The sequence below is a fragment of the Alligator mississippiensis genome, chromosome 9, assembly GCF_030867095.1.
Source record: "Alligator mississippiensis isolate rAllMis1 chromosome 9, rAllMis1, whole genome shotgun sequence".
Classification (NCBI taxonomy): Eukaryota; Metazoa; Chordata; order Crocodylia; family Alligatoridae; genus Alligator; species Alligator mississippiensis.
Genome location: NC_081832.1, coordinates 70078282 through 70149841, shown reverse-complemented (window position 1 = coordinate 70149841; position 71560 = coordinate 70078282). Strand labels below are relative to the sequence as shown.

The 71560-nt window shown below is 42.2% G+C and overlaps 3 protein-coding genes across 8 annotated transcripts; 2 read left to right on the top strand and 1 right to left on the bottom strand.

Annotated features, from left to right (window-relative positions):
- The first annotated feature begins 290 nt into the window (after window positions 1-290).
- On the top strand, window positions 291-3429 carry CDKN2AIPNL (CDKN2A interacting protein N-terminal like). The gene is made up of 3 exons (XM_014597659.3): window positions 291-540; window positions 766-865; window positions 2610-3429. The coding sequence occupies exons 1-3, from the start codon at window positions 308-310 to the stop codon at window positions 2619-2621; spliced, it is 345 nt and encodes a 114-aa protein (XP_014453145.1). The 5' UTR covers window positions 291-307; the 3' UTR covers window positions 2622-3429.
- Window positions 3430-13730: 10301 nt separating this feature from the next.
- Window positions 13731-25111, bottom strand: UBE2B (ubiquitin conjugating enzyme E2 B). Its single transcript, XM_014597667.3, has 6 exons — window positions 24974-25111; window positions 21408-21488; window positions 20665-20690; window positions 18770-18859; window positions 15679-15767; window positions 13731-15130 (listed from the first exon to the last, which is right to left on the bottom strand). The coding sequence occupies exons 1-6, from the start codon at window positions 25015-25017 to the stop codon at window positions 15002-15004; spliced, it is 459 nt and encodes a 152-aa protein (XP_014453153.1). The 5' UTR covers window positions 25018-25111; the 3' UTR covers window positions 13731-15001.
- Window positions 25112-29637: 4526 nt separating this feature from the next.
- On the top strand, window positions 29638-58111 carry CDKL3 (cyclin dependent kinase like 3). 6 transcript variants are annotated; one of them, XM_019478498.2, is made up of 13 exons: window positions 29638-29753; window positions 31042-31228; window positions 34194-34388; window positions 35516-35694; window positions 37481-37593; window positions 40748-40887; window positions 43274-43362; window positions 49426-49579; window positions 52534-52868; window positions 53168-53318; window positions 54757-54919; window positions 55584-55681; window positions 57572-58111. In XM_019478498.2, the coding sequence occupies exons 2-13, from the start codon at window positions 31064-31066 to the stop codon at window positions 57617-57619; spliced, it is 1830 nt and encodes a 609-aa protein (XP_019334043.2). In that variant the 5' UTR covers window positions 29638-29753; window positions 31042-31063; the 3' UTR covers window positions 57620-58111. The 6 variants fall into 6 exon arrangements, with proteins under 6 accessions (XP_019334043.2, XP_019334045.2, XP_019334042.2 ...); XM_019478500.2 differs by having other exon boundaries at window positions 29638-29761; window positions 53225-53318; XM_019478497.2 differs by having other exon boundaries at window positions 29638-29761.
- Window positions 58112-71560: the final 13449 nt, after the last annotated feature.

Below are 71560 nucleotides of genomic sequence, written 5' to 3'. Positions count from 1 at the left end.
TTGTTATGAAGGGTTTCACGACCACCAGTGCTGGCCTGGGGCTGGTTGGGGCAGAGGTGTGAGCAGGAGGGACCCTGGCCCTTCGTGGTCACTCCCATGGCCCTGGGGGAGAAGGGCTTGGGAGACCCAGGGCGCATGCGCACATAGGCACCAAGCCCCGCCGCTCGACAGAACACTGACGCGCCACATCCCGGGCCAGTCCTCCAGAGCAGTAGAGCGTCTCAGCGAGATAGAGCGGGCAGCTGTTTGGGCCGCGCTAGCCGACGCCTTCCCATCTCCGTGGCGGCTGCTTCCGGCGCCGCGCGGCATGGTGGGAGTGGGGCGGCCGGGAGCCGGGATGGTGGGCGAGGAGGAGGAGGAGGATGAGGTCGCGGTCCCCGACTGCTTCCGCGCCTACTCGGAGACCGAGAAGCACTGGCAGGCCCGGCGCGCCTTCCTGCTGCGCCACCTGGCCGCCGACGGCACGCCCGCCGCCGCGCGCCTCGACCAGCTCCTCGCGCTCTCCATGGTCTGGGCCAACCACGTCTTCCTGGGCTGCAGGTGCGGCCCCGCCCCGCCCCCCTCAGGTGTGACCCATTAGGGACGGCCCCGCCCCTCCCCTCCCCTCCCCCTCCTGCAGGTGTGGCTTTGCCCCCTGCTGGTATGCCCTATCAGGTACCGCCCCGCCCCCTCAGGTGTGGCCCCGCCCCCTCTCCACCTGCAGGTGCAGCGCGAGGCCCCACACAACTGGCCGCTCCTCACAGGCCCCGTCTTTTTCTGGTGCAGCTACAGCCGAGACCTCCTGGACAAGGTCATGGACATGGCTGAGGGAATCACAGTGGAAGACTCCCCCCGGTTCACCACCAGGGACGAGCTGATGAGGAAGGTAAGGATGGGGCTCGGGGGCGTCTGGGGCGCGCACTGAGGGGCGCGCAGCCCTGAAGGAGCGCTGCCACCTGGTCCGAAAGACACCGCTTTCCTTGCACAGCGCAGTTGTTCTGCATTTGGGATCAGGCAGCACTCAAGTGACAGGATTTGTTTCTGAGTCATATCTGTTCAGGAGGCGCTGTTCAGCTTCCTCCGCGCGGGCTCTGACAGGGCAGCTTTGTGTCTCGCTCTGCGAGCTGGGCCCTGCTGTGCTCGGGTCGCAGAACGGGGCTCCTGGCTCTGCCTCCTCCCGGCGGCGCAGCCGGTCCTGTCCAGAGTTGTGAGGACTCGATAGTGGAGCGTGCGTGTGCGCAATCGGCTCCCTTTGCCTTCAGGGATTGCTCACCTGTTTGTGGTTCAGCACGATTGCAGGATGAGAGCCTTACTCTCTCTGAATGGGGTGCAGGTGAGGTGAAAGGCTGGTAAATCACCTTCCCTACCAAATGGCCTTAAGCAAAGGTGTTGCTGCAATTGGGTAACTAAGGTCAAAAACAAACCTAAAGACCTTGCGCTGTAGAGATGTGATGCCAAGTTTGAAGTCATGCTTTTTGAAGTGTTTGAACTTGCTGATATCAAAGTGTGCCTCAGGTTTTGTTTGGCTTTGCTTTGTTTTATGTTTTTAATGATCAGTGTAGCCATTAAAGTGTTAAGTTTTGGTTTTCTTTATTGTTCCTGACAAAAAGAAAAATCATGTTAACACAGTGCCTAATAGGAAAAGTGATTGAAATCACTGCTCTTTTAGCTGAACTTTTGAAGGTCTTAAGTAGATACACTGCTGTCCTTCATGTCTACTTGGGAATTGCATTTTGGGGGTGAGGGGAGTACAGGTAAGTTAAACTTCTCTGAAATAACTTTGTGTTGCCAAACTGAAAACATTTGGCTTCCTGTCTCTCAAATTTGGTTTTGATCTTTAGTTAACTGAACTGTAATTTAAAATTCGGATCTAGGTGAGGTAGATGATTTGGATCCATTTGCTGTCAGAATCAATTGAAATGCCAAGACCGCAATCTGTATGAGAGCTTTTCCCCCTCTTGTTTACTGAGGATAAAATAAAGCTACACCTTGAGCACTTACTGTACCACAAATTATGCTAGGAAACAATGGAGTTAATTGCTTATAATCTTTGTAGGGTTTTACTTTAAGGAAATCCTTTAATACTACTGTATATCAAAATCGGAGCGAGTTCTTCACACATTGTTTAAAAGTTGTCTAATCTAGCATCTAAATTTATATTTGGTGCCAAGAAAAACTGATTTTTTTCATTCTCTTTCTATTGGCAGTCACACTTCTACAGTCTGCATGTTGAATTCAGAAATCTGTCAGCTTCATGATTACATTTCTTACCACTACAGCCTAGCTGGAGTATTGCTTCATAAATGTAAATGAAGAAAATAGGATAAACATTCTGAGTGATTTTTCTGGTGGCTATTTTGATAGTAAGGTTTTACTTTTAAGTGTTTAAGTTGCATCTACTGACAACAATCAAGTATATGTCTCCTGAATAGCTAGAAGTAGGCTCTAGCTATCAAAAAAGAATTAGCAGTATTGTACAAATTTTTCTGTTGCAAGGTACCACATACTCATTTAATCTTTCTGCATGGTGTCTCAGTGAAGTAAAATTCTGAGGACCATTTGCTTCACTGCCAATGAGCACTTCTGTCACAAGCACTTAACTTGTTTTCATTGTCTCTCTTTATTTTTAGTATCAACGTTAGTGCATGGGAGAAGTTTCAAATTTCCATCGTGACACAGGATCAGTTTAAAGGAGGATCCAGTTTTAACTGAACATACTGTTTCTAAAAGGACTCTCAATATGATGGACATTCGAGAAAGGATTGCTTCTGATTTTTTCTTTTTTTAAACTCCCAAACCAGCTTATGGTAGATGTCTATGATCAAAACTTTTAAAACTAAGAAAATTGGGTTTTTAATAAAAACAGGTTTACAATCACAGATTTGTAGATCAAAGAAAACATTATGCAGGGATCTGTTTTTTCCTTTCACATAAACACATGGATCTAGACGAACTCCCAGAAAAGGCCCATGCAGGTGAGATGGGGAGCTGTGGCATGTCCTCAGTCTTTTAGGTACAAGTCTGTGTGATGCCTAGCAAGTCTGATTTAGGTTGATCGGTCCTGGGGAGTACTTACTCACATAGCACACATCCCCAACCAGACAGCTGGAGGTCTCACTCTTTACCCTCCTTGAGAGATGTTTTAATACTGTTTAGAGCATTGACTAACACTGCTTCTCCACTGTCTTTATTCTGTGTGATGAGCGAGGGCATGTTGTACAACAAGGTTGCTACACTACTGCTTTTCTTCTACAGGCACCTAATACCCATTTCTCAACTAGTATGCCTGCACCACTACTGTGTTCTTCTGGTTTTGTTCCAGTGCCTCTTAAGTCACTGGAATGGTATTTGGATTACTGTGTAATTTAATCAATATGTGATTTTTTTTTATTTTTTTTTTAAGCAATGAAATTGCTAATCTTTATTAAAAAGAGAATTCTTTGTCTTGCACTTATTCTGTCAGGTCTGATCCCACAGCCCATTGGAACCCAAGGTTCCAAAGTGTTTCTACTAGTACATTTGTAGATATCAATTACTGTGGGTTTTTTTATACTTTTCAATTTCTGTCAAACACCAAGAGAAATTACGAAAATCTCATTTGAATAGAGCATCGCATAGCTTAAATTCCAGACAGATAATCAGATGTGTTAACCAAAACCCCTACTGCCACCAATAAACTTTCTGGAAAGTTCTAGGTAATCGCCTCTAAATTACAATAATGATTTCATAAGTTAAGTTGCTGGGTACTGTGGACCTAAATTATAATTCTGGAACAGATTTAATGAGTTCCACTGTACAGCTGACTAGAAATTCCTTATTGCTACTCAAATTTAAAACTGTATTTTATTGAATTAAATATAAAAATGAAGAATGCAGTCAGTACAATGACCCATATGGTGTTCAGTATCAAAGTCCAATTATTTTATCTATGCAACTAGCAGGCTGTTTTCAGTGTACCACAACGGTTGTACTAATAATGAACTGTATCACAGAAACAGGGGGAAGTTGGTGGTCTTGTCTGTGTGTTGGGAATTTTAGAATCAAGGATACAAGGGGATATTATCAACATCTTGTTGCTTGTTTCTGTATGATCAACAGTAAAACAGTTAAATTATTAGTGTAATTGCCAGTGCCAGTTATATAAGTGAGATGATTCAAACCTCTTAGTCTTTACCAGTGCCTTACAAATAAATATTAGTTAATAAAGCACCTCAGACATTTCAGGACCTTGGAGAAGATGAGCATCAGAGCTGGAAATGGAACCAGGGTGCTTGAATCTCAGCTGTCTGTTCTAAACCTACTGACATCACAGAAGAAATACGCAGTATCATCCTATAACGCTTCATCAAGGTAGCACTATAAATGAAAGCCGTATTAACGTAGACCAGGACATGTTCCACTCTGCAGCATAGCAAGCCTTGGGGTTTTGCAAGTACAGCTCTTTCCATGAAGAAGGGGTTAAGACTTGAAAAGCATCAGATCATCATCTTTCTATGGTTTTCAAGAATCTGACTAGTGTTAAAACAACTGGGGAGGAGGAGCTGACTGCAATGAAACGATTGCAGCCTAAAGCTAAATAGAGAACAATTCTAGTCAGCAGTAAGGAAGCATTTACTTATTTCAAGCCTCCTGCAAAGGAAATGAGGCTAACTTTCTCTGTCCCAGCTCCCCCCGCCCCAGTAAAGCTTTCCCAGGCCCTCTTTATGGTCCTTACGAATGTCAAATACTGCAGGGCTCAGCTGGGGGTAGTAATAAATAGTAGGTTTGGTTTATTAAGATTTACTAGAGTAGCAAGAACACTTTGAATAATTTGAATTTGAGCTCCCAACTTCTGCTCATGAGACGGGACCATAGGGACAATAAAAGGAAAATCCATAAGAAATATATAGCAGAGAATTGCTGCCCTGGCCAATTGGAAACCACTCTTGGATGAAATATTGAGCTGTAAAACATGTTTAAAGTGGAGGCAAAACCACCCGCTGAAACAGCATAGACTGCATTCTTTACTTCTAAATTAGTTTATTGCAGTTTATTTACAAGAGCTTCTGTACCTATTAACTAGAGCTGATTTTCAGCCCCTCAGCTCTGCCTTGGCAGCAGTTCTTGTTCCATTTGTTATTGTCTCTTTTAAAACTAGGCAGAAAGCAAAAGCTTAAAGTCACATAAAGTAACAGACTTCTTTTCCCTACTCGCACCTTTATTGATGGTGGCTTTTTTTTGGATTATTATTATTTTTAACAGGGCAGTTTTAAATGCCTGAATTGTGCTTAAGAGAAAATCCTATAAAGGAACTGCCACATGTAAATGTTTTAGAAAGGTCCATGTGGACCACTGATCATATCACCTTAAACTGTATGTAGCATTTACTTCTACAAAAGGGACTGAAAGGGACCTGGAAAGGTCAAGTAATCTCTCCTCCTGCCGCCAGCAGGATCAGCTCTTTCTAAACCAGTGGTCCTCAACTTTTTTGGACTCAAGTTTGTCTATCCCAACTACACAGCTGGTCCAATAAAAGATATCACCCACCCACCAAAAAAGCCTTGCTTCTCACAAAGTTGGTACAGCAAGGTTAGAACAGTAAATGATGTGGGGAAGCAGAACAAGTGAAGGATCATCATTCTACATCCCTCTCCAACCATGACTCTTGGAACATATAGAAATATCCAAGCCACAGTAATAATAGATGTCCTAGAAATTCTGAAATAATAGGACCAGCATGGTCTAATTAGGAAAGTGAGGAGAGATGGTAACTTTAGCTATAGGTAGTGGTTAGAGCAGAAAATGTGGAAGGAGTCTCATTGTACCAGCTGACCAGAAGCTAGAAGTGCTATTACTTGAGCCAGGAAGAACTCCCCTCCCTGCTTTAAAATAAATCATGCCACATGAGATTAAATGGTGGACACCTGTCTGTCTTCCTTTTTTATTTCTCTCAACTATTTGAACACTTATTTCCATTTCCTACAAGCGGTGCTTATCTATTCTCAGCAGCTGACCCATCCCTCCACTCAGTGGTTATCTGGACTGGATGTATCCAGCCTCTGTGCCGGGCTCTGCCAGGGCCAGTGTCACCTCCTCCCCAGCTTGACTGAGGAGAGACTAGCCCAAAAAGAGGGCAAGACTTTATGCAAGCAGGTGGCCTCAGGTATCCCTTTCCTCACAACAGAAATAGATTCACCCTGCTCTCTACTACAGAAACTCCAAAGTAATTTCAATTACCTATTGCCTACATTAAATCCAGCTGGGAACTGGCCACTTTCCTAAAGGCAAGGGATCACCTCTCAGTGGTGTCAATGGCAAAAATACTAAGACCCATTTCTGCTGTCAATGTGAAAGTTCCTACAGTGACACTTGGATTTCTGTATTTCAGCCCATAAGTACTGCTTGCATTTATGTAGTCTGACCTTAACACAACATGTTTGTGGAGAAGTCAAAAGAAATAAAGCAGCTGTTTGTGTAAGGTATTTGTGATGGGCTAGCACAGAATCCAATTTCTGTATATTGGTCTCTTGTTGACATTGCCTCTTAAATCAACCACCTGGGTTACCAAGACAATCAACAACTCATTTAAGCCATGGACTGTATCAAGAAGTGCTGGGTATGGCAAATTCAAAATATTCCCGTTATTCAAATCTTTTAATAGTTTAACATAAGAGCACATATTTATCAAGTGCTGGACATGCTTAGATTTAGTCTAAACCTGTGACTACAGTGGAAAATAGCATTGATACATTACTCATCTAAATAGCTCTTGCAGTATTGTAATAGAAAATATTTTTTAAAAGATACAACGTGACTACTGTCAGTTTTAGGCACTTGTTTTCTAATACCCCTGTCATGTGCCCAGTTCTCTAGAAACAGTACACAGGTATCATCATTCCCCCCGCCACTTCCACTCCCCAAACAAGTGATTAACACGTCTGTTCTAGCCTTTTATCCACAAGTAACTTTACTTGATCCAAAAGAGGAAAAGACCCAGCTGGTTCAGTTAAGTATAGGCTGTACTATGAACAATATCCTCTCACATTAGTATCTTTTTAAGGCACTGACTTAACCACTACCCATGTATTTCCCCAGAACAAACTGAAGATTACTGTATTTACTTGAATATAAGATGAGGTTGTCCCATTCCCCCCGTCCCTCCCCAAATCAGCATGGGAAAAAAAGCCCCTCATATTTGTATGTGAGCAAACCCTTCCCTCCCAGCCCAATTAAATACATTGGCTATTATTAAACTGCTGCCAGAAGCAGAATGTGCACAAATCATGGAATCCAGTTGTGAAGTGGACTGAATGCAGCCCATGCTGAGTATGCTCGTATGGCCCATATTGGACAAACACACTGATGGGAACCTACTGCAAGGCTAGGTTAGTGCAGCCCATCTGAATAAGATATATTGCGCATTGTACTCAGACCTGCTCAGCACCAACTCTTTTTCAAGTCATGGTGAACCACTATGTCAAACACATTGACTGCCTCTTCACTCCCACAGCTGAGTAGTGCCTTACTTTCCCATTTCCAATTATTCCTCTCTCTTCACCAGCCTTAAATGTCTAGTAAACATCACAGAATCATAGAAAATGAAGGTTGAAAGGGATCTCAGGAAGTCATCTGGTCCAACCTCCTGCTCAAAGCAGGACCATCCCCAACCGTTTATCATCCCAGCCAAGGCTGGGCAGTTCCTGCACCAATGTGCAGGGCTCTGGCTCCACTCCTAGCTACTTTCCACCCACTCTCCCTGCCCAGCCGTATCAGGCAGCCGAGTGGGTGGAAAGCAACTGGGAGTTTCAGCCAGGAAGCTCCTCCCCCAGCATGCAGGGCTCTGGCTCCAGTACCTAGCTGCCTTCCACCCACTCAGCCACCCACACTGGGTGGACGGCAGCCAAGAGCTGATGCCAGAGACCCATGTGCTAAGGCAGAAGCTGCACAGCTGAAGTTTCCTCCTCACCTGGAGTGACACAGCAGGAACAGGAGGAGCTGCTGCTGGAGGTGAGGAGAGTCAAACAGCACCCAGGCAGCTGCAGCCATGAGAAGCAGCCCTGCCAAAAGATGTGTACACTGATCAGGGCTGGGCCAGTGGGCACAGGTTGGAGCACAGCAGTGTGGGCTACCCAAGACAGGGCTTAGCCTCTTGCAAAGTGCCATGGGGGCAGCTGTGGACACCATCTGGGTGAGCTCTGCTGCACACACCCCCATCCCCCTTCCCCCTAGTTGGTTCCCAAGACCTAGCACCCTGGAAGCACCCTGCCACCCCCTCACCCACAGGGCAGGGGTGTGCACTGAGTGGATCGCAGCTCTGTCCTAGGATCTCACGCTGTCACCACCCCATGACTCTACCCCATGATCCCAGCCTCACCTGCCCATCCCACTCCTGAAGACTGCTCCCTGCCCACCTGTGGCCACATCCCACATAAGTTTTTGCGAGTTGTTGCAGGGGGACAGGGCATTGCTGACCTGGCCCACCTCAACTCATCAAAACCCTCTATGTGGCCCCTGGGTCTAAACATAGTACTCCAGATGTGGCCTCCCCAGTGCCAAATACTGGAGAACAATCACTTGCCTTCACCTGCTGGTAAAGCTCCTATTAAAACACAGCCCTATATGCCATTAGCCTTCTTTGCAACAAGGGCACACTGTTGGCTCACATTCAGTTTCTTGTCCATTGTAATCCCCAGGTCCTTTTCTGCAGAGCTGTTGCTTAGCCAGTCAGTTCCCAGCCCGTACCAATGTATGAGATTGTTCAGTCCTAAGTGCAGGACTTTGCATTTGTCCTTACCAAATTTGGTATTTCTTTTGATCCAATCCTCCATTTTGTCTAGGTTTCTCTGAATCCTAGCTCTACCGTACAGTGTATCTACTACTCCCCCAATTTGTCATCCACAAACTTGCTGAGGGTGCACTCCATCCCATCTTCCAGATCACTGATGTAGACCATGAACAAAACTGGCCTCAAGACTGACCTCTGGGGCACTCTACTTGATACTGGCTGCCAACTAGACATCGAGCCACCGATTACTACCCTTTGAGCCCAACAATCCAGCCAATTTTCTGCCCACCTTACAGTCCATTCATCCAACCCAGACATCCTCAGCTTGCCTGTGAGAATGTTGTGGGAGACCATATCCAAAGCCTTGCTAAAGTCAAGGTATACCAACTGCTCTCCCTGCATCCAGAGCCAGTCACTTCATCATAGAAGGTAATCAGGTTGGTCAGGCACAACTTGCCCTTGGTGAATCCATGCTGACTATTCCTCATCACCTTCTTCTTCTCCCTTAGAAATGGATTCCTTGAGGATCTACTCTATGACTTTTCCAGGGACTGAGGTGAGACTGACCAGTCTGTAATTCCCCAGATACTTCTTTGCTTTCTTGAAGATGGGCACTATATTTCTCTTTTTCCAATCATCCCACTTGGCCTCAGTGTTCAAAGTCAGCAACTCAGTCTCATCGGCCAACTCCCAGAGCACTTTTGGGAGCATCACATCCAGCCCCATGAACTTCTATCTGTCCAGCTTTTCTAAATAATCCATAACCTGTTATTTTACCACTGTCAGCTGCTTGCCTCTTTCCCAAATTGTGCTGCTAGGTGCAGCAATCTGGGAGCTGACTCTGCCTGTGAATACTGAGGTAGAAAAAGGCAGAGTACTTCAGTAAGTGACCCACACTTCCCCTAATCTTCCTCTTGTTGCTAACACAGCAAACTTCTACATAGCCGAGGGGCTCTATTGTCCCCCCACCCAAGCCGGTCGCATGTGATATTGTGGCCCCACTCTCCATAGGGCAGAGACAGACCAGGCAGCCTTGTGCCTCATGTGAATATACATTTTTGGAGGGTCCCAGGACTTGTGGCAAGAACAACTGGTTCCAGTCACTAGTGGGGGGGCTAATTAGCCGCCACAAAGGATCCACACGTACTGAGCAGTGCTGAGCTATGGCATTGCTGTTGCTTCAAACACTTGACTCTGCTGGGGCCCAGCCCAATTAACTATATAAGTCATGAGCTTTTTGGCTCTGGACTATTACCATGCAATTTGCAGAAGGTGGTACAAGTGGTGTTCAGAGAGTGTGTTCATGGAGTACCTGAACTGAAATTTGCAGCAGTCAGAGCTAGGACCACAGTTAGACTCACAGAAATCTCTTTTTCCCCTCTGCAGTTTCTGCCCTCTTCTCTCCCCTCCCCATTTACAGTCACATGTAGCTCACTTCTACACTGGCTTTGGGGATGGAGCAGAGCCTGAGCAGGGTGTGACAGTAAACAGGAGCACGAAGACTGCAAGGGAAAGAAGGTAGGGTGGGTGGGTGGGCAGAGGGCAAGTGGGGCACCTGACCCCATAGCCACTATTTCCCCATGTGCAGCAGCAGTAGGGGATGAATTCAAGACAACACTCTAATGATTAATTCTACACCTGGAAAATTGATAAATCTGTTGCAATTCTCCATGTATAGAATCTTATTATGAGGGGGGAGGGAGGGGTCTTATATTCAGGGTTATTGTATATTAAAGTAAATATGGTACTTTGCTTTCTTACTTCACCGTTAAAGAGCAGATTTATAATACTCCTTATAATGCTGTGCTGTTTAGAGCAATAACCTGGCAAAATTTCACTACAGAAATGCCTTTTAAGTATCTGTCAGCAAATACAAATGTTCTTTTAGACAGCCCATGCCTGCTATTTGTATTACAATTGTACCCATGGTCCCACTGTGCCAGGCCTTGTATAAACAAGTAACAAAGTCAGCCCCAGCCCTGACATACATGCAATTTAATATAAAATGAGAAAAGGCAGATGCAATGGAGAGAGGAACATGAATTATCATTAAAAACATCAGTTCATGTGAGAAGTGGCAATCAAAGCAAACCAGCTGTTTAACCAGTCAAGTGTTTTTACAGTCATCCCAACAGAGATCTTAAATGGGAATAATGAGGTGGCTTTCCTTAACCATACTATATCAATAAACTCTATTTATAATCTATTGAGTTAGAGGAGAAAAAGAAAATTCCTGTCTCAAGATATTTAACAGTAAGTTATTCTCATATACACCATAACTGACCAAACAAAACAAGGTTTTACACCAGGAGTGGCCAATTATTTGGGCCAGTGGGCCACATAGGCAGTTTTGAGGTGCTGTCACAGGCCAGTCAGTGCCCCATCTCCCTCCCGCAAGAGCCTGGAGCCCACATGCCCCATGGCTCCTCCCCACCACTGGTGCCCAGGAGCAGTTGAATACATAGCCCTGGCCCTGGTCTATCCTAGACTCATCCCAGCTGGAGTGGACCAGCTCAGGACCAGCTGGGACCCACGCACAGAGCCCTGACCTGCCCAGGACCACCCCACCCACAATGAGCAGCAGTAGCAATGGTTGGGCAGAAGCTGTTGCCAAGTGTGAGGGAAAAGTGGCCACATCCCCCTTGCCACTGCTGGGCCCTTTCTGCTGTTGCCACCTGAAGCCCACACCCAGGCTGCCCTGTGGCTCCTCGCCACTACCACTGCCACCCTGCTCTGCAGCCCAGAGGCAGTGCTGGTGGCAGTGGTGACGACAGCAGTGACAGCAGCAAAGAGCTGCAGGGCAGCCCAGACACGGGCTCTGGGTGACTGCAGCAAAAAGGTCCCAGCAGCAGCAAAGGCGAGGTGCCTGCTTTCCCCCGCCATGCCCAACAGCAGTTTTTGCACAGCCACCGCTGCTACTCATCGTGGGTGGAGCATCTGGAGCAGCCTGGGGCTTTGTGCACAGCCTGGGGCTTTGTGCATGGGCCCCAGCTGGTCCACTCTGGGGCAAAACAAGCCGAGGCCAGAGCTGTGCATGCAGGTCCCCACTCATCTCCATGAGGTTGAGGCTGGCAGTGACAGCAGCTGGAAGGAGCCACTGTCACCTGGGCTGTCTAGAAATAGAGCCCAGCTGCAGAGCTGCCCCAGCCCCACTGTGCGCCCAGGGGCTACAGGATGCACCATGGGCCAGATGTTGCCTGGAGCAGGCAGGACCGAGGAACCCACCCCAGGCTAGATCCAGCCCATGGGCAATATTTTGCCCACCCCTGTTCTACACTGAACTTGATGGCAGTTCTCCAAAACAAAAAATGCTTTGAGCTACTGTCTTGTAATATACTATGTGCACTTTTGTGTGTTAGAGGTGGAGGGCATTAGTGGTTTTCATGGTCTCCATAACCCAAAGCTCTATGTGGGAGACTGCATACCCCCAATGTAAGGAATCAGTGACCAGCAGTTGCTTGCTCTCACCGACTCGAGAGATTATTCTGATAATCTGACTTCTTCCTGTCCTTCGAACATTACAGTATTTATCATTCTGTGAAGGCAAAAAGAACAGGAAAAAGAAAAGATTTTTTCAGTCTTCCCAGAAAATGTACACACTTAACCTGGTTGAATGCTCCCTGGTGCATGAGTCACTCTTCCTTACTAAAGCTCATTTGATACACGAGACACCTCAGGCACTTAAAGAGACGCCCCCCCCCCCCCCCCCAAGCATCTGTATAAAAGCCCTTAGAAAACAGCACCTTTACTGTTAATCTTGGAAATGTAAAGCCTAACAGTAGCTCCATTTAAATGTTTAATTTTTTTTTTTTTTAACCAACCGGTGAATTCCATCCTTAGACTTTTCCTCAAAATAGTGCAAATGAAATACTTAAAGAATTATGAAACTGATTCCATGAATGTCATAAAAGATAAGCATATGAGTCCTACCACTTTATGATGATTTTTCAAATAATCTTAAAGTGTTCAAAATGATACCAGAATAGATCAAAGGATAAATACTGGCTTTAAAATATAAAAAGATTGTTGCTTACTGAATACACTATTCTAAAAACCTGCATACAGTCTTTTTGGTGTAGCAGCTCCTGCTAGTGCAGCACTGATATTCCAATCAGTTCTGCAATCTGATGTCGATACACCTAGAAATTACATAACCACGCGCAGTTATGACACAGTGAATATGAATTCACTGCATTAGCAGTGATAAGCCTGCTTTTATATGCCATTAATTCATATAATATAAAATCTCTTAAGGCCAGATCCTGTTCCACCAATTAAGCTCTATGCAGTCCTATTCAATCCTGCCAGAGTTCCTGAAAAAAGCATTAAAATGCATCTACTTTGTAATGTGCCTCAGATTCAGCTATGAAAAGCCCACCTTTTGCATTAGTGGTTTTCTAGGGACTCAGCACAGTGGAATAAGCTTGCATTCTGATACTTAGCAGGTGGAACAGGATATGTCCAATAGTACCTAACTTTGGCCAAATGCTACTTGCTGTTTTCCAGGGGAATACTAAAGCAGCATTTTGACATATACTTTTCTTTCTTTGTAGTACTCGTTTGTACAGGTTTAAACAATTCCTCTTTTAAACAGAGTTTGGAAAAGTCAAAGTGCAGCCACCTTTGACAGAACTGTTTCTTACATATTTTCAATGTCTACATAGTTTTACAATAAGAAGGTTTTACCAATAGAAAACCATCACAGCTGCAGGAGAGTCTGTAGAATTATACTCTGGCATATGCATCCTCAGCAGATTTGTTAACTAAAACTGGAAATGCAAGTGGTCATGAATTATATTTGTGAAATCCCATTAGAGTTTCTGGGGTTGTAGGCAAGCATGTAATGCAAGGTGAAATTTGAAGACAAGAAGTGATCACGCTGATGTCACTGGGAAATAAAACAAAAACATGTGAAAGCTATTAAAGCAGATATGATAATATATTACCCAGCCTGCCTTTCAGATTGCAAGGAGACGTTACCACACCATTAATGAAGGGGGAAAGTGGGGGGACCCCCCCATTACATTCCTCATTTTAATAATAAACTAAGAAACAAACATGCAAATTGACAAATCTCTCCCCCCATCAAAATAAAATTTCATAAAATAATCTGCAGACACTTTTTCTTCAGAAATTTGTTTCCCAAGAGGAACAGGTAAGAACCTCATTGCTTTACTGTTTCCCCCCCCACCCAAGCTAAACTAAAAAAAAAAATATTTTTTTTTTTAAATTATAACAACAACCAGCGATACATAAAGATTAGGTAATGCTTTTCAATCCCTATGGAAGAAGGATTGTGATAAAAATATCCTATTGTTTTACTCTGCCTAAAATCTCATGTATAAATTCATCAGAAAAATATGAACTATCAGAGGCACTCAGAAATTGCACTATAGGTATGCTTACTTGTTGTATAATCAACTTATTAAATCATTAATACCTTCCCTGAAAATGACAAATTATCAAAATCTTAATCTAATAAACCTCTCACTGGCAAGAGAAAGATAGCGCCAGGTGATCCAAGTGCTGTTTGTACCTCTGCTACTGATTTACAGTAACTACTGGCACGTTATTGTATCTGCGCCTTGGTTTCCCCATCAAAATAGGGGGTGATAAATACTTTCTTACCTCATACAAGTGAGGAGATTTACAGGAACAATTTAAGCCTAGATTAGATAGGCATGTCTCCACTGAAGACAAATGTTAAGCATCATGGCAAAAATCTTCTGAACATTTGTAAAGTGCATGGTGTCAGCATGTATTGAAAGAAAAATCTAAGGCTAAAACTGAACCTTTGAAAGAGATACAGAAAGTGACAGAACATCTTGCACTGAGGTTATGTATTTAACAGTTTTACATGTAATATTTATATATAAAAACTTTAAGTGCTTTTCTCCACTTTAAAAATCTAAAGAATTCAAAAATAAGGCATTCAATATTTGAAAAAGTACAGATTTACAAAATGCGTATATTCTGTCATGAAAACTGCACACCAACATTATACACTTGGAAAAAAATACAAACAGGATATATTACAAATTTATGTAGCAATAACTTAGTTCATACCATGCAATAAAAAGTATGTTAATCAAGATACACAAGCTTTTAAAGTTTCTAAACTGGAGGGCTTAATTTTTTGCAAACAATTTGTATGCAAATTCTTAGAACTTGTGGCACTTAATTTCTGGTAGCCTTTCTATTCAGAGTTAAATTGTACACAATGATTATGAGGATGAAGATTAACAAAGTAGCCATCTATTAGGAATCATTCCAGCTTTGTTCAACAATAGCTGAAACTCTTTTTTCATATTCGCGTTTGTTTTCCTGATAAAGTTGTGCTGCCTGACTGTTTGCAGGACTGTTTGGATTAGGTTCATCAAGCAGAGACTGTGAATGGGGGAAAAAAAAGAAATAAAAACAAAATCAGATATTTGGACCAATGTCATAGAAAATATCATTATGAAAAAACAAAACTAGCCACTAGGGGGAAAACAGGATAGTTTGTACTGTAACAAATTCAAGACTAATTTTATTCAATCCAATTAGCTGGACTGCAATAATACTGACTGAAAATTTCATAAACTTAGGCTTTGAAATATAATAGCTAAAAACTTTCACATGCAAGTTCTATTACAAACATTTACATTCAATATCACATTTGAAATAGTTGCCAATAAAGGAATCCAAATCTGTAACTATCTTCCTACATAAATTCCCTACAACGATTATTTTTGTTACGTAGAAATATAACAACAGGCTATACTTAGTTCAGAAACTAACAGTCTTTAAAAGGAGCTAAAAAGCTTCCAATTTACTTTTCAACAACTTGGACTACAGTACATTGGCATGGAATATTGCTAACTATGTCACTGAATCCACTGTTCTGTGGCAGAAAGTCATCATACTTTACTTGCAATAAAAAGTTAAAAAATTACCTGAATTGAAGTTAAAATAGAAGAAACATCGTATGTTGGACTCCAGCGATTCTGAAGAATATCTAAACATATGCTACCATCCGCATAAACTGTAATCAGAGCATAGGAATTGTTTAAAAATCCTGCCACTTTATTTATAGCTGGTTGTGCTGAAATACTGCATGAATAAATACACTTTTAGAGTATGGCAATTCAGTTCATGCTTAATTTAGCACTTTAGGAAACGTAATAAAGGCAGATAATATTTTTTTATGGGGACAATTTCTATAACAGGCTCTAACACCAGTTTTACATGGGGAGATGCAGAACTGAAGGCAAAAAAGCACTTAAAATATGATCCTTGGTTAGAATGCTAGCCTGAGACTGGGGAGACCTGGATTCAACTCTGATTCACTTGCCTGGTCCTAGGAAGCCCCTTACATCAAGATCCAGGGGACAAAGACCTGGGTACCTAGAACTGTCCAAGTCTAAAACTGCACACCAAAAAACTCTGTTCAGTGGTCTGAAAATTCTCCATGTGCTCTCAGTTCTGCTTTGCACCTGTTCAGAACTGTCTTGGTCTGAACAGACAGGAACCCAAATCCCAGGCTAAGCCCCTTGGCCAGATCAACCCAGCGGGTGTGATCCAAGTATGCCTCACAAAACCCAATACCATGGAGTTCAGAACAAAACACTGCACTCAGGGCACTTTTATTGTACAGCACAACCAGGTTGTGGAGGAGCCTCTCTCATGTGCTAGCATGGGGATTAAAGCCATGAAGTGATCCTGCTTCTAGGCCCTCCTCAGTTTGAGTGGATCCAAACCCCTATCACTCACATCCCAGGAGAATGCCCTAACCAGCAGGTTATAAACTAAGCCAAGACACTCCACCTGCACATCTTTCTCTTGAACCTGTGCTACTGAGCAGAAGAGAAAACAAATTTCAGAGGCCACAAAGAGAGCAAGCCCGAGAGAGCAGGATCACACAGTCTTGTGGTTAGGGCCTTCCGTAGGGGCAGGTGAGAGTCCTGACATCTCGTTACAGACTGTTCATACGTTTTGCATTAAACAGTCAAAGAATCAAAAGCAGATATAATCCTGACACTAATAAAAGAGGGCTAAACTACCACAGTTTACCTTCTACTTAGTTCAGGATAAGAACAAGCACATGGCCAATTTCCCCAGAGCAGCTGACATACTGCGAGTGTGTGGCTCCTTTCAAAGCCATGCGATGTATTCATTTGTCTATCCCCTCAGACTCTGAAGTTCCAGGGAAGGGCAGGAATTCAGAAACACTTCTATGCTTAGCTCTTCCTACTGGCTACTTCCAGGCAGCTCCCCATACACCATGTGTTGTTTTCTGGATTGCCCTTCTGCCAAATCTAACTCTCCCTCAGGCACTATATTGGGAGCTTAGGCATTTCTCTCTGTGCTTTGGATTCTGCTTGTGCTGCCTAATTTGAAGACACTCAAGTCCTTCCTTAGATCTGTCAGTGTCTCTATGCCTCAGGTTCTCATTTAAAAAATGTGGATAACAGTACTTCACAACAATACCTCTGTGAAGAAGGATAAACTACATTAAAAAAGATGTGAAGCACTCAAAGACAACCCTAATAGGGGGCATATAAAAAATACCTAAAAATGAGAAAGAAAGCGAGACAGGCATTGGAAGGTCTAGCTCTGAGATGGAAAACAACAAGTGAGCAGCCTGCTTTCCCAGATGTGAACTTGGGCTGGAAAGCTTCTATTTCTCATGCCCAGTGAGGTGGAACGATCAGCCCTGTGCTACTTCTGCTACATAACTGAATGAAAGTTGATAGGATCCTAGTGATCTTTACTCAGTGCTTGCCCAGCGGGAACAAGCAGCATTTGAGAGCAGCAGGCTGCTTCATAAGGAGTAAGGAAGAAGCTCATCAACCCTCCTCTATACTCGCATAGATAGCAACAGAGAAACTCGTGTCACGTCTTTGGGAACATTGCTGGAGAAGCACTAACAACCCAATCCTGCTTAGGAAAAAAAAATCAATGGCAAAATTCACATTAACTTGAACAGATGCAGAATTAGGCTATATAAGCAAGGATAAAAACTGTGAAAGGAGGAAATGACAGCAGGAAGGGAACCTTAAGTGAAGCAGAAATGCAGTGTTCACAGATCAAATAGTTAGGTATAGGGTATAAATTCAGTCTGAATTCAGCTCCTTGTATTGTAGCAGTTGTGCATTTGGTCTTTAGGACACCCTCATTCTAGAGCATGGGTGCTCCACCTCCAGCCCACAGGCCAGATCCAGCCCATACAGCTGTCATCTTGCTTACAGGTCTCCCCAAGGATCCAAAAATTTGACAGCCAGGGAGTGGTAGCAGCATTAATTGCACCTGCTGCCAAATTCCCAGACCCAGATGTGGTCCTGTGCGCCAGACTGCACCAGTTTGCGCTGGGGCTGGCACACAGGGGTCACTCTGCTACTGGACCCAATGCATAGGGTTGGGCCAGCACACTGTGGCAGGCCAGCATACACAGCCAGATCCAACATGAAGGGCTGGGCCAGTGTGCTGGACAGCACTTGCAGACCAATCCTATGCTAGATGAGGCCTGCAGACTAACCATGCACTGTGGGCTCCAGCCAATGTTCTAGAGGGTCTACCATGGAGGTGAGGAGCTGGGCCAGAAAAATAAGTATGGAAATAGAGACTCCTAAGTGATCTCCATAAATAAATACTTAAAAATAAGAGGGCTATGAAAAAGATGCAGAAGGAAACAGTTAATTGTAGCAAAAAATTGACCGCTGAAAGAAACAAAAATAAAACCTCTAGTGAAGATAGGAACTTCCCACGAAATCTATGCTGCTTGTAACAGAACAGGGTATCAGTCTTCATTTTCTCACTGGCTTGCATTTGAGTTAGCTACATACACCGATTACAGAATTCAAGGATAACTTATTCTAGATAGAAATTATGATGCAAAGAAAGTCATCTCTTTTTGACTGAGCACTTGATAAACTTAATGTCAAATTTAGGAAAAAGAGATGTTAAGTGCTGCTGAGTTTTCACAGGATGTATAATCACACTACAATACTTAGTATTTGTTATGGCCAAGTAAGCATTAATACTCACCATTTGGATGAAACATTTTTGATAAAAACCTAACAGTTGGAGGCTTATTTGGATATTCTTCTGAGAATTCTATTACTAGTTTAAAGGTCCCTGTCCAAAAAAGCAAACATATAATCATATAACTGTAATGGTAATTAAAAAAAACCAAAACCCTTCATGAACACATGACAAATTAACTGATGTGCTCTATGACTAAAGCCAATGTCTCTTCTTACCCCTCCAAAAATAAAGTCAGACTCAATGTTTATTTATATTTCAAGCACTAATAAAACAGCAATACTACTATGGATAAAAACATCAGCATCTACATAAGAATTTAGAAGACCAATGAATATGCAGAAAAGGAACTAGAATCTCACTTTGGTTATCCAATCATCTTAACTTAAATGCAGACCTTTTGCAGGATTTTCAGTGTAATTACCAGATACTTGAGAAGTAATACTGTTTCAGATAACTGTATGTGACGAATTAGTTAAAAAGAAGTGAGCTAAGTTGCATTCTAATTTATGGTACAATTCAGTCATGATTTCCACATGGTTTCTATCTTGCCAATTTTTAGGGCTCCATGGATCAGAAGTTAAGAGGCCTTTCTCCTCCTGGATAAAAGACTTCCAAAGCAGACAACTTTGAAAGGAGAAACTGTTGAATTTTTGTTTAGAAGTTATTCAACATCTTAAAAACCACCACAACCATCACCGTGCTCTAATTATTCAGTATCTCTCCAGTAGGACTGACCTCCCCCAGGCTTTGGTCACTGAAATATATGGGAATTTTGTCTGAGAAAAGACTGTAGTCTGAACTCAGTACAAAAAGCTGAATTTTCACATAATATGTGGTTCCAACTTATGACTGATTAATTCCATATACTTAGTTTGGACCCATGAACAAAGCTTAAAATAAGTCTTGAGAAATATGATAATCAATTAAGCCCACCCCCAGGTCTACCAGGGTGGGGCGAGAAAAATCAAGCAAGATATTTTCTCATTTCCAGGGAAGCTGAATAGCCCCTACCCACTCCCTTTCTTATTCCCCTTTCATTGCAGATCACTGCAATAATGAGGAATTGTTAATACAGAAGTTCTGATGCCTCCCTTTCTGCATGTCCAGTAGTTATTACACTTACTTGCTTTCATCTTTATCTAAAATGTTTCCCACTAAGAATTCATCTGCATAGAAAAAGAAAATCAAGATTCCCACTTGCTCTTAGTGAAAGGAAAGAGAGAAGAATCAAAATCTAACTACTAAGCCAGACGTGACCATAAAAGCATAAAAGTCTCAGCTAGTTGTAGGAGATATGAAAATATCTGATGGTATTGGATAGCATCCGATAACATCTCCTGCAGCAGGAACCAACCTTTTTGGCGGGTATACTGCCAGTTAAGCCCCACAAGCTCCAGTGCCTCTCTGATGTCCTTCCCCTGCCTAATCTGCTGGTCTACTTTCTGCTCCCTGCCCAAATCTCCTGCTCTTTCTGCTCCCTGCCCCTCCCTAATCTGCTTGCATGCCCCACACAAAGGCTGCCTGTGCCACTTGTGGCACAAGTACTGCAGATTGGCCACCCCTGTCCTACTGAATGTTTCAATTTCTCTATGTATAAGCAGATCTCACTTCAAAATGTTCAGTTAGCTGTGGGTTACTGTGGCAACAAGAGTGCTCCAATCAAAAGACCATAATCTCTTTAAAACAGCAAGCCCTCTCTTTCACTTACAGTTTTTGCTTGCTTTCTGCTTTTTCTGACTCATAACTAAATTTTGTGGCTATCATAATTAAATAGCCCATGTATAGGCAATGTATGTACCTTTCTTCAAAACAAATATAATATTCACGTTGTACATATCTACATACATCTACAACTGAGGAAGGGGAATAGGAACGGCAAAAAATTAGTTACTTACCATCCTCAAATGGGGTACCTTCCGGCCTAAAAATTGAAGAAAAAAATGTTTCTATTAAAATGAATTCGTCTACTTATTCATATACCCCAACCTTCCAGGTACACCAGTCAAAATGGAAAAAAGCCAAACAAGTACAATCCTATACAATGCACAGGTTCAGATTAAAATTAATGGGTAAATCCAAATTCACAAAATACTTGAATTTATGACAAGATACTGAGTCGATTCTGACTCTGCGGGATAGCTAATGTATCTAGATAAAAGTTGCATCCAGAGAATTATATTGGGGGGGGGGGGGGGGTGGGGGTGGTACGTGGAAATTGGCTTGGTCCCTGCTAACATATCTAGATTTCCTGGTTAAGTGGAACAGAATTATTACATGCTTCTTTAGGAGAATCCTGCCTTTTCTAGAACTTCTACTAGACCCTTCACATAAGTTCAATGGTATTCACTATTCATGGGCACAAAATCTGACCACCTAAAAAAAATATATATATATTTTACTTCAAAAACTACAACAGGAGAAAAACTTATTTAACTGTGCCTCTCTGAAGGGGGAGTGAATACATACAAAACAGCATACATGCTAGTTTTCCCCTTAGTTTCTGTAACTTACTTTTACTTAATCTATGAACACATAAGTGTCTCAAAAGTTTTCAAAGAATCATTTATTATCTTTTTAAACCTGTATTTAGCCCTTAAGCATTATCATTTGTACAATGAGTAGGAAGAAAAGCACATACCCAAATATAACTGCATTCCACTGCATTATGTTATTCTCAGATGGTGCACCACTGACACCCACAGGAGGGTCTTCTTGCAATCTAAAAATTAAAAAAAAATAGTGGTAAGATACTTGTTAAAAAGTCACACACACACAATCTGGTAATAGTTAGAAAGACATACACGTGTGTGCGCGTCTAGAGTTTGCACTGATCTGCTGAATTCTCTAATCCTAAAAGAACATGGAATGCAGAGTTTAAGGTTATATGTACATTAAATGTTCCAAAGACAGAAGCAGATTTTCTGTTCAAATATTTTGTTACAATAAGACAGACCAACAGAAAAAAAAAAAAAAAAAGAGAGAAGCATAGCATGCGTTTCTGCATGCGTTTCTCCATCAAATAAGAGCAGTTATGAAACACCTTGTACATCTGGGTTTTACATTCTGTACGTCAAACGATGAAATAATGAACATTCAGAATCACTCCTGCTGGCTGCAGCAGCGAAAACAAAATGATTTATAACCACAAATTGACACACTGAAACTGCAACTATTGCGGAAACCAACCAATACTATCTATAGTATGCACGTACTGGAAGCTACAAGAACGTAGACAAGATGGTGCGTGGGGTCTGGCTAAATTCTGAACATTCAAAATCAAAACAATTTTGGCCAGCAGGACGATTGCTCTAAGAGGTAAACAGAAACATCGCTGTACTGTTTTCTTCATTCCTTCTTAGCCTGAAAACACTGTGCTTTAAAGGAGTCATAGAAGCATCTTAACTTATTTAGACACACACACACCCACGTACGTTCTGGATTAGTAAGAATGCATCAATTTCCTAGTGGAAAACATGGTACCAAAGAAGTATTGTATATGAAGTGGGAGTTTAGAGACCAAGACCTTTGCCCTAGGACTGTATAAATCCCTGGATTAATACAGATGTTGTACTACCCTGTTGGTACTATGCCTTCTCCAACATACTTGCATACAACCTGAAATCTGAAGCACTTCCAAAACAAACCAAACAGCCAAACTTGCTTCACCATAGCACTAAGAAATGTATTGTATTTAAGGAAACCCAAGCACTAAGGGGATAGGCCAAGAAACAGATTTTGATTTGATATTCTGTTGTACATCAGAAGTCAGGATAAATCCCCAATTGGTTCCCTCACCACCACTTCAGGTCCACAAGAGGGATCATGTTTTAGAATGACATATTAGCAAGGACGCTGACCATCAAGCACCAATATTGCCGCTAAGGCAAACTAGCAGCAGGGAGTTCTCTGCCCGAGATTCACAGCGTCCTTCCCAACCTGTATTTAAGCATCCTTGTTTTCTGACCTTTCACAATTTACACAGTTCAATATCAACAGATCATACCCACCACTTTGGGGAACAGTTTCTTCCTACCGGAAAAACCAGATTGCCTGCCAGTATCAAAGCCTAAGCAGCAAACTTAAGTGCTGTTCTGAGATAGCTTTGGTTCTTAAATCAGGACAAAGCTCCCCCCATACTATGCTGTGGGAACATCTTTAACTACAGAGAATTTATGGCCTGAACTGGAAGCTTAACTTGCCTGAACAGAGCCTAGAGATATTTAAGAGCTAGCGATAATGTGGTATTTATAGCATCCGTATTCCTTTTCTAAGAGCTGTAATTAGTATTTTTCTAATTTTATTCAAAGGAACTAAAGAACGGTCAGCCTTCCAATAATCTGTCAAGTTCTTCTCTCATCACCACCACACAACCACAATAAACACAGCAGAGTTCACAGCAAAACATGCAACCTGAATGCTGTTACTTTTAGACTGAAGTAATTGTTAGTAACAAACTAAACGCATTTCCTTTCCCCCTAATGTTAAGAGACTGACATTTTAAAAGAAACATGAGCTCAGCCTGGAGGTACAAGATGGTTAGGTTAGATAAATGCACACTCATTCTGTGCTTCAGTGCATCTATTTAGAGTATTTATTTACTTACTTATCCACCTCCGATGTTAACAACAGAATCAGTGTCTCCAAAAGCAATTCTTATCCATTAGTGCCATAAGTAGTCAGGTTTTTTTATATTCATTGTGACCCACCATTAGGAACAGGATTTAGATGTCCTTTTTTGCTTTAAAAGGAACTACACGATGTTATGTTTGCATTATACAATACCTGGGAAGACTGCTGACAGGTAACTAACTTCTAAACCTCAACTCAATTCCTAACATTTTAGTTGCATATCAAACTTTTAACATTGCTATATATTATGTATACATATATAGCCCATGTCAACTGTTTACTTACACATTTGCAGATACTGCAATAAAATACAGTGACCACTAATAAAGTGGCACTACTGAAACCAAGTCATCTCCAGTGATTTAGGCCAACTCCTTTTAAAGAGAACAAGAGTTTTGCCTCCAATAATTTAGGCCAACTCCTTTTAAAGAGAACAAGAGTTTTGCCTCCAATAATTTAGGCCAACTCCTTTTAAAGAGAACAAGAGTTTTGCCTGAGTAAGGGACACACTTTGCTGGGGTTATTTGACCCCAGTTGTCTTTCCTGTCCAGAGCAAGGGGGCTGGACCCGATGCTCTCACGAAGTCCCTTCCAGCCCTCAACTTCTGTACATCTGTGTGAATGTCTCAGTGCCTTCAACTCACACAGAGCTGACAAAAACCACACAACGTGGACGGCGTAACAAAGACCTTCCACACCATACCTATATATTTACGTCAAGTGGGATAATTCAAGGCATTCCCATTACAAAAAAAGAGACTATCAATGACCCCCACGCTCACTGCAACACAAAAATAAGGTGCTCTATGACGGGGATCCGCCTGCACGCAAAACACACCGCGTTGTGTCCAAAGTTTCCAAGTCCAGAAGCACGGCAGTCGCCGCCGTTACTACTACATTTACCATCGCTGCCGTGTACCTCGACCACGTGCAGGACAGTTTGGACAGGCACAACCCTGCGGGGGCCGGACGGGATCCGACTTCTCCCAGCCCGACTCCTCTGGGAGAAGCGAGTCCTGGAGAAGCCGGGTTGGGAGGGACCATTTAAAAGGCATTTGAGTGTTTATCTGGCTAAGCATCCAGGTGGCAGCTGTGTTGGTCTGGAGGAAAAGGCAATCAAGGACTCGTAGCAGAGAGGATCTCTTTTATTAAACCAACGAGATTTTTGCTAAATAAATAAATAAGTAAATAAAAAGTGTGATCCCCGGGGCTGGACTCAATCTCACGAGGTCCCGTCCGGCCCCCAATGTCTATGAACAACCTCCTTTCTCAACCTGTGGGTCAAGCCCCAAAAAGGGGGGTGCGAGGGTATCGGGAAGGGTGGCAAACCGACTTGGAAAAGGGGGGGAAGCGCGGGCTTTTCCCTCGCGGCGGCCCCACACCCCGGGGGCAGGAGCGAGGGGTGCTGGGTCTTGTCCTGAAAGGCTGGATCCAGCCCAACCCCCACCCGAGGCAGCAGCATCCCCATCCCCGTGCCAAGCGGCCCGCACAGCCCGGGGCCGACCCCCGCGGGGGAAGCAGGGCCCGGCGCCCCCTTGCAGCAACCCCAGGGCCAGAGCCCTTCACGGACACCCACCTCTTGAAGTCTCTCATGAGGCGCCGCCTGGCCGGGGTGGACATGTTCCTCCGCCCGCCCGCCGCCGGCCCGTCCCGCGAGCTCCGCCGTAACCCGCCGCCGCCGCCGCCGCGCAAACAAGCCCGCAATGGCGTCTCCCTCCGCGCGGGGGGCGGGGCGAAATGTACCACTGCCGCGGGAGCCGGGGGGTAGCGGAATGTACTACTGCCGCCACAGACACCGGGCAGCGGGCGGGGGAGGTTCTGGGAGCGCGCTCGGGATGCACCATTGGGCCTGGCCGCGGAGGGGGGCAGAGGAGAACACCCCCGTGCGTGTCGCTTGGGCTGCGCCGTGTTTGGTTCCTTCCTCCCAGCCGGCTGCGCCGGGGGGTCCGCACGCGCGGTGCAAACCCGGCCGCGATGACAACCGGCAGAAACCTCCAGGGTCGCAGCCGCGGGGCGGAGAATGAGCGTGTGCTCGCACTAAGTTGTGAGCAGAAGACTGCATGCCCTTTCCATTTTTATTGCCAATTGTAAGGAGCCTTTTTCAGGTCTTTTTTTTTTTTTTTTAAATCAAGACCTGAAAAATCTCACGCATCCAGGCTCGGGGTTTTAGACACCCCCTCACCTCAAGATTCAAAGTTGCAGAAGTTGGCAGCTCCCTGCCTGATGGCTTCCCCGCCCCGCATCCTTGCTTATGTCCTTGCAGAGATGCATCGGGCCCTTCATTCGTGTAACTCCTGCAGCAGTGTTTGTGGGGCGTGCAATAGCGGCTGGTGGGGGTTTCCCGGATGAGCGACGCTAAGCTAATTAATGCTAGGCTGAGCTTGGTACAAGCCTGTAAGTGATTCTGCTCTAATGCATCTACCATGAGAGAGAATTCCCCCTGCACCAGTTTCTGTTGTTTCAGGAAGCAATTTAGCTCCCTATTGTTAAGTATTATGTAGGGGGGAGGGGGGGAGGTTATTTTATTCTTTTACTTGCTTCCATAAGTAAGTAGGGCTGGCATTGTACTATATGAACACAAAGCAACTGAAGATCTCTGTCCTGCAAGCTTTTCTACACCTGCTAAAGCATGCCAAGTACACGCACTTAGACCCATTATCCTACAGCCCTGAAACCACTAACCCCTTGATTTAGGCACTGACATAAGGGATCGCAGAATCGGCCCTGATACAAAACAAGTTTTTCAAAAATCGGAGTAAGAAAACACAGACCCATGTAAGTGAAATCAAGCCCACTTTCAATCCTGGAGAACTATTCCTCACACTAATAGGAGCCAACGCTCGTTGCCGTACAAGCTTTCAGAACACCCTTCTCCCACCGCGCGCGCACTTCACATTCCTTTGCTGTCTGTTTCCCTCCTCTCCAAGCTGTTTGTATTAAGTGCAAGCTCTGAATTCTTCAGGAAAAGGGCTGTGTTCTCGAAAGCCATGTACAAGTCTGGCCCTGCTAAGTACTTAGTTAGTTTAACTGTATTGTGACTTGACTGCATTAATGTTACACGTCGGAGCTGTTCTCCTGCTGCTGCTGCTGCTGCACAATTTAAGAGCTCTCACTCCAGAAGTACAGTTCTCTGCTCTTTAAGGAACCTATCTGCCATTAATCTAACAACATACCCAGAATCTGTTCACACCCTTCTTTTGCAATTCATTGGATAGACAGTCTTTTTTTAAAGAAGGGAAAAGGGAAGCCACACACAAAACACCCAAATCATTCTAATCCAACCACTGCTTTGCACCTAACCAAGGGTCTTCCTTGCCAAAGGCCCACCCCATTAAGACTTCCTTAGTCACTACCCCAGGAACATTTCACCTTCCTACAACCAACTGTATATCTTCTTTCCCAACTAAGCTTTTATTTCTACAGCACGGGTGGGCTGAAGGCAGCCCACCAGGCCATTCTATCTGGCCTGTGGGGCCCCTAAAAAATTTAGAAAATGAATGTTTATCTGGCCCTGGCTGCCTGTCACGTGGCCCTTGATGGATTGCCAAAACTCAGTAAGCGGCCCTCCGCCCAAAATAATTGCCCGCCCCTGTAGACTAGGGAATCAGGCATTTTTCCCAGCTGAACCTGATAATTCCCTCTACAGGGGCAAATACGTATTCTTAAAAAAAAGCTCAGCCTCAAACAACTGATCCTTAAAAGGACAGACTACCCTTCTACAGAAACCTTCAAAGCAGGAGCAGTGTATAGATTATGATACGAGGTGTATTTGGTAGCTGTGTTGATCTGAGACAAAAAGAAATACAAAAACCTAAAACTCTTGGTTCCAAAATGATACCTTTTATTAGATCAACTTAGAAATGACACAAAAAAAAAAAATCCTTTCCGTTGGTTTAATAAAAGGTATCATTTTGGAACCAAGAGATCTAGATTTTTGTGTAGCTTATGATATGACACATAGCTGAGCCATTTTGGTTGCATACAGCAGAGGGCAGCGTTACCCTTCCATACAAACTTGTTCATGTCAAGGTTATACAGTAATTTGTCCAAAAGAATGGATCTGTCGCATGCATTTTTACTCAAAAGATTTTTTTTTTCAATCTTATTCAGGGGTTAAAGAAACATTTCAATTAATTTAGTATATTGGGAAAATAAAAACAAGGGTCTGTAAACTTTATTTCAGGAAGTCTGATGTAGCATTCTTAAACTGGATTATATGAAATTTATTTTTTTTTACATCCAATTAAAAGAATTCATGGTTAAGTTTGAAGTTCAGTCACAACTTCAGCACTAAAAGAGAGGCCAGCCCTCTCTGTGGTTTGTGGTTTCTCGTGTCATTCTCTTGCTAGGAAGATTACCCAAGATCTCACTGTAGGAGGTAATTGTTTTATGTCTGCTGGTGATTGTTTGTTTACTGGCAAATGATGTTATCACTATAGTTACCCCCTGCTTTCACTATGGGAATAATTATTTTCGATTCATCATGAAATAATGCATTACAGCAGCTGACAAAGATATGACATCGGATGCATTTCACATACTTCATAGCATCTGACAAAGTAGGTTTTTGTCTATGAAAGCTCATTTTTCTCTGAACCAGTTAGTCTTTAAGGTGCCACCCTGCCCTGCCTTCTGTCTGACTTCTGACTCACCTGGCTAACCACCTCTATTCCAGTTTGAAAAACTTTTCTAATGACTTTTTTTTCTTACAGTGTCATCCCTACAAGATAATTGATTTTTTTCATTCAAGAAGTCTGAAGAATAACGTAATGGTCTATGGCTATGCCCCATTAGCCCCAGCCTTCTGCCACCTATGATGGCAGCTGAAATGAAATAAAAACTGGCAAATTTTGGACAGCGTCATTCCTTCTGCTAATCTAAAATAGTTTATAGTTAGAAAACCAGTAAGACAGAAAATTATCTTGCATGCGTACATAACAGACAATTACCCCTTAATAAGCCTCAAGGAACTTAGGAAATAGCAGTGAAGCTGGGCTGCTTGCGTGTGCGCTAAATATTATAAATCCCGCAAACCTTAATTAACAAAAGACGTGAAGGCTTCAGTTCTGCAGTGCCCCTGCAGAGCTTCGTTACTTGCATTAACGTGTCCAAACCCAAGCAATAAAATATATTGCTGAATAAAATAATAATCTTAATAAAATAATGATAGCAACATATACAGTAATCAAAGGAATTGTGAGAAATGGATTTGCATTATTTATTTGCATTGCCCCTGGAGGCCCCAGAATGAGTCTGGAGCTGCATTCTGCTAGGTACAAATTGTGATGGAGACAGGCAGCTCCTCCCTAGAAGGGCAGAACCAATCCTACAGTCATGCAGTCTTTTAATGAAGATCAAAGGGGAAACAAAAGCATCCAATAATTCAGTATTACAGGTACTTCCTTGACATCTGCTATTTGCTCGCCCCCTTGCCAAGATAAATATTAACCAGGAAATATACCAGCCTGCAAGTATTTATAAGGACATTAAAAAATGCTGTTTACAGTCACTCCATGGGTCCACCTTGCTCACATATCCTGGGTCCCACAGCTAGCGGCTCCTCCACAGAGCTGTCACAATGCATCTGCTGAGTTCATGGACACCCCCGACACCCGCCCCTTCTGAGAGCAGAGGGAGACCCTGGCGTACGCCCTCCTGGACTGTGCCAGGCCGCAGCCCCTTCATTGCCTGCCTCCTCCTCAACCTCCTGATGCCCTACTCCCATCCCACACCTTGCTGTTTGTGCACTCCTGGTACATGGCCCCACGTGGCCCTGGGGCCTCCCCTCCTCCTGGCTGGGAAGGAGCCTCTGGCCAGGAGTAACACCCCCACCCCCAGGGACTACAGGGCTGTTTTCCTGTCCTTGGCCTGTTCACCCTCCAGGCAGTTTCACCGGGCAGCGCCCACTGGCTCCTCGGCCTTGTCTGGGGCCGGCAGGCCCTGCCTGGTGTGCTCCGCTCAGGGTCCCCCTCACTTGGAGCAATTCATCTAAACCTGTGCCCTGCCCCCTCGTCCCTGTTTTCTCTTCAGTTGCCCCCTGAGCTCAGCGGCCTCCCGGCTGAAGCAGGTTTTCACCACGCTCCTGCCCCACCAGCACCATCTGCCACACGCAGGCCGACGAAGCCTGAGGCCCTACCCGCGCGCATGCGCACGAGGGCTCGTGCTGGACGCCAAGGCACTGCAGGCGCCGCCACTTCCCTGCTCCCTTCCGCACATGCGCAGTCACCGGGACGCTTCAGGGAGGCCCCGCCCCTTCCGCTCCACTTCCGGGTGGAACGGGATGAGGCCGCGGCGGTTGGCTTGGCTGCCTGTTGCTGTGGTAACGGGGCCTAGTGGCGGCGCCATGGACAGCCGCGGTGCGCAGGTCAGCGGGCCGGGCCCCTCGGCGGTGGGGGACGGGACGGGGCAGGGAGGTGCGGGAGGCCGGGCGAGAAGGCTCCCGTTGTCCTGCGCCGCGTTGTATTGCCAGCAGGGCAAGGGAAGCGCTTGGTCCCTTCTGTGGGCAAATTGGAGAGTCCAGCGGGGGGCGACGAGAGGGTGACAGGGCGGGGACACGTGCGAGGAGAGGCTGCGGGAGCGGGGTTTATGTAGTCTGGAGAAGAGGAGGCCGAGGGGGATTGAATAGCAGCCTTCAGCTCCCTGCAGGAAGGAGGATGGAGCCGGCCGGTTGTCAGTGGGGGCAGGTGACAACAAGCAGCAATGGGCTCCAGTTGCAGCAAGGGGACTTTAGGTTACATATTAGGAAGAGTTTTCTCACTGGGAGGGTGGTAAAACACTGGAACGGGTCACCCAGACAGGTGGGGGAGTCTCCATCCTGGGAGGTTTTTAAGACCCATCTACACAAAGCCCTGACTGGGGTGATGTACTTGGAGCTGGTCCTGCCTCGAGCAGGGGTTGGACTCGATGTGACCTCCCGAGGCCCCTTGCAACACTAATTTTTAGTGATTCTGTGTAGTTGGGCTGAAGTTAGGCAAGCTTTCGAATACAAGACTTTCTTCCCATCTCCGGGTAGAGGACGCCAGGCGCAGCAAGTCGAGCGCTGCATAGGGGAGCGGCTGAGAGAAAGTTTCAGGTGTGGCAGACAGGGAAAAAACCAAAAAAGCTGACCACAGACAGCACTCGGGTGCCTGGCTTCCTGTACGCACAGACCCGAGGAAGAACGTCTTACGTTCCAGAGCTCGTCTGACTGCCGACCGACTATGTAATTGGTCCAATAAAAGATATCGCCCTAAGAAATTCTTGCCTCTTGTATTGCTTTTGTCTCTTCTAATCCATTCATTGTTTTGGCTCCTAGACAATCCTTTGCTTAGGGTGGTCCCCCCTTCAAAGGATAGGTACTGCATTTAAAGCTGTAGTTGTTGAGAAGTTTCTGACTAACTGTATGAATCCAGTCCTGCCACTGAAGCCACATGTTTTTTAATGAGAAAACATATGTGAGAATGGCGTGGGGATGCTGTGGAACTGATTCTAGTTCTCACTGACAGTTTTCATAACTGGAACCCGTAGAAATATGTGAAATGTTCAACTGAGATCAGGCTCTCTGCAGGAGTTTTTGCCACTTGCTAATGCCACGTGAAACTACGCACGTAGTTTTGAGATCCACGCTATTCTTTAATTTTTTAACTTTTTTCTCTTTCTGTGAAGATCTAAAGATTCGGACTTGAAGATGGAAATGTATGACAACCTTGGAAAAGTGGGAGAAGGGAGTTATGGAATGGTGATAAAGTGCAAGCACAAGGAAACAGGACAGATCGTAGCAATTAAAATATTCTATGAGAAACCAGAAAAATCTGTCAACAAAATTGCTATGAGAGAAATAAAGTTTCTAAAGGTTTGCTTCTTTTGACTTATTTCATTTTCGATTTACAAAATAATTAGCTTTAAAATGAAACTTTCATCTTGAATGGTACATCATTGCTCATGGGCTACTGAACACGTAACAAGGAAACAGCATATGCCAGACAATGCAAAGAAAATTTGAAAATATAGCAAATGCAAAAGGGCAAATCTAAAAAATGTAGCTGTACTTTTGAAAGTAAGTATGGACAGTTGTGCATATCAGGTTAAAGGAAATAATAGATAGTATGGGTGTGGTTTTTTTTGTTTTTAAGAGTTTTTTGTGGTTGAGCTATGCAAAATTTTAGGACCTGTTGCTACTTTGTGTAGTTCCATAGATTTCCGCACAAGCGCAAAGATTTGCTAGATTTGCCTCTTTATACAATTCATGTGAACAGAAGTGAAGCTTCTTTTCTCTCCTCACCCTCCAACACTTCACCCAAACCTGTGGAGGATATGGAGTCCTTGTGTAAATCACCCTGGTTTAGGTTTTGCATGTATGCTTCCATCCCAGTGTAGCTGTTTGTTAAATGCACAGCCTGGGCAAAACAATTACCTAGGCAAGATGCTGTAGTAGTACCTTCTACTCTGGGACAAGTTGTACCTTTGTTCTTTTCGGTCCTGGTGTAAATTGCATCAGTATATAAATCCATTAGAATACACAAACGCCTGTATTCATATTTAGCCTAGTATAACTTATGGCGGCTCAGCTAAAGATAGGAGAAATGTAAAACGTTCTATCCATTTCCTACAAGTCTAGATAAACATTTGACCTATGTAATTAAAAAATATTCACCCTACAGGTTCTGTACTTGCCTCTATCACAGACCTACCATTTGAACATAAGAGCATGAACAGGCATTCATTTATAGTGTTACAAATGTATAGCACTGTAGTGGTTTACAGGTGTTCCTGCAGGAACAGAAACTGTTCCTGCAGGGGCTGTGGTAATGGGAAGAATGGCTTTTCCTGGGGTGCTTGTAGGGCCAGTGGCAGCTATTCTTACTGCCACCCACACCACAGGAACAGGGGCTTTTTCTGGTGTTGCTATGGGCGAGGGGTGCAGCTCTTCCCACTTCCTCTCATGACAGCCATTAAGGTCCCATCAGGACTCTTTAACAGCTTGTGAGCTATGGGTGAGTACTGTTTGTATAAACAGCTAGAGTAGCGTGAGTACTATGTGCTACAAACAGCTAGAATAGGTGCGCACTTGGTTTTTGTAGTGCTATAAATGTAATGCCTGTCCATGGCCTAAGTCATATGTATTCTGTTGGGACCAGGTCCCCAGTTGCAACAGGCAATGAGGGAGGAAGACAAAAGTAGAGACAGTGCTACCTTAGTGCATTTTTAACCTAAAGACTAGTATTGCTGTTTTAAGTTATGCCTTAATCTAATGCAGTGATTCTCAGGCAGGGTGTTGTGGGACCCTGGGCTGACTTGAGATCCTTTCCATGGTCCTATGGGGTTCCATGCAATGTTAGCACTGTTAGGTATGCAAACACGATTCACAAGATAAACCCAGAGATTTCAAATGGGAATCCACAGCATCAAGAACATTCTGACCTGTTGTTTTGTTTTGTTGGGTTTTTTCAATGCTTTGCAATTTTTTTTCTGTAGTCAAAAAGGGGAAACCAGAAGGTGGCATTTTCTGAGAAGTGCCTTGAATCTAAAAAGGTTTGAGAACCACTGATGTTGTGGATCCCAGGAGGCTGATCTGTCAGCTACAGATCACCTTGTACTTCTAGCTGACTTTGTGCCACTTCAAACAGGAGAAAATTTTCTCCATTAATATTTTTCCCAGAGATTCCCCAGCATCAAACTAATGGAGCAGAACCATTTCTCCTTAAGTCCTGTGGGTTAATGGAAGACCAGAACTATGTGGAGGCTCTGCAAGGAAGTACAGACTGAAGCTGTAACATATTTCCTTGTTAAATATCTTGGACTTGGTCTGCCATACTTGGGCACCCGCTGTTTGTGAATTTGAGGCCCAAGACAGAAACTAGTCTGTTACATTCAAACACCAGTTACAAATCCTAACTTGGCATTACAGTATGTGTGCGGGTTCTCCAGGCCTTTACATGACTCCTTACCCTTCCAGGACATTTTCTTAAAATATGTGATCATCACTGATTTTTAGTTAGGTATAGCAAAGGGTTTTGCTATTAGGGTGTGATCCTCTGCTCCTCATGAAATCAATGGGAACAGAGCCTCTTGCTCTAAATCTAGGCTAATTCTATGGAGCTCAGTGACACTAACCTGAATTGACATCACTGTGAGTGACTACAGTGACAATTACAGCATAAACTGTAATTGAAAAGTTGGGACAGACTGTTTAGACCCATTCATAAACAAGTTAATAAAACAGTGTTTAAAAAATATTAGGTCTGAAATATAAATATATGGAACCTGATGTGCATGTTTTTAGCGTGATTATTATTTTGACATATGACTTTGTGTTTCCATATCAGTAAAATAAATGGTTTGCAAAAAAGGGGAGGGGAGGAGCAGTTTAACCTGCTCCTCACAGTTTGTCCATATCAGAAATGTTATTCCTGGCTTAATCCCTGTAACTGAGAGCAGTTTTTGACTTAGTGTTAATGAGGTCAGACTAAGTTGAGGGAAAAACTTTCTGGCTTTTGGACCAGAGAACAAGCTCCTTTTCTTGGGCTCCTTAAAGTCTATGTAATGTAATTTTTCTCCTGATTTAAGTCCAGTGATAGCAACACATTTTTGTAAATCAAAATTTAGATTCACTATTATTCCGGTCAAACTAGCTCACCCAGTTATGGTTTAAATATTGGAGGAAGGCAGGAGGAGAGGGAATACAAATTTTGCATATTTATACACCCCCCCCCCCCCCCCCCCGATCTGTTCTTGTATTTATGCCTTAGTTAAGGAAAAAAAAATCCTAACTGGAATACAAAAATCAGAAGAAAGTGTTTTTCCTCTTTTGTCAACAGCAATTTCATCATGAAAACCTGGTCAACCTCATTGAAGTATTTAGACAGAAAAAAAAAATTCATTTGGTGTTTGAATTTATTGATCATACAGTTTTAGATGAGCTGCAGCATTACTGCCATGGATTGGATAATAAAAGACTTAAAAGATACCTCTTTCAGATCTTTCGAGCAGTCAAGTATCTCCACAGCAACAATGTAAGTACTGTATAAAAAGGTAAAAATAAGGTTGAATCCTTTGGTGTTATCTCCTTCCATCATATTATTTCATGTTGCTTAGTGTTTATCTTCCAGAAATTGAAATGTGAAGTCTTTGTTGAAGAAATTCTAGTTTCATAATAACTGGTTAAATATCCTCTTGCCCTTCCAGTACATCTTCTTAAAAATGTGATTGTTGCTAATTTGTATTTAGGCATAGCTGAAGGTTTTGCTGTTAGGGTGTGAGCCTTTGTTCCTCATGAAGTCAATGGGAACAGAGCCTCTTGCTCCAAATCTAGGCTAATTCTATGGACCTCAGTGGCACTAACCTGAATTGACATCACTGCGAGTGACTACAGTGACAATTACAGTATAAATTGTAATTGAACAGTTGGGACACATTGTTTGTATACCCATTCATAAGCAAGTTAAAACAGTGTTTCAAAATACTACATCTGGAATACAGATAAAAATAAGTACTTTATTAAAAGGTAAAAATAAGGTTAAAATCCAGTGGTGTTATCTCCTTGCATTGTATTTTTTGATGTTACTTCGTGTTTTATCTTTCAAAAATTGAAACGTTAATTCTTTGAAGAAATTCTAGTTTCATAATAACTGCTTAAGTATCTCCAGTTGGATTTTGATCTGCAGAATTGGAACACTAGTGCAGTATAAGGCGGGACATTAAATGTGCCTAGACACATGCAGGGAGGTGGGCTTGATTAATTGAGTCTGAAGCATGGTAACTGCCACACTCCAGGAGACTCCAGCATTACGTATATCAGTGTCCCCATGCTGAAAAATGGCAGCGGGGGTGCTTTAACTAAAACTTGTTCCACAAGCTTTAATTAAAGCGCCCCCACCACCATTTTTCAGCTCAGGGACGCTGATACATGTGATACTCTGGGTGCTTTAATTAGAACGGCTCTTGGACTCACTCTAATTAAAGTGGTGACTTCTAGAATTTAGGATCTTTATCTTCTTGCATGGTTGTTACCAGCATGGCAGAACTGGTTTGGCTGTTCCAGTTTGTGCTTTTGAAGATGTTGGAAAAAGGGAGCTGTCATGTTTCTTAATAGGACTCTTTTCCTTATCAAGTTGTTTTCTGCTTTTCCTCTTTTGTCCAGATCATACACCGCGATATCAAACCTGAGAATGTTTTAGTGTCACAGAATGGAATCATTAAACTTTGTGATTTTGGCTTTGCTCGGACATTGGCTGCTCCTGGTGACATTTATACTGATTATGTGGCTACAAGATGGTACAGGGCTCCAGAACTGGTATTAAAAGACACTGTGTATGGAAAGTATGTATTTTTGTTTATGTTCCTGATTATTATGCTAGCATGGAGCATCGTTTGTGGGATGTGCACTACGGAGTACAACATAACACACACACACACAAAAGTTAACAAATAAACAGAAATTAATTTTCTTCACCCTCAAGCGATATTTTCAAAAAAGTAGCTAACATCAAAAATTGTGTTAAGCCATTTTAAGGATTTTAAGATCCTTGTCACAAACCAACTATCTAGTACTGGACATGATGGGAAGTTTTAGAGGAACATCAATCAGATGATGCTCTGTCACAGAACTTAAACAACAGCTCTTGTTTTGATAGGGAAATTAAATATGCATAAAGAGCTTCTATTCCCAGTAGCCCACAAAGTGTTGTCCATGTATATGAGCTCATATATACAGCTAGGTTTGATCCTGGACTCTCTGAAGCCAGTGGCAAAGATCCTGCTGATTTTAGTGCTATGTGAGCAAGCCTACAGTCTACCTTTCAATATGATATCCTGATTTTTGTGGATTGTATAGATTCTTTTCAGTATTAGGCTCAATACTAGATGGATGGTAGCCTTTCAAGTATTACTATACTGAAAACATTGTTATCTTTAATCAGATTAGGATTCTTCTTAAAGAGAGTCTAAAAATCAGAAATAGTAAGATACAAAAATTGGCAATTCAATGTGAACTTCTTAATCAACAGCAAATTTACTTGCATTATATACAGTAATGCAATTATTTCGGCTGGAGGGCCACTTAATGACTTTTGGTGAGTGGTCAAGAACTGCAAGAGTAGCCCCGCCCCTTGACAGGTGCCCCAGCCTCTGATTGCAATTTTGGGACCAGAAGTCCCACCCCTAACCCCTGACCTTTGCCACCGGAAGTATCCCGTGTCCTGTCCCCTGTCCCCCCTACCCTTGCCTGTCCTGATTTACATGGATTTGCATAGTGTATATAGAGGAAATTGCATAATAACTCAAAATTAAGTCTTACTCTTGTATATGTGTGTGTGGGATTTGAGGAGGTATGGGGGGTGTGGTAGGGTTTGGAGGTGTTTGTGAAGAGGGGTGTAGGGTTTGTGGGGGAGTGTGGGTGGGTGTGGGCCCTGCCACCACACACTGCCGTGCCCTCCATGGTGCACAGTACCCGCTGGTAGCGGCAGCAGCAGGCAGTGGGCCCTTGGGGTGCTCCTGGCCCATGACTGGCTCTGTGCAGACCGGAGGCACAAAGCCAGCCTAGCCCAGGATGATGGCATGCAGCTCCCGCCTGCAGTGTTGGGAGCCACACGTGCTGGCACAGAGCCAGCCTGGTCTGATTCAAAGGTCCATGCCTGTGGGCTGGGCTGGCTCCGTGCCACCACGGGCAGATCCTAGGTTTCAACAAGAGCCACATGCCTCCAGGAAGCTCTGCCTGCAGTGTGCCAGGAGCACCCTGAGGGCTTGTCGCCTGCTGCTGCTGCTGGTGCCTGTGGAGGCTAAGTGCCATGGTGGAGGGGACCACACCTAGCCACAAAACCCACTCTCACTCTAATGCTACATGAGTTAAAGGAAGGTTTTAGTAGATAATTATTTTGTAGCTAAATGTAGCAATAGTATTTCATAAATACTTGTGAAGACCTTTTTTAGAAAGCATTACATTATTTCTAATGAAATGAATTTTTTTATATTTTCAGATACTTTGGTATTTTTTTTAGATATTTTAAGACGGTCTCAGGTTTTTCTCTATAAATAACAGCTCTTTGCTAAGTTTTATCCTTGCTTCAGTTTTGTCTTGCTGAGCACTTTGTTTGTTCCCTGATCTTAGACCTGTGGACATCTGGGCTTTAGGTTGTATGATCATTGAAATGGCCACTGGGAATCCCTATCTGCCTAGCAGTTCTGACTTAGACCTACTTCATAAAATTGTGACTAAAGTAGGTGAGTACTGTTGAACATAGTCTAGACAGTATTTAAGAACGACTTTGACATACCATGTTAATTTGATTGCCGTCTGTGTGTAAATGTAGGTAATGGCATAAACAATTTTAGGACTGGGTCTAAAGACACTTGCTATAAAATGTTAATTATTGAACAGTGGTACTGTTTCTTATGTGACCGGTATTTTTTTTTAAGCTCTTAACTTAGTCTGTGTGACAAATGGCAGTTTACGTATTTAACAAATGTCTAAGATGTTGCCTGGGCAAAGACTACATCAGCAAATGGCAGTCTAGAATTAACAAAGTATTACCTATTCATATCAAATCTCATCTTGTCAGGTTTATCAGTAGTAGCATGTAGAATTTAACTGAAATATGAGAAAATAAAATTTAAATGTTTGGTCTGGGGCAGGTCAAAGCATTCTGGGGCTATGCTACTGCACCCAGATACTATAGCAATAGACATATAGAGTACACTGATATAGAAGATTGTCCTCATTCCTTTATTTTGGCAAAATATGGTCTATATTAGAGTGTGTGTGAAATTCATAGAAAACAGACAGGCAGTTATGAATTATTGACCTGTATGTCCATGGGTGGGATCTGGTATTGTAATTAAATCATGATAATGCAGGTTTGTGTAATTACCATCACCACCGCCTCAAGCTAATTGTCAGTTTGCAGTTTTGGACATAGCTAACTGGATATTGGATACAGAATCAGTCAATAGATATGATTTAGTACAGCTTGATTGAAGAATATATGTAATGCTTATTTCCAAGATTAATTACTTTAAATGGTAAACACTATTCACTGTAAGGTAGCTCAAATAATATCCTAATCTTACTGTTAAATACATTAGTATTTTTTCCTTCTTTGGTGCTTATGAAAGGTGCTGTAAGTAATGTATAATAATAAAGGAATGCCAGTTAAAGATGTAAAGAAACAAGTGTTCTACTTTGAGTGCTTGTCCATACACACATTCAGAGAGTGAGTGAGTGAGTGTGTGCCTCAAACAGTTAGGCTTGGAGACTTTTGCGTAAGCCATACTTATGGAATCTACATGCACCGTGCCTTGCCCTGTGCTTGGGGTGAAAAGAGAAACAGAGAGGTGGAAAAGGATTTTATAGAAGTTGCTACTTGGATCCAAAAAGGAAGGAGAGAGAGTGGCTTATCTTAGATTTGAGCATTGGTTGAAGGAGTTGGGTTTTCCCAAGTTTGAGATAGTGGTGTTAGCCACTATTATACCATCATTAAAATGAGGGTACTGGTTTGCAGCTGTCAACCTTCAAGATGCTTGCTCTCATCACACCTTCCTATTCTGCCCTTTGTTACATTTATCATGCTGTCCCACAGAAAACAATTCCACTTTGGGATGTTCCAGGCCCCTTGCTAATACAAGATCCTTCCATTTGGCCTCTTGACAGCTCACAGACTTTTGCAGATGGTCATGTCCCATCTCAGAAGGACCAGTGTCATAGACTGCCTTTCTTGTGCGATTTCTGTGTAATACAAGTTCCTCTGAACAAGTGCCAGAGCACCTCAGTACCACTCTACATCTAGTTTCAACCCAAGGCCTAAATACCCATGAGATGCACCTGGTCCCATTTAAAAAACTGGAGTTCAGAGGGTCCATCCTAGATTCTCTAATGGCCAGAACTTTTCTTCTTCACGCCTGATTCTAGTCTTTACTGTTATCCAGTTCAGTCTGTTATCTGATTCACCTCTCAGTATTAGGATATGGCTAAGCTGCAGCTCATTAGTCAATGCTTTTCTTATCCCATCATGAGGAAAACTTACATGCCTCCAACCCTTGCCTCTGTCTCCAAAAATGATATGCAAGATGAGGCAGGATTATGCATGGCTAATTCTGCGGGCCCCAACCTAGCTGAAGCAATTCTGGTTCCAAGATTTCCTTTGGACATCATTGAAGGAAATCAGGATCTGCTTGTCCAGTATAGGATGGGTCTCAACAGTACAATGTGCTTGCTTATCTCCTGTCAGATATATTCTCATCCATAGCACAAGAGTCAAATCAGGTTAGTTCGTTGGAGAAACCACACTGGAAATACTCTTGTAGACAAATACTTGAAGGAGAAAGAAAAACTATTACAATAACTGGAGTTCTGAGATAGGTAGTGTCGATACATCCACATCCTGTCCTTCACCTCTTCTTTGAAGTCTTTAACAGACAGATTCCTCAGCTGAGAGGAGTCTGAAGTACACACCACCCTCTATGGACTCAGCACAGAGCATGAGTAAAGGCAAGGCACAGGGTTGCTGGATGGGTATTGCTAGGGCAAAAGGCTCTGAGTTGCACTCCCTTCCTTTTGAAGCCTGCCAAAGCCTGACCCTGGACATCTTTTCGAAGAGCTGCAAGACCTTTCAGTTTAGGCAGGCATTCAGCAACCAAAATCAGGCCAAAATTTTGTTTAGTGGATCTCTGCTTTATGTTGTTTTATTTTGTCATTGTATTTATTCTAGTTGCCATTTTAAGTTTCCATTTCTCTTGCTGTAAGCTGCCCTGAGCCTTTGTTGAGAAGGGTGGCATATAAATTACATAAATGCATAAGCAGATAAATAAATCTCGAAGAACTTGAGTTACCAGTAAGTATCTTCTCTTGCTGAGGTTTTGCATTAAGCTGAAGATTTGCAATAGCACAAGTTTTATACTCATAATATTATAAAACTCTAGAGAGGAGAATTTTAATTGTAAAAAGAATGATGATTTCATTCTGTGTGCACTAATCCATGCTATGGATTCAAGTAGTTTGTTTTGATGACATGAACTACGAACAGGAAGGTAAAACCTCATTTTAATATGGAGGGATATACATGTTTATCTTTGTGCATCAAACTGCAAAATTAATTTATGTTGCAGAACAAGTCTTTGCTGGAGGGTTCTGCTTTTTCTGTAGCCTTCCTCTTGGGAAGGGAATACAGAGGGAAATAGAGCAATCTAGGACTGTTGCTAAATATTTTTCAGCTTTGCAGCCTGAAGGCTTTCTTGCTGAGAGATTTTTTTTTTTAATCTATTTTAGCCATTCTCATAGGAATAGTGGTAATTACTGTATACATACTTAATTATATTTGTTTTAAATACACTGATTTGTTGGCTGCTCACAGTGAATTTTATAAACTATGTTTTCTTTCAGGCAATTTGACACCTCATCTTCAGAGTGTTTTTATAAAGAACCCAGTTTTTTCAGGGGTGGTCCTCCCTGAAGTCCAGCACCCAAAAAATGCAAGGAAAAAGTACCCCAAACTTGGTGCATTACTGGCAGATATGGTTCATGTATGTTAGAAGAGGTCTGGGTATCAAGCTTGGTGATGATGATTATTATTTGTGTTTGTCTATGATCTCTCATCTCATTTACTAGACAAGTTTCCTTCAGCAAATCCCAGCTATCTCGGTCCATTTGGGACTGGTGAGGAAATCCATTCTGTTACTTGGAGAGCTCTTCACACAGGTGTTCTTCCTGCAATTTTCCTTCTTTGGAATGGTATCATAGGGATTGTACACATTCTCCAAATGATGCACACTTAAAAAAGCTTATTACAAATTTCACAAAGTCATAATGGTAACCGTACTGCCAGGCACTCCTGTAATACTAACAGCGTGGAAATTTAAACAAAAGTCTAAAGTACTGAGTTCAGTAGAGAGTAATGATGCTTTCAGGAGCACAGTTCTTTTATTAGTCATTCTTTTATTGGCATTAGAAAATTATGTTGTAAAGAAATGAAAAGTCCCTTTCATTCACTGAAAGGCCCATAAGCCAAGATTTCTTTAATTGGTTGAATTACAGTGTTCACAAAGTGAATGACTGCATAGGCTAAAGTGACAGACTGCTTCAGCCTTATTCTATTTTTCTCTGCCCAGTTCTGATATAACATCTTTAACAACTCCAAAAGGAAATCTTTTGCAAGAGTAAATCGCCAATATTGCTAATTGTGTGGTGATCTTACAAGAAAATACATTTTGCTTGTGATCAAAAGCAATTCGAACTTGAGGAGGAGGAAAAGAGAATGTATCTATTGCATCATCTTGGATAGACAAAGGTTTTTCCTTAAACCTTATCTACAACAGTTTGTAGGCAAATAACAAGGTTTATATTTAATTAATTTAGATTTATTTTAGATCATCCTATCTGCTATCCCTATAAAAACATAAGAGCATTGTACAGTGGGATGGCTGTAGAGCAGGCTAATCTTATTATATAGTTGGGGGTAATTAGTCTTGCAGTGGAGGCAAATGAAGAACATTCCCAGTTAGAATCCATTTTCCAGTACAGGTAGAGGAGGCTGATCATTCCTGTTGTAATAAGTTGCCCATAAAAGAACAGGGAGTTACAAATGTAAGACAAATGCTCTGGTTATAGGTGTCTTTATGAGAAACATTCATACAGTATCTGATGGTGACCAAGGGGTCTTTTTGGTGATTTGACTATTGAACACAAAGGTGTTGAATCTCATGAGATGTCTATACAGACTTGGGTGCTCAAGATGACTGCTACAGTTTAAAAAAATAGCAGAGAGGAGGTATATTAGATTACTTGATTACTAGAAGGATGGTCTTAAGGGACCTTTCACTGGAAATGTTTCCTATTGCATGTTCAGAAGTAGCAATACAGAAGGAACTAGACTTGCAGCTCATGTATGATGTTATAGTGGGAAGAAAAGTTTTATATTTACCGGACACAACAAGAATGTTCTATATATACTTTGCTCCGAATTATGAACGTCACCATAACAGAAGTGCTGACAAAGGAATTTACCAGTGTTTTGGTAAATTATTTAAACAAGGACCTGGAAGGGAGTCAGCAAGTGCTGAGGAACCCACTATTGGAACAACGACATCTGGGAGTCATCTAAGCGTGGAACAGAAATTGCAGCTCGGGGTCTTGTTTTGACTGCATAGGTAAAATCCAGTAAAGTAAAGAGCTGTCAGAGTAAGAAGTTAAATGAAAACAGGCGCATAATCTAACCTGTGTCTGGGTCAGATTTTTGATCACTTGGGCAGTTTTGGCAGTGAAAAGTTGCAGCAAGATTTCTCCAAAGAGGCAGCAGAGGAGCCTCCTACTATAAGAAAATTCTGGTCTGTTCTACGATATCCTTTTCTTTTATCCTGTGTCTAGGACATATGGAAAGTAAATGAGGGAAAACCTCAGCTAGTAAAGTCCCAAGGAGACCATACCAGCCAGTATAACTTAAGCAAGCCCTTGGACCCTTGACTGTTCCTTGGATCATGCAGACAGAATCACTTAGACTCTTCTACTCAACTACACTGAGCAGAATTTGGCTGTAACTATAGATATGTAACTATAGATGCCTATAGTGTAGATCCTATTGTCCCCAAACAAGAAGCATAAAAGAGAAAAACAAATAGAACTAGATTGTATGGCAGTGGAAGGGAACCAAGACAGTAGAAATTATAAATGCTGTGAGTGGCACTATTCTTAGAAGACTCTTTTTGAGTCTAATGAGATTCTTTTAACCTAAAAGGGGTATCTATTGATACAAATGACATGATGTACATATAAATATGTTAGTAATCTCTGAACATCAGTGAATTGCAAACTAGCATTGTATGATTATGAGAGACATTAATACACACCATTGTTTACACGGCAGCATGTCACACATTATTTTAACAATTTTCTAAAATATCTATTATTTTATAGGCTTGCTTACAAATAGATCCTGCTGATAGGATCTCATCAACAGATCTGCTGCAGCATGACTATTTTACTAGAGATGGATTTATTGAAAAGTAAGCATGTTTTTGGTCATTAAAATATGAAAAGTCTCAGATTCTTAGACATCTTTGAAGAAGCTAAAGTAAGTAGGGAAATATATGATATAACAATCTACAAGGGTATTATTTTAAGAAGATGTGATTTTGTGAAGCTTTAGGACCTTTCAGTCATTTTTTTTCTTTTCTTGATGGTCTAAAGAATCCAGCATACCTAGATGTAGAAATTCCTGTTTCATTAAGTATTTGTGCAAGTTGGCATTACTCTGCCCAGGTGGTATAAGATGCAATTATAACTGTTCTAGCCCAGTGCCAAACCAGTAACAGGAATGTGAACCTTATGGCACTATCCCCAAAGAGGAACAGGAGGCTTATATGAAAACTAATCAGTAATGTCAGCCGTGAAATCTTAGGCTATGCATAGCATTCATGTTATTTCTCCTGGACCAAAAATGGAGGTTTCGAGGGGGGGAAAAAAATAACCCTGTTCCAACCTGTTAGAAGGATGAATGCTTGTACAATTTCCATGCCTTAAGTCTTCCTGGGGACCAGGAGGAGTGGAGCTTTAGGGAAAGGCTGCCTGTGCTTTCCAGAAACCAGGGTCACTCTGGTCTGGAGACAGCTACTCCCACTCATCCCATAGACCAGAGGAGGAGGGAAGGAACAGATGCTCCCTGCTAGTTCCTCATGCCCCAGGATCCACGGGGAGAAGCAGGCTTTGCCACACTGCTCAAGGCACTCAGCTCCCAGGCACCACAAGCCAAGCAGAAGGAGTGGTGCCACAAGTCCCTGCCTGCTTCTTACACCAGAGTCCCCAGTCTGAGAAGTGGGCAGGGGGCATGAACAATGTGTGCCCCTGGTGACTGGGGGAAGCATGGCGGCAGTAAGCGGGAGCTCCCGCAGAAGCTGCCGGTGGTGTTGGTGGTGGGGTGGTGAGCAGCAGCCTCCCACAGGCGCCATCAACAGTGTTTGCAGTGTCTTTTTGTAGGGGGTACACCGCCACTCTCAAGGGGTGCACATACACCTGTGTGCACCCCTATGCATCGCCCCTGGCAGGGGGCTTTGTCTTTCTGCTCCATTCTTCCCAGAAATGGGAGGACTGGCATAGCCCTCACCTTCCCCAGACTAGGATCACCACATTCTTGGGGAAGGCACAAGAAGCAGGGGAGATGGTCTGGTTGTAAGCTGAACACTTGTACTGGTCTCTCATTTGGAATAGTTTCTAACAGTGGAAACTTTCCATTGCTAGGAAAGAACACTTGTACACAGCCTTAGGTATTATATCTTGCCAAATTGCTTTGAAAAAAGGATGGCTTCAGAGACTGAGCAGGTTCCAATTACATTGGGCTGGATCCTCAGCTGGTATAAATTGTGTAACTCTGCCTTTAACTTTTATATTAGGTGAGTATTGGGCCCTTTGTCTCAAAAACAAGGGACTTTCCATTTTGTAGAGTTCACAGAAAGTGGAATATCTAATTCTAATATTATTAAAGGCTTAGTCTGTCTGTCTGTAACACTTTATTTGAACTCTGATTGGTTGTTATGGCAGCCAATCGCAGTGCTTACTGAAACAACCAATCAAAGTGCTCTGCACAGACAGAAGCGTCACCATGACAGCGGGGACTGAGTGGCCGGATCCCCGCCTTGGCCCCTCAGTCCCCGCTGTCATGGTGGTGCCATCCCTGCCACCTGCCTCTGCCTCCAAAGAGCAGGGTTGCAGTGGGGGGGCAAGGCCAGCACTGCCTCCAAGGAGGCAGAGGGGGACTGACTGGGATGGCGAAATGCCACCATGATGGAGGGGATGGAGCAGGGTGCAGCTGTGCAGGGTGTGGCAGCGCAGGCTTCTGACGGTGCAGTGCTGGCTTTGCTCTGCGCCCCCCCCCCCCCCACTCTGGCACACGGGGGGTGGGGGGAAGACGCACGGGGCCAGAGGCAGAGCGGCGGCAGCACGGGGCATTGAGTGGCGGTGCTCCCTTCCCGCCCACGCACCCTCTCCGTCATTCTCAATGGGCGATCGGGTAGTAACCTTTATATGAGTTGTAATTAATTATCTCTCAGCCTTTTTTAAAATGAAAATATATCAGGTAATCTGGTTCTTGGTTCTTTTTTATTGCTAGTAAAGCATGACTATAACTAAAACATTAAAAAAGCAAAATAAATGGAAGAATTTCTGTTATACAAAGCAACTGTTGTAGAAAAAGAACTGAATACTATCTCTGCCTCTATTACAGTTCTGTGGGATGCTAAACAAATCACTTAACACAGGTTTTTCAAGGTGACCAGTAATTATGTGTTCCTTATTTTCTGCCTGCTCGAGACTCGATGTATGGAAATGCTGAGCTTCAGTGCTGCATATCTATATCCAATAAGAGATGTCAACTGAACATATAGCCTGCTATGCATTGCTAAATATTCTGAGAAATAGTCCTAAGGGTGTCAGATTGAGTCCCTAGAATTAGTGCGTTCACTTTAATCCTACTGGGTGTCTACACATGCAATTAATATGAAGCAATAAACTCCAGGGCAGTTGGAGCCAAAGTAAACTACTCCTGGGTGCAGTTTCTACACGTACACCTGGTTCAGTATTAATTTGAGCTGGAACAGAGCAGTTTACACCAGAGCCATTCAGCCCCAGGCTCTAGGTGGTGGCATAGAGCAGCGGAGGTGCTAGGCTGGGGCATGGTGGTGCTGAAGGTGTAGAGCTGTGTGGTTAGGTGGCAGGCAGGAGTCTGGCCCCCAGCTGGCTGGTCTGACTGGGTGCAATATGCATCCATGGTCAGCATCTACATGTGCATTTAATCACAGTAAATAACCCCAGCATAAGATAGTACTGTCTTACTGCAGCGTAAATTAGTTTACTGTGGCCTAATACCATTGTGTGTGTGTAGATGGTGATTCTTTACTTTGCAGCTAATTACTGTAGTCTACTCCACAGTAAAGCGCATGTGTAGACGCGGCCACTGTGTCTCACTTCCCCATCTGTACAGAAGACTGAAAAGTAATAATAATTCTCTCCTCAGAACAGGGCTCGCTTAGAGTGCGTTATAGTGTTTGGGTTTGTATGGTGCGCACTGGACAATGAGGATCAAACAAAATATTGATTTAGGGATGAATGTAGCAAAAGTCCTTGTAGACCAGTGGTGCTCAAACGTTCAGCCCTGTGGGCTGAATGATTGTTGCAGGACCAGTCTCCAGACAAGATGAGTGCTGTGGAGCTGGTCTATGGGTCAGATCACACAGATGAGGTCAGTTCATGGGTGCAACCTGGCATGCTGGATCTGGCTTCTCTGGCCCAATATCACACACAACCTGACCTCACTTACCAGCTTGACCCTGCCTGCCAGCCCAACCTTGTGTGCCAGATATGGCCATGGAATGACCCTGTGTGCCAGTCCCACCATGCACCAGCAAAATCTAGCACTCCAGGTCCTGGCATCTGGCCCACAGGGCTCCCTCTGACTCCAGAAATTTAGCAGCAGTGGAACAGCAATTAATGCTGGGACTGCTTCCCCACCGCCAAATTTCTAGGCTGTGGGGAGACCCACGGGCTGAATAACACAGCTCTGCAGGCTCAGTCTGGTGGGCCGGAGTTTGAGCACCACCGCTATAGAGAATATAGTATTTTGGCTTTTAATGAAAGATGAGATATATACACATGCATACACATACACACATGCTAGAAGGTGAGTTATGGTTGCATGGACAGTGATAACTCTGGTATGTCCTAACTTTCAAGTCCTTGATTTTGCAGCCTATATAATAGTTTTTTAATGTAGGCCTTGTATTACAGTAAATATGCAAAATGACTAAGTTACCATAACCTTTGAAATCTTAAATTTTGCATTTCTTGAAATTCTTATAATGATTTACTGATTAAGCCTTAATATTACATTAATAGGTTTTTGCATTTAATTCTGTATTTTTTTTAAACTATATGAAGAGGAGTAGAAACAGAGTGTTAAGCACATCCAGTTAAACAGTCACAGTTAGTCACTGAAGTTTGCACTTAAATGTCTTCAGGACTAGAAACAAAATTATGGCTCTTGGAAGGGGAAATTCCCATCTTTGTCATGAAACTCTTACTTCTGTCCTCAGTTAACTGCAAAGTATTATGCGGCCTGTACATATGCTCCAGGGTCGGGGAAGGGGAACACTTTAATTACAGTGCCTGCACCATCACGCGTATTCAGTGTCCTGCACTTAAAAATGGCGGTGGGGGTGCTTTAACTAAAGCTCGTTCAACAGGCGTTAGTGAAAGTGTCCCCACTGCCATTTTGAAATGCAGGGACACTGAATATATGCAATGCGGAGGCTGCTGGTGCATGCTAATTTGCAAGCTCCAGCAAACTCAATTGATCAAGTCTGCTCCAATGCATGCAAATTACACATGTGACAGAGCTCTGCTTCAACACATGCTAAGTGCCCTCAGATCTTAAGACAGTGGTTCTCAATCTTTATAGACTCGAGGCACCGCTCCATAACTTCTGTGAATTGAACAGCAACCCATTTCAAAACTAATATATTTATTACAGTGCTTATCTCCTTGAAGAGGGTCCAGACAGTGGGGGCAGGGAGAGCCTGAGTTTGCCCTTATCTGCTTAACTCCTCACACTTCCTGAGATTACAGCACTCCAGGATGCCTAGGTACCCTCGTTGAGAATCACTGCCTTAAGATCATGAAACTTTCACAGATGAAAAGAACTATTTTAGGACATATTAAGATTTTTTGGCTCTCTTCAGCCCCTGTACAGGTGAATTTACAGTAACAGACACATTTACTTTTACAGGTGACTGAATATAAAAATTTGTTCCAGGAACATTTAAAAAAGTGTGTCCAACACTTTTGAAATGTAGTTTATTTTTTGTATATGTAGAGGACATGATGTAGGGCGATGCATGATTTTATTAGCAGTCTTCTGTGATCACTTTTTAATTCCTAATTTGCTGTTTGTCAATATTGCTGCCATTCTAAAACCTTTTTACTATGCTACTCTCTCCTGAATTTAGTTAACTAGCTTTTGCATGTAAACTAAATCCCGTTTTGTCTATGAACTTCAGGAAGTGTTGAATCAGGCCTACGGAGAATATTAGAAACCACAAAGGGATTCATAGATTAAAAGGCAGCATTTTAATTGGGAGTATAATGGTATGTCCCTTTACAACCCCAGAAATTCAGCTGTGTGCTTAAAAGCTGTAATTATACGTATAAATGTCCATGAGTGTGCTCTGTTCACTTTTTTGCATAGGGGATTTTGGCTGCAAAGGACTTTTGCAGATAAACTTCCATTCAGATGTCTGGCCCCTTAGGGCAAGTGTGTTCAGTAATTTAAACCACTTATTTTTTTGTCTGTGTTTGTAGTGCTGAAGAGGTCTAGCCTTAGCCATATTCTTCAAAGCTAATTTCTACTGGCCAAGAAACAAACTATGGAAGTTGAATTAATGGTTAAGAGTAACACTGTATTTTACAGCTGGAAGTCTAACCAAGTGCTAATTAGTTCAGTGGATGGAAATAGACCTGACGCAAAACAGTCGCATATGGACTAGATCTATACGAAATGTCCTTTTTTAAGCTTAATCGTGTTGGTGTCTAGTTCTTTTTTGGTTAAATGCTTAAGACATATAATAAACACTGCAAAGCTGACTTCCCTGTATTAGTCAGACCATATCAGACTTCAAAGGATTTTTATTAATGTGTTATGCTAAGAAACTTCCTTGATCTGTTGAACACAATAAATGAAATAGTGCGCATTTGTCAATGCCAAAATGTAACTGTCCAAACTAAATACATTTTGTAATATGAAATACTGTATACTTTTCTGTTAGGAACATAATGTACACATAAGCAAATAATATTTAAAAATATTTGTCTTCAGAACAAAAATTAAAATTTGATTAAGATGTCTTTTTTCTAATACTGATGTTTTTTCCAAATCTAGTTGCATCATACATAGATCTGCTTGTGAGATATTTAGCAGGTGAACTTGTTAAATAATAGGTTTAATTAGGTATTGGACATAAAATGTAAAGAGAAAACAATCTTTATAATGTAAATTAGAAGACTGTCTCATTTTTTGTTATCAGATTTTTACCAGAACTGAAAGCCAAATTATTACAAGAAGTCAAATTAAATTCTCCTTCAAAACTCAGAGAGAATAATAAAGAGACTGAACTGATAAAAGATGAAAAGAGAACAGTTCATGTTCATTTCATTGAGAATGGTCCAGTGGTTGTGAAGGTGAGAATTATTTTTCTTAAAATATTTGTTAATGTTGTCATCTTGAATTGTATAATTATGGAGGTAACAGACTAGGAGTATATCTTCAAGCAGATAGGTAAAGTTATAGTAAGAATTGTTTTGGCTTGTTAAATGTTAAGAGACAAATATTTTCAGAAGAAAACAACTGTTAATCCATTATTATGCTTTTGATATATTTAAGACTGATTCAACCATCCATCCCTGTTCAGTAAACAGTTAAATACATGTTGAACTTTAAGCCTGCATTATATCTCATTAACTTGAATGAGTACAAAGTACTTTGCTGAATAAGATGGACTTAAGCCAGCGATTCTCAACCAGGATGAGGTATGAGGAGATAAGGAGGCTTGAAGGGATAAAATAAATGCAGGCTCAGGCTCCTCCCTGCCTAGTCACTGCCTGGCCCCTTGGACCATAATAAATAAATTGATTTTTGAAATGGAGTGTGTCAAATCAAACAAGGGGTGCCCAAGTCTAAAAAGGTTGAGAGCCACTCTCTTAAGCATATGCTTAAATACTCTATTGAATTGAAACCTAGATGTAGTTAGTGTAAATACCATGAAAAAAAGATGAAAGGATCAAGCTTCAAAGACTTTCTAAGGCCTGTGTGCGTGACTTCATTTGGATACTTTTCTTGTCTTCCTGCTAGCTATTCCATAACTATTTCCAGTTGAATTTTTTACGGTTGTTTCTAAAGAGCACCACCAGTGGTTTACAGCACTAGTAAAGTGTTCCTTAAATGAGAGCGCCTGCAATCTTTCTGGATTTTCAAATTATTATCCATATTACGGTGGTACTAGAAATATGCCAGACACTTTCCAAAAAAACAGATGAAAACACAGATGCCGCCCTGAAGGGAAAGTTTAAGGACTTCTTTATTAGTTGAGTAATCCATGATATGTAGTAATATTTTAAAATATATATAAGTGAAAACAATGGCAATGTATGGACAAGCTAATGAATCTCTAGAACAGTATGAAAACCAAGCAGTGAGATGCTGGGAGGAAGGATGATGGTGCATGGGAAGCTATTTTTGTTCTAAAGTAGTCCCCATACTGGAAAAGTAGGAAAACACAATATTCCAGGAACTGCACTGCCCTGAAGGACTACCATCAACTTGAAATCCAGTTGAATGAAAAGTTCTTTTAGGTGCTGAACCTACTTGTAGATCCACTGGTAAATGTAATTTTTAAACAAAAGTACCTATTTGCAAAAATGTTTGTCTCTTTTCTGTTGCTAGGCAAAAGACATATTCAAACTGAACAAGAGACTGACTGACAGTCAAAAGTAAACAGTGTACCAGGGGTTGTCAAATACTTAAGCCAAATGAAAAGCCAGAGAATGTTATTCTCTAATTGCTTGTGCATACAGTAATCTTAGTCGTGCCTTCGAAGTGTAGTTTTAAGATTTTCTTTCCCTACGCATGATTTGGATAAAGAAAAGTTTTTTTAATTCCTGACTCCAGCAGGAGTTTGAGGAATGTGTTCCAATCAGCCAGAGGTATAATTGGGCAGTTTTGAGCCCTGGATGGCAAAGCACAAGGCAACAGTCACAGCCAGCAGAGGAGCTGTAATGGCTGCTATTTTTACTCTCCCCCCCCACTAGGTAAGAACCTGGGTGACTGGAGCACCAGACCCCAGATACACTACTGAAAGCAGCAGTCTGATGTAGCTGGTTTCTGTTTTTCCCAGGATGTCACTTACTTCTTGAATGAAAGCTTGTACTGAGGTTGTTCTGCTGATGGCATTTTGGCTGGAAGCTGATGGGCTACTAAGCTTGGATTCTGTAGCAGGTAAGTGATATTTTCCCCTCTCCTTCCCCTCTCTAGGGTCTAGCGAAGGTAGATAGAAAGGGCAACAGTGCTAGGGCTGAGTGTGGGGGTGGGAAGCCAAGGACACACATGTGACCACAGCAGGAAGGAAGCCTGTAACCACCCAGATACTTGCAACTGTTCTGACACTTGCATGCAGTGGGTGGGGGTCAGTCTTTTTCTGCTCAGCATCTCCTGCTCTTTTCTTCTCTCTGGTGACAGTGGCAGTATGCTTCCCACTCCAGAGCCATGCTGCCACTTGAGACACACCGTGGGGAACAGGAAATCGGCTAGTGAGCAGAGCAAGCATAAAGCCATGGAGTTTCAAGGGGGAAAGGCCCTTTCTGTTATATGTGGAAGTGGCTGTTTGGCCTGTGTGCATGCTTGTTTCATTTGGCTTCCATCCTCTAGTCAACCCTAGGACTCTAGTTCTTTAACAGTCAGGTAGCAGGAGTGAAACTAAGGGAAGCACAGGAGAATGCCACTCTAGAAGCTTGCTAGACCTTAATTTGAGAGATGGGGGAAATGTCACTTGCCTTTTTGTACCATGCTGAGACCCTGAATCCTATCTGCTCTGACCAATCACCATCAGCAGGGAAACCTTAGCCCTGGGGAGAGAGGGCTGGGAGAAAGAGAATATTTTTTTTTTCATTAAGCTATTAATTTTAAGGTTATTGGTTTATTTTTCTTAATTTTCAGCTGCAGGTAGACTTTTACTCAGCTATGATTGGCATATTACCTGGTCCTTTTATTGATACTTTTACAAAAAGTTTTCAACTTATTAAATGACAAAAGGTACCTTCTTGAAGTGGAACTGGTAGAGTGATATGCTCATTTATTACTGTTAAAAGTAATTTTGCCACCTCCGTACATTCGATGTCATCTTTGATGTTAGGATTGAGAGAGAACTGAAGCTGCAATTCTAAAAATGCTTCTTTGATGGCATGAAAGGAATTAGAGCTTCCAAAGTAAAAACAGTGATAGCATCCAGTTTTGTAACACACAAAGAACCCAGCTCTTACTGAATTCAGCGGGAGTAGAGGGGATTCAGCACCTTGCATAATAAAGACCAGCTTAAAATTAGCAACATTTTCTGTCAAAGTGTCTGTGTGTTTTGATGTAGCATCTTTTCCAGGATATTGAAAAGGACAAAAAACCCAAGGGTGTAAAGGTAAAGGGTGCTAAGGTGAAAGGAAGGAAACAGGAGATTCCAGAGATGAAAAAGACTGATCAAGAAGATGCAGTGACTCAGTGGACCAGTTCCTCACAGATTCCTCTAAGTTTCCCTCAAGAGAGTAAGCCTACGATTGCTGATGCAACAGCTAGCAATGATCCCAGCATGTTGAAGGAAGATCCTTCACCTGTGGTGCTTTGTACAACAATGCCTCCCATCAATCCAGTATGTGGGAACCTTATTGCTGCAAACTTCAATTCATACTTCCCCCATTCCAATACAAGGTTAGTGTTTTTTTGGTGTGGTAGACAGTTGGCACTGAAATGAATAATTGGTTCATTAATGTGTTGCCTTCCTAGGGCTAGGTAAAGGACAGATGTGACTCATTTGTGAACTAGGGATAATATTTTTTTTACCATTATCACAAGTTAGTTAATGTTGGTGAGATGTTTTGAATCTGAAATGTATTCTTCATTAGTATTATATGGCGGTTTGCAAAACACCGGGATAAACACTATCTATGCTCTGATGACAAACACATACTGCCACCAACTAATTTCAAATACATTGTTTATATAACCAGGACATTCAGCACTGGACTGACGAATTATTTTGTATATAAAACTACTGATTTGAATAGGCTTCCTGAAAAAGCAAAGAAAAGGAGGAGCCCTTGGCAGCCAATGGGACAGAGTGGTCCAAACACCAGGCAGGATGATGGACCTGTGACTCAAGTATGTTTACAGACCCAAAGATTTAAACATAGACTTTCTTGATTTCATGCCCTCATCTATTTCTCTTCTTTTCCTTTTGATTAGGGATGTAAATATTGTTTTTAAAAAACCTTCTATAATGATATCGGTTAAACTGTTAACTGATAAAACAGCAGCTTGGACTCAGCTGCTGCTAGGAGCCATTCCCTGGGCCCTTTGACAGCAGGGGGAGGAGGTGGTGGCAAGCCCAGCCAGACCACATGCAGCCCCTGGTTGGGAGGGAGGGGAATACCTTTGAACAGCAGCTAATTGCTAAATTGATGAGTCATTAGGCCCCCTACTATTTTCCTCTTTAACCTCAGGCTATGGGTACCAGTCTCCACAGCCCCCTCCCCAACCTGCCACAGACACTGCGTGCCACACCCCGCCACCTTTCCTGCCAGGCTCTGCCCTGCCCTGCCCTAAACGATAACTGGTAAACTAACCTGCCATCACTGGCCTTATCAGTTAAACAATTAATCATTTAACTTTTCACATGCCTACTGTTGATGTGCTGTAATGGCATAAAAATATTACAATGATGGCTTATTTAAGGACAAGCCAGGTGGTTTCTGGAGATTTCCCAGGTGTTGGGATGACTCTACACAACAAGGGAAAGAAACTGGATAGTGGGTGAAGTCATGGCTATATTAACATTAATGGGTGTTTTGCTCTTGACTTCAAGGGAGCTAAGATTTTACCCAATTTTTATGAAAGAGTTATACACTTCCATCTAGTATTGTTTTTACTAGTATTGTTTTCTCTATAATAAGCTTTATCTAATTAGTATAAAAGAACTTAATTCTGACAGCTCCACTTTTTGGCATGAAAAGTACATTCTTGAGACTCTCCTTTCTTCATCTTTATAAGTTGGTGAAACAGTACTAGGTGACTAGTGCTGTTGTTTTTTAATACCACTGTTTGCAGAGAAGCAAGAGTCACGGTATGCTAGATCTTTTTTGAAAGATGAACATTACATAATTCATAGCTGGTACTGTGTGTCATTAAGCCACGCATGCCTCCTGAGGCTGGGGGACCACAGCAACTCCCCATAGTCGTTGGCGGTGGTGTTGGCAGCAGGGCTGCGTCAGTGGTGAGCAGGGACTGCCTGCAGGCGGCCGTGGCAGTGTCAGCAGAGAGGGGGGGTGGCGGGTAGCGACCGTCCGCAGATGGTGACACGGGCATCATTGGCAGCCAATTTTAGGGGGGGGCATATGTCCTCCTGCACCCTCCCCTGCACGTCACCTACGGTGTGTGTAGTGTGTGAAGATCTTTTTAGAATTTTATTGAATTTGGACTTTGACGTTTTAATTTATTTTGGTCTGTTTATCTGGCACTAACCTCTTGAAAATTGTAAGGTAATGGTAAGTAATGGCCATGCTACATCTATCCTTGGGCATATTGTGGTTTTTCTATTTAGACTCCAATAGAAAAAGTCACGCTGTATGATCCAGCTTCTCAGACTGATACAATTGTCAACACACACCGAAAGAAACGTAATATTTCTAAATCTGAGAAAAGAGACATTCACTTCCCAGAGCTGCCAATAACACCGCAACAGAAGGATCTCAAAGGCGTGGAAGGTATGACACTACGACTGTTCTTTGATTTTGTAAATCTGCAGCAAGTACTAGCTGAAGATATTAGTTAACTGACAACTAAATACCAATATGTAATTTGGGTAGAAGATGCTGAGAAAAAAATGCACCTCATAAGATTGGGCACTGATGTGATCTTTCTATTGCTGTAATGTTCCACAATTCCCAAAATTTTGGATCAAAATGAGAATAGCCATTTAAAATGATGATGTGTTTTTGACATGCTAAACAAGCCTAAAAATAGTTTGGATTTTTTTTGTGAGCTGTCATTTCATTTTCTTTGCATTTCTGGGTGTGTGAGATGCCAGACAACTGAGCTTTCTTTAGTGGTTTTACCATGTTTTCTTGAGACCGGTTTGACCAGTAGCAGGTATGTAGCCAAATGCAAATCCTTGGCAACAGGTCTTGCATCTAGGTTTAATTAAATCAATCAGAACCTGAATTAAACTGCTCATATTCAGTCCAGCAGCATAACATTCTTTGGCATGCTACCTCCCTTTTATTCTCACACTGAATCTTCAGTATGACTTTGTTTTTGGGTTCATCGTTGTTTCCAAAGTAATTGAATTAAGCACAGAAGAAAGTGAAGGAGCACATGGGAAGTTAAAAATATGAAGCCTGGAAATGATTAGGTATCTGTCTGTAAAAGTTAAACAGGTAAAAGTGTGGAAGACGGAATCAAGAAAACCTGAAGTATCTAAAATACCATCTTTACTAAATGTGGATCAGAATCCAGAAAAGCAAGAGGTAAATTAATATTGTTTACTTAGTTGGGAGGTCAAGTAGGCAGGGCTCTTGACTCACTGCACAAGTATGAGGACAATTCTTTTCTTTTTCTTTTCTATCAGTCACTGTAATTGCAACTGGATATAAACTAAAATCAAGACCTTGTTGGAAACAATATATTGCATGTCACTGTTCAACTGGCGGCCTTCATGCCGTGTGCAGCCTCTATAGCTATTCAATTCATGCTAGTGGAGAAAGTTTTTGATGATGGTTAGAAGCAACACTGTGTCAGGTTTAAAGGTGTATCTTGTAGCAGATCACACTGGCTTGCAAACACTCGTAGCACCTTGTGCAGGGAAATTGTGTTCGTATGAAGGTAGCCGGACAAAGAATCCATAGCCAGTCCGCTAATTTTCAGTTTCGTTTTTAGAATACAGGAAATATACGAAATAAAAATAAAACCAATCTGCCAAATTTAGAATAAGCAGTCTATTAGCATGTGTTTTGAGAGCGAGCAAAACCATTGTACAGTAAATATCTGCTTTTCTGTGAAACTTTCATACAATACTATGATTTTATACATTTCATAAGTGTACATATATTCTTCCCCGGAGATTTTTATAATATGTTGGCCATAGCATTGATAAATTATTTTAAGGGAAAATCAGCAGGTTTTTACAGGATGCTGTTACATGGCGACATATGTTCCCTAATGGAAAAGGGCTAGGAAACTTTTAATGAAAATAAGACTAACGTTAAAAAGAGAGAGAGGTTATTTTTCCTGCAACTACATAGAGTACAACCACGTACTAGTTTCAGTAGTACTATTACAGTATCTACAGGGGATGCGATAGGTAGTAGCCTGTCGATTATCAACCTCTATATTTTAGTGAACCATAAAATTCACCCTAAGCTGAAACTGACATATAAGCTTTCAGACAAGAAAGCACTTTTAATAAATATTTCTTTAGGCGTGTAATTCTTAGAAAGAGTAATAAGTCTGGCTCAGTTCATACACTGCTAATGTTTTGAAACATTATTACAAAACTTTGCTTTAGTCAAATAGGTGTCAAACTAACAGTTCATAAAATGAATCTGGTCTTTTGGTATATAAAAGAAACATTAGAATCCTGATATTTTAACGTTATTTCTGCTATATGCATATCTGAATGGACTTAGCCCATGGATTAATGGAATCAGGAGAGAGATGTCTGAGGAATTTGCATGATACTGCAGGTTTGACAACAGTAGTATGCATCTGTGCAAAGTCTACTTCAAGAGACAGAGGCAAGATGAACAGATTATAATAGCCTAAAAATAGCTGTTGTTATTTCCTTTGGTGCCAGTCCTGCTTTTGTTCTTGTGGTCATCTTCAGCAGCATGTAAACAAATTTCACATCATGTATAAGTGGGTGCAAGAGGTGCGGGGCAATTTGAATCAATTTGGCATTTGGTGGGCGTGCAAACTGAATGTAAATTACATGTGAAGGGGGTGGAAGGAAGCAGGAGCAGGAAAAAAAAGTAGCAGAAAGAAATTATACAGCCACCCCCACAACCTTAATTTGAAGCTGATGGGAGATTTGTCTACATGGGGCCTGCTCCATTCACCTCAACGTGGTACTATTTAGGTTTATCTGTTGACCCTTAGATTCCTTATAATAAGCTATTGTATTGCTAGATGCCTACGAATATTTCAGAATTTCATTTGTGCAGCTGATTTGGTAAGACGAGTAGAACTCAGCCGTCTAGATTGGAGGAGAGCGTGAAGGCTGAGAGCTGGAATCCTTTTATGAAACAGCTCTGGATATTACAGGAATTAGGAATCACAACCTGGTTCCTGCTGCCCTACTTCTTATTTCTTATTATGTATTTCAAAGTCTCCATTAACCTACTTTAATTTGTATTTTCCAGGTCACTGGAGCCACTAGGAAAGCTGTTGGATCATCGCTACCTGGCTGAATACAGGGTTACCTTTTATTCCTTGCTTTTGTCTTTCTCCCAAACTGTTAAGACTACAATAAACAGGAGGACATCAGACTTCCTCATACTGTTCATGCAAATCAGTAGCTTCAACATCTAAAATCTGTAAATACTGAACCAGCAAATGGTTTCTGGGATGCCCTTCCTCCAGTATGTGTTGGGAGATGAAACCACCTTATAAGGTCCCTAATTTTCCTTTTGTCTTTATACCGCATAGGAGACAAGTTAAAAAGAAAACTTGGCAATAAAATATTTAGTGAAAAGAAACCAAACAAGGAAAGTAGAGTCAACTTTGGTTATGTATGGGATGTTTATTAAAAGTGTCTACTTGATGATATGGCTATTTAATATAATGATTGCTGAAAATTGACAAGCAGCAATATTTTTAAAAAGTAGATTTTGAGGAAACAGTTAAAATTGGGTTAACGAGTATTATTTGGCTTTAACCTATTAAACAAAAATGTAAATGCATCAAGGCCCATTCAACCTCATTGTATTACCTTGTGCCTTGATGCAAGTCTGTTAAGCAGCAGTGAGACCCTAACTGTTGTGAGGTCTTGGCAAATTTAAGTGCAGAGAATGTGCTTGATACAACAGTAAGAAACAGATGCTTTTGTGGGTTATCTCAGCTTTGGTATACATCTTTACACAAGTGCAGATAAATTTCACAGTCTGTTGCCCAAAGCAGATTTATTTTAGCCAAATGCGTAGTGACCTCATTAGGGTGTAGCCAGCATCTTTCGAATTCCTATCTTGTGTGTGCAGGATGATCCACTGCCCTCCACCCTCCCAGCACTGAACCCTGACATTCCCATATGCAGGGCTTGCATAGGAAGGGCAGGAGCCAGGGACTGTGCTGAGTTTTGGATTTGGATGATCTGGATGCAAGACCTTTCCCAGGGCATTGCCTGTCCAGGCCCAAAAATGCATTTTGGGGAATAGAATGCATAGTGATTGGGGTGATAGTTGCTGCCGAATCTAGAAGAAACTGTCTTAGAAAAGAGGACCAAAGCCGTAGATTTAAGATGCCTAACACCACTAGAGAAGATTGGGGGAGCATCAGCTAGTGGTATAACTAGGGTGGGGTGACCAGGCAACCACCCTGGGCGCTGACTTAGGGGGAGGGGGACAACAAAAACACTGGCAGCTGTGTGACTGTGCTGGTGGCCAATGTTAAGTCACCACAGCCCCTGTGCCTTGAGTGCCTGGCTGCATCATTATATCCCTGACATCAGCACAACATACTTTGAAGATCTTCAGAGGAAAAAGTGGCAGCTATGAGGCTCCAAAACATGGTCTTTGGAGGAAAAAGGAGTTAGTGCATGCTCTAAGAACAAGAAATCAAAGGTTTTCTAGTTACTGTGGCTGTACTAGACAGGATATCCAAGTTTGATGCCTGGCCCTGCTACTGGCCTGTTGGATGATCTTGACCAATTCACTTTGCCATTTCAGAGCCGATTCCCCACCTTGAAATGACATACAAACCTCTGCAAAGCCAGCTGTGACCTACTGAGGAAGAGCACTATATAATAGGCATTATTTGAAAACAGCTTTCCCACAGAGGGTTAATGTTTGGGCTCATCGGGAATGGTGTTGAGTTTGCCCAGTTGTGTTTAAATATAGTATTTTGACAGTACCTGATAATGACTATAACCTATGAGTCTCTGTCTTAAGAGATTTTGGCCTCAAGAAATTAAGTTATTGGTATCTGTGTGTATAGTTTCTACCCATCTCCACCCTACAAAGCTAACCAGTATAACAACAATGCTGTTAGACGTCATGGAGAAAGGCAGGAACATCCCTCAAGGCAAAAATGTACAGTTGAGAAAAGGACTGTGTGAGTAATACGAAAGTAACCACCCTGTTCAAGAGCATTTATTAGGTTTATTGTCACAGCTACAAGCATGTTCCAACTCACAGAATTACAAATAATGATCTCTTTGAGAGAGATTTAACAAGAAATTAGAGGCTGTATTCTGAAAGGTGTTACATTTTTACTTCTTCCTTCCTTCCCTATTTGTTTCTGAAGAAGGATGAACATTATGGTGTTAATCTCTACATATGGTGTTGCATAGCGCGGAACCATAAATGATTCCTGTATCAAAATCTGGCAGTTAAAAATCCAAGAACTGCACCATGCTAGACAGGAATTACCTTGAAATCTGATATTCTGAACAACAGTGGAACACACTTCCTTTCCTGTATTGCTTTTTCTTGAGGGTCTGGTAACAGTTGTATTTTTCAAATGTGAATCTTCTGCAATCTATGAACTTTCACAAAGGAAGAGTATATTCCAAAAATGAAATAGCAGCTCTAGCAAAATAGTCGTTTTTCTAATATAAGTATTTTGGGCTTGTTGGCTCAGAAACCACGGGATGGATAACTGTGTTCTTTGTGCTGCTTCATGCAGAGCTCCTGCAGGTTGTGATGAGACAAAATTACATCAGAATACAAATATCCACTCAAAATTCAGAACTGGGAGCTTCCCGTGAGTCACTGGTATACAGCTGCTAGTTATTCTATAGATTGATTTTTTTTTTTTTTTTTAATTTAAAGAGCATCTGATGCCACATGAGAAACTCTATTTAGTAACGACATCTATATTTTGTGAACATTTATCTGAAAAGGAGGACCCTTGGATTACGAACAGGGACAGCACAGTGTAGTGGTTAAAGCACAAAACAGGGTTCCTTATTTGTGTTTAGTGGCACACAGAGGCTTCAATCAGCGCCATTTATTCTGTGTTGTACAGATGAAATATGCCTGACTGGCCAAGGGGGGAGATGAAGGCACAGAGGGATGAAGAGATTTGCCCAACGTCCTGCAGCAGTGAAGTGTCAAGGCCAGTAAGACAATGTCAGGCCTGACTCAGCTGCATGCTCTATCCACTAAATCTTACTTCCTCTTTTTTGTGGCACAGCTAGTATGCGAGATGTTCAGCAGATTTTAACTTCCCTGCGACCCACTTCTCCTACATTACCACAGTGTTGTGAAACTTCGTGCGTGTTTATATATTGATTCGGGAACCTTGGGGACCAGATAACACACAAGAAGTACATATTAATAAAATGTTTTCTTATTATTCTCCACATGAACCAGACAGATAAACACAGCATTATTAAAAATTTAACCAATTTTTTGAGGTTAGCAGAGATTAGTTTGATTCACGGTCCTCTCACTTGTTTCTACAGAACACAATGCAATAGTGATATTACAGTGAGTTAAATATAATTAAAAGGCAGATAGTGTGGCTAGCCCTTTCATTTCTTTTCTCATTAATCACTGGGATATATTAATCTGTAACGTTTTTTCACTGGGATAAGAATTATGCCAGGGATAAATTCGCACTTCTGGGTCTTGTGTGTGCTTTCTGGTGCCATTTTTCATGAGCTCATCCATCCTAAAGACTGCATATGGGAGTAGATTCCTTTGTATGCAGATAAATGCAGATCAAAGCTATGCCACTTGTGGATGAGTTGCTTGGGAGATGGGTATTATGCATCTATAGCTGGAGCTGGGCATAGCTTCATTATTGTGAAATGCTTGCCAAAACCTTGCTCCAGGCTTTTTCAATAGAACCATTCAGTCCCCCCAAAATGTTTAGTGCAGACAAGTTTCTAATTGAAAGAAAAGCACTTTCTGACATCCAGGAATACTTAACACAGTCCCACTGCTATTTGTGAAATACGTTACTTTGCTTTCCACTGTGTCTTCCTCTGTGAGCTATACAAACTGAAACTCCATTGGAGTTACGTGTAAGTTAAAAGGCCTGTAAAATTCAAATGAGCGGTCAAAGATGGTAACCTTTCAGTAAGCAGCTTCTATAAACCTGGAGAAAGTTTATATCTCCCAGCTTCCTCTTGGGGCATTGTGACAAGCCTGCCCCTTACAAGAATATTTTCAGAGACTTTATCCTATGATTAAAGTTTTAACATTCCTGTGTTGAGCCCTTCAAAATTAGCATTTTAAAATGAGTTCTTTAAAATTATCATGTAGCATTTTCAAATGTCTTCAGGAAATATTTTTTCTATACCTCTTGTTTATTATTAACCCCCTTAGTTGGAGGTCTGGTGTTTGCCTCCAGGCAGGGAAAGGAGTTTGTGGGTGAATGAGCCCATCTGGATCTCAGCTACTACACCTCTATGGATTAGCCAGTGGGGAATTCTTTGCAGATTACTTGCCTGATACTGGTCCCAACTTAACCACTGGAAAAATATCCACTGACTTCATCACTATCAGAACTTGGCCTCCTCGAACTGGCTTCCTTCCTACTTGAATCTCAAGGCTGCAGGTGTCCTTGCTTTTAGGAGAAAAATGTGTTACTGGTAATGATTATTTTAATTATAAGCATCAAAAGTTCATTTATACTTGGTTTCAATTCTACAACAGCTCCCCAATTTGCTTTTTAAAATATTTAGTCAGATACCATTGTTTTCCCTTTATTCTACACAAAAGCCACAGATCTATGAGGGAATTTGGTGCAGTTTAGGTTAGCAGGGATGTGCATGTGATAGATACATACTGGCATGAAGAAATGCCCTTCTTCCATTAAGCTGGTCATATGATTGGTATTTGGCACATATTCAGAGTCTGACTCAGTGACATATAGTGGAATCTTTTCACAGTGAAGCATCTTGTATAGTAAGCAATCCCCGAGGTTGAGACTCATTCCAGTTCTGTTTCACTGAAGCAAAACTCCCATTATATAAAATTAACATATAAGCATACTTTAAGTTAATTTAATGAATGCACCACTTTAAGTCTTCACCATCTGTTCCACCCTTTAATTACAAAAAGATAAGCACAATTCACAGTTGCATCATAAAAAGCAGACCAAAAGTGATTTAGATGCACAGGTATGTTTTATGTTCCAGCCTGCAAACATCTGTTATGTATGGGGTTTCAGTCTACTAGAAGCCATTGCTTTGGAGTAGCCTTAAAAATAAAAAAATCTTCCTTGAGTGTGAAGTGGAAAAATAGTCACTTCCTTGCCTAGAAATCCTGTTGTCCTGTGTTAGAAACTGGGTTGTTGGTTGTAGCTGTGCTGGTCTAAGGATGTAGGCAGACAAGGTTCTTTGGGTAAATGTGATATCTTTTATTAGACCAGCTAAATAGTTGGAAAAATTGTTCTTTGCAAGCTGTTGGGTACAAACAGCTTAGAAGCAGCTGCTTTTTGAGTGGGTTGAATCAATGTACTTGTAGCCCTCAGAGTACTTTAGGCCCCTTTTGGGCAGAAGATGCCACTGAGGTGTAATAAGCAAAGGCCACGCCGCAGACACGTAGGATCAGACATTTACACCTTAAACAGCCCTCCACGTCAAAATAATAAGTGACACTATCCTGCCTTTTTTTTGTAAGTATTAATGGCAATAAAACTTCTTTGGTTTTGTTTTAACAATCTTCCTTGACTGTAACTTAGCTTACTGGGAATCAACTTTTTAATAAGAAAATGACCAAGTTTATTTAAGGCAGTAAATCAGCTACCTTCAGTATTTTCCTTAAAAATACAAGAAAATAAATAGGACCCTTGAACAGAGAAGTGAGCTTTGACTGGACAGAGTTGATCAGTCATCCAACTCCAATTGTATTTTGGTTAAGGAAGTATATTCTGGTGCCAGATTAAATAACTCAATCCACCTCATGTGCCTGCTATGGGATGCCTTGCTCATTCTTTAATATTTGTTTGCAATCTTCCCGCTCCTGATACCTGCATTTGAAGAATGTCAGAACAAGATTGGAGATGCTATGTACGCTTGGTGCACTGTGATGGCTGGATTGAACTGAACTCTGAAACCCAGTTCTAATAATAATCACGCTTGTTCCTCAGTCAGATCATTTGGACTGCTCTCTAGATGTATATCTCAAAGGAATCTATAAGCAGTAAATAGGACATGAAGTCTTTCTAGCAGATTTATATAAAGCTTCTGCTATTCTTACATTAGAACAAATTGCACACTTTAATCCTGTCATGGTTCTCTCTTGACAATGTAGAATTAATGGGAGTTGAATGCACACTTAATGGGAATGCAGAATAACAGGAGCTAGAAACCAGTTCTTTCTTTTTTAAGAAAGTGCCATGTCTACAGTAGGAAATCCATTTCAGAACTGTTTTCATAAAATACATTTTCCTATTATATTTATAAGGAAACATCATGGTGATAAGTTATTTGTTACAGTAATCTATCTCATATATTAATTTGAAAGTCCAGGTAAGTAATTTATATTACCAGAAACTTCTACTGTTGCTAAATTGGATTGCCGTGTTAAAGGAGTAAGCAGAGTTTACAACCAAAAACCCATGAAAAAGGAAATTTACAGGCAGAGAAAAACTGCACCTATACATGGTAAACATTTTAGCAAAAAATTGCCAAAGCAATAAAACTGGAAATCAAGCTTTTCAGTCAAGCCTTAGTGAAAAGTGTCACAAATACTGAAAAGGTGAAGCACTGTTTTTATTCTTTTGAATATCCTGGCCTCTGTTAGCCTATTTTAACTTTGACCCTATTGACATGCAGAGTTTTCTGCTGTGTCTGGTGGTAGGATTTACTGATAATATTTGGAGGCACACGCACGTAAAAAGATCTACCTTCATATAACTTATATGTCAATAGTTCAGAAGAAAGCAGGAGGCAGGGACGTTCTACCTACATACTCTCATGGAAACTTTACAAATTCCCATTAAATGATTTATTTTGCATCCATCTCTCCCACCTGTCACATCACCTTAACCCTTCAGACACTCATGGATCCTTAAAGTCCTTTACTGACCAAGACTGTCTAATTTACACCACCGCTAAATTTAATTTCCAGCTTTTAATGTTTCTTCTCTCCCAATCAGAACTGAATCAACAATGCAGTACAGCGGTAGGGATCTCTTCTGTTTTACACACAGGAGATATAAACAATCACCCTGCATAATTATCTGTGTAGCACTTACTTTGTTATCACAGAAAGACAAAGGGTTGAACTGATGCAGCAGGTATTTTACTCCATTCAGCTGAGTTTAGGTATTCTGCCCTAATGCTTGTATAACTGTGGCAGGTTAGTGTTATGCCTTGTGGTTGTGGAACAGGGTTGACTGTGCAGTTTTAGTAAGAGGATACATAAGGATCGTATGGGATTGTTTGAATAGGGATGATCCTGCTTCAGGCAGGGAGTTGGACCAGATGACCTCCAGAGATTCCTTCCAGCCCCACTTTTCTTTGATAGCAATAAGCTATCACTGTAGTTGGTCATCGTTAGAGACCGCATCTCCTTAACCCACTTCTCTTAGAATTTTAGTGCCTGAAAGTGCCTTAGTTTTCTGGAAAGAACAAAATAAAATTTAGATATAATGGTAGGTTGATATTTCAAATGTAAACAAAAAGAAGTGTCGTAAGTGAGTAAAAGACACTCTCTTAAAGGTACATTTAATGGCAACAAAACCAACTTTCATAAGCCTGTGTGCAACGTACTTCTGGTAAAAGTGGAGTCAGCATCTAACACTCCCTTGTGGTAACTGTGAAATGAGCAGCTACTAACCAATGCCACTTTCCCTGGCAGAGGAGCAAAATGCTGGAAGAGTTCCTTAAGGAAAAAATATTTCTTACAGTTATGATCAAGCCTCCAGTATATTATAAAATGAAAAACACCTGCATATCCTGGCAAACTCTTGTACCTCCCAGTGTGGGGTAAACTGTGCAATGAAAACCCATTTTAGCAATTCACTGTATTGCTCTCATATTTGGGGTTCATATATAAAACAAAAAAAATATTTCTAATGTAGTGGTCTCTCTGCTTCCCTCCCTGAATAGTAATTCAACTGAAATAATTTCTCACTTCCATATAAAGCATCTGATACCTTTACAGAATTGCCAAATAACACGGGTCTCATCTGTGATGCGCACAGTACTTAGGGGAATAGTTATTTTGGTTTGAGTTATCCTCATGGACTTTATTTTAGCCATTTGATAAATAACCGCCATACAGATTAAACAAAGGAATTCAATAAAAATCATACCCAATTCAACATTTATGTTTGGTTTATAACTAAGCCTTTTTAAAACGGCAACAAAACAGCAACTCCCCAAGGATGCATTTCTGCAGTCATTCACATGTGCATGCATGTGCTTAGCCTTACTCACATGCACAATTGCAACCTAAAAATGAAGACAGAGGCTGTTAAATCTACACTGCTGTTCTACTGAGACTAGGAATTGCTGCTATAGGCATCAAAGTCCTCTCAATGGTGCTGATTCTGGACCAAGTCAGTCCGTTCTTCCCAAAGAACACTGTCAGCTTTTTAGTTAGATCCTTTTTCATGCGAAATGGGAATCACATGTCAGGGAACTAAACTTTCTATGCAGCATCCCACTGATCTCCAAGGCCTAAAACCAAAGTACCCGTGTTGGTAGAAAAACTCCTGTGTGTTGCTGGCGAATGGCTGTGTAGCTAATTGGGCAATGAAGAATAAGCTAAAATATTGCTGTAAGGGACCCTGTATCTCCTCCTCACTCATACATCTCCTAATGCATCTATGCTAATTACAGGAACTACAATTTAGCAGAGAGCTCTAATTGCCCACAGTAATAATAACCCTCTGAAACCAATTCCTCCTCCAGACAGCGCACCTGGTATTATTGTACAATTACGGATTCTCAGAGAGTAAAAGTAACACTCTTGTCATTTGGAAAGGTCATTTTCATTGATATTTTTGGTTTGTATTCTGACATGGAGAAACCATTCTGATGAATCATCGTGGACAGACACAGAGAGAACAGATTAACAGTAAAAATCATGCTAGATATCAGCAAGCTGAGAAACCAATTCTGTGTTCTGTTACACCAAGTAAGATCATCATCAGTTAAGTTAATGGTGTCTGTGCTTGAAAACCTGAGGACTAGAAGAAGGATGCTCTTATTCTGTAGAGCCCATGACTGAGATTTACTTCTCCTGGAAGTCCAACAGACTTGGAGTCAAATGCAGATTTGAGCTCCCTAGTTTAGCTTTGGTTCTTGAATTTGTAATCTGGGCTTCAACTCTTACATGTTAGACCAGGGGCAGGCAATTATTTCGTGTGGAGGGCTGCTTAATGAGTTTTGGCAAGGCATTGAGGGCTGCATGATAGGTAGCCAGGGGCAGTTAAATATTATTTTTCTAAATTTTTAGGGCCCCTGCAGGCCGCATAGAATGGCCTGGCGGGCTGCATCCAGCCTGCGGGCCGCATTTTGCCCACCCCTGCGTTAGATGTTCTGCAAGTGGGTATTATATGGGTTCTCTCTTTCAAAAATGCAACACAAGGCACTGGACCCGTACAGGCCATGTTGTATAAACTGAAGCTAAGTTGGGGATAAAAGACAGCATGGGGGGGGGGGGGGGGGGCTAGGAATTTCTCTGCACACACACTAGCAATTTATTCCAACATCATGTTTTTGAAAGCGGATGTTAGGAGTACACTGGTAGAATCCTAACTGCAGTCAAACTAGTCAGCTGCCTTTGATGAAACCAGGTAACCCTGTAAATCCAACCGCTGACACACTGCTAGATAAATGGATCTACACCAGTTCAGTAATGGTTCATTTTTACTGTCAAGTATATTTGCATGAATAACTACTTAAGGAAAGAATGCTCCTTTGGCGCGCACAAATGTTTTCAGAGTTCATGAGACTTCCCGGTTTACCTTGCCAGTCCATCAAAACAGATTGAGAAAGGGGGGAATAGGAAGGGTTATAAAGAAATGAAAATGAGTAGAAATGAAGAAAATGGAGAGGAATAGGAATAATGACACTGAAAGTAAAAAGATTTTGATGGAGAAAGGAGGACACAGCAAGGAACCAATCAGCAACAGCTATCTGTAATTGAAGTGGAAGATACAAGGGTTTCATGTCAGCCAGGGCACTAAGGAGTTAGGGTTTTCTTCAGTTCCTAGAATTGACTCCTCTGTCCTCTTAGGGCTTTGCCTCCTGCTCCAGGTTCAAGGTCTGAAGAAAGTTGAGGCAGGATGTACCAGCTGTTAACAGACCTAAGAGGATAAGGAGGTCAGGGAACCCAAGGTGAGTTTCTGCATGCAGTGAGGAAGGACCTGTTATATGCTTCTGCCACTCTCCCAGGGCACATTCTTCCTCTGAATTATCTGGCCTCATTATTTCACTTTATATGGTGCATCTGTCTATTTATTACAATAACTTATAATTGCATGGGCAGTGTCTTGGCATGGCCAGTAGTTTCTGCTCCGGCAATGTGCTGGGCAGACTAACAGGGCTTTCTGCAGGTCAGGAAGAAGATGATGTCTTGACAATACTTGATTTCTTAGTGCCAGCCTTGAGCCAGTCATGCTAACCTTGCACAGGCATTAAGCTAGCACCCTAATTTTTCTTAAAATGAAAAGGTGTATTTAGTCTATATTCTGCATAAAGTGAACTGTGATACATGAATAATTTCAGGTTGCTACAGCCTGTTCTTCCACTCCACCCTTATAATAAGGCTTTTGGGTTAGAACATCCTGTTATGTAAGGATGCAAACTACATTCAGAACCATAATAATTATCCTAATTGCATCATTACCTATTTATAACACCCAAGATGCTAGGCAGGGAAATTCAGTATTACAATGGCCAAAAAGTAAAATGTAGCAGACTGGATCTGTTCATCACACTGAAATCCAATTCAGCCTTTTGTTTAAAATGAGAGATTCCTTCTTAGTAATAAAACAGAATGTAGTGTGTTTGTCAGACACACTGGAGCAAAACTACAATTGTGATCAAAGGACAGCTTCAGCATCTATTGCAGTAGGAAAAGATCTGTGAATGTATCAATGTGCTCCTTTGTACTTGAGCAGCAATATAAATAGCCTCTAAAATCTATTTTCCCTTCCTCTCTCTATATATATGGAAACTATATCAGGATTTATCTGAAATCTCTCCGGTCTCAATATGGAGTGCTGCTTGGCAGTTCAATGCAGGTTAGGTAAACTCTGTAGGAGAGGCACAAGCTCAGCTCCTCTCAGAAGCAGTCCCATGAACTGAAGATGAGCTGGGTACTGGTTAGGAATTGCTTTAGGAGGTTTTAAGGGAAAATTCCCTTATCCCAGCCACCACCTGACCATAACATTACCTAGTCAACATTTACATTAGCCCCAGCTGTTATTCAGAGTCATTAGGCTGTAACAGTAGCGTTGCCAGCACAACCTAAGGCAGGGGTGGGCAAAATGCGGCCCGGGGGCCGGATGCGGCCCGCCAGGCCATTCTATCCAGCCCACGGGCCCCTAAAATATTTAGAAAATTAATATTAATCTGCTCTGGGCTGCCTACCATGCAGCCTTTGATGGCTTGCCAAAACTCAGTAAGCGGCCCTCTGCCCAAAATAATTGCCCACCCCTGACTTAAGGGTTACACTTTTCTAAACTAAAAATGTTGGTTATTCATAGATTCATAGATGTTAGGGGCTGGAAGGGACCTCGCAAGATCATCAGGTCCAGCCCCCTGCACTAGGCAGGAAAGACTGCTGGGGTCAGGTGACCGCCCGGTCTCCTCTTGAAGATCTCCAGGGTAGGTGATTGCATCACCTCTGCAAGGAGTTCATTGGTTATGGTGCTTTCTGATCTGGAAGGGGCAGTAACTAGGGACATAATTAAATTGTGGCCCTACAAAGGGTTTTTTGTCACCTGTTCACAGGGCACACAGCCAATTTCGCAGGCAGAGAGGCTCTGAAGAGGGTGGGGGGTGAGAAGCTCATTGTAATCTTGATTTCTGGCTGCCCTTCGTGCTGCCTTGCCCCTCGGTACTGCTTGACGGAGAGGCGCCAACAGAGGGAGGACAAACAAGGGGGCAGCTACCATCTTGTCGGCTGCCCTGCATGTTGCCCTCCTGGCAGCGAGGACCACTGGCTCCCACTGGGGAGCCAACAGTTTATTTATTTTTGTCGATTTTGTGGATTTCACGGTTTCCATGAGACCACAAATTAAGTCGGTCTCTAGCTATAAGCAGTGACCAGTGTAGAAGTAGAATCTATTACAGATCTCTTTGCCCAGATGGGAGCCATAAGGACAATGACTTTGTAATCAGAGTCACTTGAAAAGGGAGATCCTAGGGAAGGAAAGAAAAAAAACCCATCCCTGATATAATTTGAAAGGAATCCAAGAGAAAACATAAAGCCAAATCAGCATATAACAGCCAAAGCCAGCATTTCTGAACTGGGAACCTTTCTTTGTCTATCATTCTTTGTTAGGTACAAGACAAAGAGATAGAGAAAATAGGTTACAGATAACAAACCAAATGGAAAAAAATGTATTTACTGGGGCAATCTGTGTCTTGCTCTTCTCTGTAGCCCCAGAGGCAAGTTTGTGAAGGTGCAGCTGCTGCAGAGCGCTGCTCTAATGGACTGGGCCTACAAAGAATAGAAACACAAGCTGAATGCCCAAGAGATTGGTGCTTAACAAGCTTTAAACCTGCAAGTGCAGCACATGACCCCTCCCCCCACTTCCTGGCATGTACTAGAGTGGGATCGTCATGATGTTATTCCCCATTAACTGTTCTCCTTGGGGTCACCTTGTCTGCATGGACCACATGCTGCCACACAATGGGGAGAGAAGATACTAACAACTGCACAGATCTAGCTAGAATTTAGCCCCTGCATTTTGCTTGAGATTGATTAGAGACATGACTAGAACAACTCCTTAGCTAAGATGTTGCCTCCATTTAAGGACTTATCCCCTACAAATCCTAAACTATTTCTCCAGTTGGCTGTTTCAAAATCAGAGACAGTTGTCATTCCCTTGCGTGTGGGTAGGAAGCGCAGAGACGTATTCCATACAGAACACAGGAAAGATTATGTAGGATTTGTCTGTACAAGGCATGTGGGAAGTGCCAAGTGTACGTTGCTTGCAACAAAACCTGTATCATCATATTATTTCCATGACAACGGTCCGTTTATATTCATGATCTGTTCTATGTCCCATGAGCTTAAAAAAACAGCTTGTGGAAATGAATGATCAGACAACGGGAAAGCTGTTCCTGAGACAGCATTAATGGTATGAAGGGTGTCAATTTAAGTGTGAGACTAAAGGCCAGCAAAGCTAGTGTTCTGGCACTGATTGTGAAGACAATGACATGTGCATAAATGCTTTTTCTATAGGAACTGATTTGAACATATGCCCATTTTCCTGAACTGTGGCCTCTAATCCATGACAATGACCCATGACAATGACTCCCTCTGTGGCTTATGACAAGTCAGTTAACCCAGGGGTGCTCAATCTGCACCCCACAGAGCCATAGGTACCCAGCCCCCAGGGCTCCTCACAGATCAGGAAATTTGGTGGCAGGGGCATGGTGGCAGTAAATATGGCCACCCGCCCCTGCTGCCAAATTCCCAAACTCCGAGCCCCGCGCAGCAGGCTGGGGCCAGGTCATGTCTCCTCCCCGCATCCCCACAGCTGGATGAAACCCATGGGGCTGGGCTGGAGCTGGCTCAAGCCTCCCGCCTCCTCCCTCCCCACCCACAGGGCTGAGTTAAGTCGCCCTTCCCACACGGCGCTGGATTGGGGCTGGGCTATACTTGCTCCCTCCCTTTGTGGGGACAGATTGGGATCGGGATGCCCCTGACCCCTCTGTTCAGCCAGATGTGGCCCTGCTGCGACCTTCCCATGCCAGATTGGGACACTCAACCGGATCAAGTCTGTGGACAGCCTGGGCACCACCACCCATCCAGCCAAAAAAGTTAAGCACCATTGCATTTTTCCTGCCAGGGGCAGCGGGTCGGACACGATGATCCATTGTGGTCCCTTCCGACTCTACAATCTATGAATTAATCTCTGTACCTCAATGTCTTTAATGGAATAACACCACTTATTGAACCCCATCACAGAAGTGCAGTCAGGCTTTTGCAGATATTTTTTGTGAAGTATTCTCCAGACTGAAAGTGCTACATAAATGCTAAGGATTATTG

Coding starts and splice junctions, on each gene's coding strand:
- CDKN2AIPNL (XM_014597659.3), top strand. CDS start 308: ATGGTGGGAGTGGGGCGGCCGGGAGCCGGGATGGTGGGCGAGGAGGAG. Junction 541..765: donor CACGTCTTCCTGGGCTGCAG/GTGCGGCCCCGC, acceptor TTTCTGGTGCAG/CTACAGCCGAGACCTCCTGG.
- CDKL3 (XM_019478498.2), top strand. CDS start 31,064: ATGGAAATGTATGACAACCTTGGAAAAGTGGGAGAAGGGAGTTATGGA. Junction 35,695..37,480: donor AAAGACACTGTGTATGGAAA/GTATGTATTTTT, acceptor CCCTGATCTTAG/ACCTGTGGACATCTGGGCTT. Junction 54,920..55,583: donor GGATCTCAAAGGCGTGGAAG/GTATGACACTAC, acceptor TGTCTGTAAAAG/TTAAACAGGTAAAAGTGTGG.
- UBE2B (XM_014597667.3), bottom strand. CDS start 25,017: ATGTCCACCCCGGCCAGGCGGCGCCTCATGAGAGACTTCAAGAG. Junction 18,860..20,664: donor AGGTACCCCATTTGAGGATG/GTAAGTAACTAA, acceptor TTTTTTGGACAG/GGACCTTTAAACTAGTAATA. Junction 15,768..18,769: donor AAAAATGTTTCATCCAAATG/GTGAGTATTAAT, acceptor CTCTGATTACAG/TTTATGCGGATGGTAGCATA.